The 72089-nt window shown below is 34.9% G+C and overlaps 1 non-coding gene and 1 pseudogene across 1 annotated transcript; both read left to right on the forward strand.

Annotated features, from left to right (window-relative positions):
- The first annotated feature begins 9622 nt into the window (after positions 1-9622).
- On the forward strand, positions 9623-11121 carry LOC120225722 (annotated as a pseudogene).
- A 34482-nt stretch (positions 11122-45603) lies between these two features.
- Positions 45604-45710, forward strand: LOC120225723. The gene has a single exon (XR_005526875.1). It is a non-coding gene; the product is annotated as a U6 spliceosomal RNA (small nuclear RNA).
- The last annotated feature ends 26379 nt before the right edge of the window (positions 45711-72089 follow it).

Consider the following 72089-nt stretch of genomic DNA (forward strand, 5'->3'; position numbering starts at 1 on the left):
ACATATAGCCAGAGTGTGGGTAAATGAGACAATAATGTTATTAATACATTTCTTCTCAGTTAGTATATTGATTGACTCTACAAAATGAGAAAAGTTTTAGAAGTCTTATAAATGCCCTTTATGGTTTCTGATGAAGGAATATCCAGTTGTAGAAGGGTATATTTCACACAAAAACACAGGCACACATATGTAAGCCAAAGTAGTAAATATCTTACAGTAGTAAGCAAAACTATAGCCCATGTCTCCAAAACAACATGAGCAGGGGCATAGAAGAAGGGATGGCAAGAGAGTGAACAGGCAAACTAAATAGGAACTAAATCTTTAAAGGTCTTATATGCCATTTAAGATACTGAACTTTGTGATAAGAGCAATATGAGTAACATATGATGCAGGTAAGGACGATCAATGAATGTTCCATCTAGAAAGTCAAATTTTAATGAATAATAGAATACTAACATTATCTCAAATATCTCCTCTAAAATTACTTAGTAAATGCAAAACATAAAAATAAAAACATATTAACTACAGTAACTGCTCAGCACTTTAACCAGATGATCAAAATAGTTAACTTGACAAATAAGATTAACTGAATCATGTGCTTCTATATGTGTTACCCTGAAAGACCACAGTATCACTTCCATGGTTTTTCAGCTAAAAATTAAAAGCTTTAACTTAGTCAATGGAAGACACCAGAAAATCAAAAAATTAAGAAAAATGTAATTAAATAAGTGGTTTGTATTTTTTTAAATGTCAACTGTGTGAGAGACAAAGAAAAGTTGTAGGAAAACTCCAGGTTAAAAGAGACTAAAGTGAATAACAAGTAAACACAATGAAAGATTACAGACATGAACACGTACTGAGAAAAATACTTTGAAGGATATTACTGGGGCAAGTGATATTTTTAAAATGTGACTATAGGAGCACCTGAGTGGCTCAGTCAGTTACACATCCTACTTTGGTTCATGTCATGATCTTCTAGTTTGTGAGTTCAAACCTGCATTGGGCTCTGTGCTGAGAGCCTGCTTCAGATTCTGTGTCTCCCTCTCCCTCTACCCCTCTTCTGCTCACACTCTATCTCTGTCTCTGTCTCTCTAAATTTTTTAAAATGTGACTATAGATAATGAAATGTTAATATTAAATCAAACACATTTGCCTTGAATTTTAAAATTATAGTTACATAGGAAATATCTTTCTTCTTAATACATATGCAGTGAAATACTTAGGGTAATTGTTCATGATATATGCAATATACTCTAAAAGTTCTCATAACAAATAATATGAATAATGTAGATGGAGAGGGAGAAAAGAAGAGGCAAGAGAAAGAAGGGAGGGAGAATGATTAAATGAACCTAACAAAATATTAACTATTTGGAGAAAAAGGTATATGTGTGCTGTGAGGAGAATGAATTGGAAGAGCTCCTGTTGGTTATGGGCTGATCAGTTGGGAAGATATAGTAGTTATCCAGGTGGATGATGAGGACATCCTTGTGTAAAGTATTGGGAGTAGTAATTGGAAGAAGCTGAATCAAGAACTTGGTGATTTAATGGGGTTCCTGGGTGGATCTGTCTATTAAACATCTGACTTCTGCTCAATTGATGATCTCATGGTTCATGAGTTTGAGCCCCTCATCACGCTTTGTGCTGACAGCTCAGAAACAGGAACCTGCTTTGAATTCTGTATGTGTCTCTCTCTGCCCCTCCCTGGGTCATCCCTTCCCCCCCCCAAAAAAAATTAAAAATTAAAAAAAGAACTTGGTGATTTACTGGCAATAGCAAAGGGGGAAGGGAGTAAAACAAGGTACCAGGCATGTGATATAGTTAGCTCTTTCGAAGGTGGTAAGGAACCAAGGATAAGGAACCCAGAGAGAGAAGACATCCAGCTGGTTGGGAATGTAAAATGTCTGTGTAACTATTACACGAGAACATCCATTAGGCGCTATCTACATGGACTTATGATTCAGGGGATAGATGTGGTGAAAACAGAGTTTGGAGCTCATATTTTGAATCAGCAATGAGTGAGGTCCTTTGCTAAACTCGAATGTTTTACCATTTGTCAAAAGAAGAAGTGGAAGGAAAACTGTCATAGAATGAAATGAAAGGAGAAAACAATGAAGTGTGAGATTTTTATATAAATATGGCAAAAGTCAGGTATTCTCAGTGTACTAGTTTTCTAGAACTACTGTAAAAAAAAAAAGTACCACAAACTTGAGTGATGTAGACAACAGAAATTTATCTCACAGTTCTGGGGACCCCAAGTCCAAGACCAAGATGTCCTGTCCTGTTTGGGGGTTTGTTCCTGTCCTGTTTGGGGGGTTGGTTCCTTCTGAAGGCCATGAAGAAGGATTTATTCCAGGCCTTTCACCTTGGCTTATAGATGGCCACCTTCTCCTTTGTCTCTTCAAATTTTCTTCCTGTTACATGTGTCTGTGGCCACATTTCCCCCTTTTATATGGACATCTATCATATTGGATTAGGGGCCCAGGCTACTCTACCATGGCCTCACATTACCTACTTTGATCTGAAGTTACCCTATTTACAACAATTGTCACATTCCAAGCTACTAAGGGGTAGGTCTTTACCATATAATTTGGTGGTGCTGGGGGAACACAATTCAACATATAGTTGAATAACATATAGTTATCAGGACAATATGTGTTCTTAAGATCAAACATGGAAGGGTAAAGAATAGTCCAGGTTAAGAGGTTAATGGCAAGCTACCAGAAGCAGTGGGGAAATGCCAGATTATCCCAGTGGAGAGAGGAAAGTGAAGTGAGGGACTCAGGGCTGCAATATTGAAAGGACATTGTGAGGTTTAACACCAATGGAGAAGACAAGGATTTTAAAGATTTTAAAAACTGAATTAGAGTTGCTACCCAACGTACATTAGTTTCAAATGTACAGCATCGTAATTTGACAGCTAGCTCTATAGTTTATGCTCGCTCATCATGAGGACAGGAAGCTCAGTTTTTAAAATGGGATTAAAGGGAATAAACAAGGAAAAAAAGGTTTATTACTAAAAAGAAGGAATTAGCTAGAGCAAAGGTACAAATGCAGAATGGTGAGGATATCAAAAGAGAAAGAAACTTATGAGAAAAGGAGAACCCATGTGCCCAAAGAATTTAGGCAAGTAGAGGATCACCAAAACCTCAGTAACAGGGAGGTAGATTACAAATGATTTATATCTTCACGTAGCATAGATAAGTCAATAAAAACATGTGAAAATATTTTGGAAAGAAAAATAGGCTGTATTAATTATATATAAATATAATCAATATTTATATTGCATATTATTATTATGAACAACTGTATCTTATTAAGTATCCTTTATTAATTTTTTAAACTTTTTAATGTTTACTTATTTTTAAAAGATAGAGAAAGAGACAGCACATAAGCAGGGGAGAGGTAGAGAGAGAGAGACACAGAATCCGAAGGAGGCTCCAGGCTCCAATCTGTCAGCACAGAGCCGATGCAGGAATTAAATTCACCAACTGTGAGATCATGACCTGAACTGAAGTCGGACGCTTAACTTACTGAGCCACCCAGGTGACCCTAAAATTAGTTCCTTTGTAATTCTTAATAGGAAATTAAGCATGTACAGAATGAGATTATTTTTTGAGTCAACATAGTAAGGTAAGATTTGATACATTGTATTGGATCATGCCTACACTTGGATATCAATACCTTTTTTATTATAATTTTTGCTCTTCCACTGGACCATTCAGCTGACTTATTTCTGAAATTCAGAAGTCAATCCCAGCTTTTTGTGGCACATGTAATTTTATGACAGCCAAATGAGATTAAAAAAACTCACCATACCCCTCTGTTTAAATGTTCACTGTCACTAAATGTTACTTTTAAACTTCATTTTTATTGCTCAATAATCCAGATAAAGTGAATACTCAGAACAAATTTGTCACAGACTTTTCATGGTAAAGTAGTAGCTGTATCTGTTCTGGTTCTATCATAATACCAAACATTCACTGAAATATAGAAACTATGTTCTTTTTGGTCATTATCAGCGTGACTTTTTCCTAGGCAAAGATTCCCAGATACAGGTCTCATAGACTGAAACATTGGCCAAATGTTAGTGTTCTAGCTCAATTATATGATGAAATTCATGTGGGAAAGTGTATTTTTTAAGTCAATTCACTTAACTAATAAATGCCAACACAAGAATAAATTAGCATTTTATTTCTTATATAGACTGCAGTTTTTGTTGATAAGCTTGGGACCAAAATTGTTCATATTATTTACTTTACTTTTTAAATTCTGGCATTCATATTCATCTTGAAAGTAAACAAACCAATTAAACAAACAAAACAAATTATATACTTGTGTCAACAAGATAAATATGGTATATTATTATTATAGTTTTGAGTTCCTCACCTCCTTGTTGTGAATCACTGAAACCAATAGTAAAAGTATGGGCAACCTATTACCCATAATGTAAATACTTTTCATTGAAGAATATATGATATTGCTAATTGTTACCTCCAATAAATTTACAAAAAAATAGTGAGTATTAAAATCTCCATGGATGTTATTATTCTCACTCTTTCCTGTATTCTCTGGGGCCTCATTATCTCTAATTCCTCACTCATGCAATTTTCTCAACTGTTTGATAGTTTCCTCTACTATTCTTTTACTTTGGGGTTAGCACGCTCAGGATCGATCTGTCTGAAAACAAGGCACCTCCCATGCCCTGACTCACACGTTCTCAGGAAGTTACAGGTCAAACCCTCATTTTTCCTTTTAGCTCTTGCAAACATCTACATTTGTGGCGGTAAGGATTATTTGTGACTCCTAATCAACACATCCTATGTTTGGAATACTGATTTCCTCAAAAGCTCTGTGTCAATAAACTAATTATATATCCTCTTTGTTTTTATCCTCAGGACAGTGTTTCAGAAAACCTGTATTCTCCTTCTGACTCTCTATTACCTAATAGTAAGTCCCGGGACATCTCATCCCGGGACTTCTTACAATTATACCGTGATATACACATTAAAGCCCATGTTTTAGAATCTCAAAGTTATACTCTTAGATGAGTATTATCTTAACTGGAAATGAGTTTCTGGCCTTTATATTTAACCATGTGCCTGATTACCCAGCATGCCCATGGTAGCAGGCACACTAAAGCTCATCTACATTCAGTTCTTCTCTTCTCCTGGGGATAAGGAAGTTTTACATACATACTTCCTGTGTACGCAGGGGTCAGGTAGTTAGCTGTAAACACATAAATGTGAGTGCAAACCACATGTGTATGACTTCCAGTTTGAAGAATTAAATTGTTGACATGAGGTTCTCTAGCATGTGTGGATGTGCATGTGTGTTCATGCATGCAGGCTGTCAGTGAAAGTCTGCATCTGATTATGTACCTATGGCATGATACAACCATTCTAAATTTGATTTCTAAGTTTCCCTGTACAAGATAGTTGCCTAGAGATTTTCCATACCTTCAGTGGATTTTGTATGAGTGAAAAAAGGGGGAAAAAAAGATTTTGTTGTATTACGGCATCATGATTGAAATTTACAGAAACAGAAGATAAAATCTAAGGTACTCCTTTAACTCAGTCAACAGGATTATCAGACATCAGTTTTCAGAGAATTCAGATGCCAAACTCCCATTCAGGTGAAATTTGAAAATCTCTTAAAGCTTGAGAACAATTATATTTAAAATAAAATAGAAGGACACCTGGGTGGCACAGTTGGTTAAGTGTCTGACTCTTGGTTTTGACTCACATCATGATCTCAGTGTGTGAGTTCAGGCTCCATGTTGGGCTCCATACTGACAGTGGAGGGCCTACTTGGGATTCTCTTTTTCTCTCCTTCTCTCTCGCCCTGACTCTTGCCCACTCTCTAAATAAATAAATAAACAAACATCTAAAAATAAATAAAATAAATACACAGAATATTTCTAGTTCTTGAGAGAATGTATTTTTTACTATTATTCTGTACAAAGTCACCTGCAGTTGAAAATAGAAACCTCTCTATTCCCAAGCAAGCTTACTACTATGATCTCAGAAGATATACAACTTCCCCAGGAGATCTTTCCATCCATATTGTCTTTCTTTGTCTTTCAGGACACAACATAACATTTCCCAGTAGACAAAACTGATTTTTATTTACTTTGCTCTAATTTGAATACATGCCCAAGGCGTCAGTAAAATTCGCTTGAACTTTTATTTTAAAATGACTGTAAGCAATGAAGTTAATGCAACCAATCAGAATTTTATGGTTCAAAATATCACAAAATAAAATGACAAACATTTCTATTTCTTGATATCTTTGGGATAGATATTTATAAAGTATGTTAAGAAGCCCCAATGCTTCTAAATATTTTCCATGGAGCTAATGATAGTTTAAATCTATCATTGCTGGTATAGAAATAAGCTTATTTTGTTAAAAAAACATTTTTTTAATTTTATGTAAATTCCAGATTTTATATTTTATTAACATAATTAAGTCTGAAAGGTGACAACATCCCTCACAAAATTCAGTACGTAATTTATGGTCCTTTCTCTTCAGGAAGTAAATTAAAGCACTGCATTATTTTCTCAAGCCAGAAAATTATAATGGGTAAATAAATTAATTTCAGAGAACAATTTGGTGTAGGATGTTTTTATACTCAAGAGAGTTGAATCTTTATGATTCTACATGAGGAGGGGGACAACTTTCCCATTCTTCTGGATGAACCTGCATGGTAGACCGATATATGTAATGATGCTTCCGGCAAAGGCAATTGTCTTCACAAAGCATAAAGTCTAATTTCAGTTATAACCATGATAATATAGAATTTATCCCCATACATTATTTGTAGAATCCAAACTAGAAGAAATAATGTCATGAGGGAGTCAGAAGGGAGGAAATATACACATAGGATAAAATCATTTCCCTTTCAAAATATGGGAATACTCCTACAACAGAATTAAATCAGTGGACCTGGTTAATTGTGTTGAGGAGCCCTATATGATGGTCATGGCAAAATCTTCTGAAGAATTACTAATCAAAAGCTTTTAAGCAGTACCCTTGAAAATATGCCATCATCACCTGATAATAATACTTTTGTGCAGATTCCCACAGTCAAAACTTTATATTCAGCTCTTGCCTATATTTTGTTATAATAATATTTTTTCATTCTACAAAAACTAAATGAAACTTCAAGTTTAAATCTATCCTTTTCCCTGAAATTGTGACTTTTATTGATTTATAGATACATTTTTGTCTAATATGTACTCAAACATTATCTGTTTTGATAGTAAGTATATTTTTATGGTGGCAAATGATTATAAAATGACATTATATAAAATGACATAAAAAACCCATGGACTCATAGACAGTGTTCCCTGATCCATAATCAAATATTCATTATGATACCGAAGATGGCAAAATTCTCAAAACGAAACTAACACTGCCAAGAAATATGTTGGCTCAACATTGAAAATCTATCATTAATTAAGATACAACTAGCATTATATTGAGGAATATTGTTGGGATGTACATTTTTCACTCATTAAACAGTAACAGGGGTGCTTGGTAGCTCAGTGGATTAAGCATCCAACTTCGGCAGGTCATGACCTCACAGTTTCCGAGTTCTAGCCCTATGTTGGGCTCTGTGCTGACAGCTCAGAGCCCGGAGCCTGCTTCCGATTCTGTGTCTCTCTCCCTCACTGCTCCTTCCCTGCTCATGCTCTGTCTCTCTCTCTCAAAAATAAACATTAAAAAATAAATTAATAGATAGATGAACAAACAGAAACATGTTGGAGAATAAGGGAACTAATGCATCTTTCCCCAATGTAATTCTTATTAAGAAAGTCTTAGGGATATGACTCATCAGAAAAATCTTTATCCTCCATGATGGAAGTGCTTCTTCTTGAAGTTGTTCTGTCAGTGCAACATAGAGAGTAGCTCACACAATGCTTTGGAATACAATTTGGAGAGTTGTAGATGTTTAAATAGGTCATTGTTTCCAATATTCAGATGTAAGTTAACTTGCTGCTAAAACTAGTGAGAATCTTAAATGATTAATATAGCAAGTTAATGAAAACAATAGCAGAGAATGACTACTGAACAGCAATTAAGTAGCAGAGCAAAGAGAGGCATATACATATATAATACATTTTCAATAATTAGACATTTGTTTAATATTTTAATGGTTTGTTTTTATTTTTGAGAGAGAGAGAGAGAGAGAGAGAGAGAGAGAGAGACAGCAGGGGAGGGACAGAGAAAGAGTTTGAGGCAGTCTCCCAGCCATCATCACAGAGCACTGCATGGGACTTGAACTCACAAGCCATGAGATCATGACCTGAGCTGAAGTGGGACACTTAACCAATTGAACCACAAACATGCCATTTGAGGCATCCTGCAAATTTATTCATTTTAAATGGATAATGTGAAAAATTATACCAGAACAAAGAAATTCTAGAAGAGTAAGAAAACTTACTCTCTAAAAAATCTACTAAAAGAACAGAAGTATTATTTTTCAATTGAGGTAAAATTGTATATAGCATTACATACACTTGAAGTATACAACATTATAATTTAATATACAATATCTGGATACATTGAAGAGTGATCACCACCAAAAGTCTAGTGGCCATTCATCACCATAAAATTAGCCCTTCATCTATTTTGTCCACTCCCTAACCCCCTTCCCCTGTGGTAATCATCAATATGTTCTCTGCATCAGTGAGTTTGTTTTTGTATTGAATTTTATTTTGTTCCTTTGTTTTGTATTTTTAGATTCCATATATGAGTGAAATTATACAGTAGTTGTCTTTGTCCATCTGACTTATTTCATGTAGCATAATACACTTAAAGAGCCAAAGAACCAAAAATATTTTTAATGTTTGTTTGTTTGTTTGTTTGTTTGTTTATTTATTTATTTATTTTGAGAGAGAGAGAGCATGAGTGAGGAAGAGCAGAGAGAGAGACACACACACACAAAATCTAAAGCATGCCTCAGGCTTTGAGTCCCCAATGGAAAGCTTGAACTCATGAATTGTGAGATCATGACCTAAGCCAAAGTTGGATGCTCAACCAACTGAGCCACCCAGGCACCTTACAAAAACGTTTCTTTAAGAAAACTTTTGTTTGAGTGCAATAATGTCTATCTTCCCAGAAAAAAAAAAAAAAAAAAAAAAACAGAAAACAATAACAATAGCCTAAATTAAAACAAAACTGTTATAGAAAATATTAAAAGAAATAAAAATAATCTTTCATGAATCAGAGAAAACAAATTGAGAATATTACTTAAACTTCCTGTTGAACTACTAGAATATAAAAATCTGTGATCAGAGACAAATCCATGAACATTTGTCATCAAACATTAAGGAGAATACGTTTCGGTATCTAGATTCCTGGATAATCTCTGAACAATATTCCAATAAAAATACACTTCAAAGTACAGATAAGTTGATACAGACATACTTTTTAATGTATAACTCACTTGACAACAAAGTAAGGGCAATCCTAGAAATGTGCCTTGAAAACCACTTGCATATATCACAAAGTAACATCACTAACAAATATTTCAACATTTTACATAATTATGATGGAAAACAAGTATGTGTTTACATAAGAGAATGGATAAATAAATTAAGGCTGGAGAAGCATAAAACAATGTAAATGAAAATGTAAATTTCAAAATGATGTATACAATGCCATATAAACTGGTAGTTTAAAATGTAGGTATGACAATCAAAGCCGTTGAGAGCTGAGCTGCAAGTTTTGAAGATGTCGCCTAAGGGAAAAATCAGTTCAGGGAAAGAGAGGTAAGGGGGAGCAATCAGCAGCAGTGATAGTTCTGACAAGTAGACTCAGGGTCACAAACGTGGTGGCAATGCAGTAAAGGTCAGACACATTCTGTGTGGAAAATATGGGAAAATCATGAAAGCCATGGAAAAGTTAAAGTCTGGAATGAGATTCAGTGAAGTGGTTGCATGATATAGTGAAGATAAAGCCAGGCAAGGGGGTGACTTGGATTGGAGGAACCATTGTGGGACCATTTCAAGAAGCAGTATTTGCATTGTTTGTAATGCGCTAGATAAGCCTGTGTTTACAGACCCTCCAATTAAGACAAAATTTGGATATCATGTTATTATGGTTGAAGGAAGAAAACAAAATTGTACTGAAGAGTGAGAAAAATAAAATAATAAAATAAAATAAAACAAAACAAAAGTACACAGTGGTGGGACATCTGGGTGGATCAGTCGGTTGGGCATAAGACTGTTGATTTCAGCTCAAGTCATGATCTCACAGTTGTTGGATCAAGCCCCATGTTGGGCTCTGTGTTGACATCATGGAGCCTGCTTGAGATTTTCTGTCTCCCTCTCTCTCTGCCCCTCCCCTACTTGTGTGTGCTCTCTCTCTCAAAATAAATTAACTTAAAAAAATAATAAAATAAAATGCACACATTGGTGTTATGTACCATTTAACAATAATGTGTAATTATAAAATAACAAAGATATGCATAAGGATAATATAACCTCATAATTTAACATGATTATGATTGCTTTTTGAGGCTAATAGAGAGAATATAATTTAACAGAGTTTAATGAAAGCCTTCAATGTCACATGGAATTTTATTACTCATCCTTTTTATCTTGAATATGCTAAAACAAAAAAAAAAAAAACAGAGAATAATAAAAGAAATACAATTAACATTCAATTCAAATACAATTTCCCAATGTATAAAAAAGCAAATATGTAAGAATTAAAATAAGAAACAAAAAGAAACTGGGAGAAATGTGTAATAACAGAGAAAATTAACATAATTAATGAACTTGACCTCTCTGAAAAATCTAAGAGGTTATAAACCTTAACATTATTTAAAAACAGCATATGTATAGAATCTTTTTTAGCCAAGACATATGGAAGCCAAAGTGAAACTACTTTTATAGTTCAAAAGAAATGGATTTGAATGATGACCAAAAGATCCTCTTTTTTTTTTTTCTTTAAATGTATAAAAGTACTGAGGCCTACTGACAGAAAGTTTTCTTCTTTAAAGTTTGACAAGTATTTGGGCTGGGTTTCATTTTTTGGTTTGTTTGTCTGTCTTCTCCACTATCCACAAGCCTTACATACTCTTGTGCTTCACTTCCAGCGATGCAGTTATCATAAGCAACAGCATGGATGCTCTCTTTATGTGTGGCTCTAAGAAGATAAAATAGGGGCACCTGGCTGGCTCAGTCAGTTAAGCATCCAACTTCGGATCAGGTCATGATCTCACGGTTTGTGGGTTCAACCCCCGCGTCGGGCTGTGTTTTGACTGCCAGCTCAGAGCCTGGAGCCTGGAGCCTGCTGGGGATTCTGTGTCTCCCTCTCTCTCTGACCCTCCCCTGCTCCCGCTGTTTCTCTCTCTCTCAGAAATAAAATAAAATATTAAAAAAAATAAGAATATAAAGTAGGTCTGTTGCATTTAAAGGGAACTTCTGCATACATTACATAAACCTAGGGGCTTAACAGACTTCGCTTTCTTTTGGCACATACCCTGGCTTGAATAGTAAAAGCTATCCTTGGACCCTAGAAAAATGTCATTTCTTTAAAGAAACATTTGTAATAAAATGGGAGAGTTTACAATTTATCCCTACCATCATTCTTTTTTTTTTCCTTTTCAAAATTTTATGTAAATTCTGGTTAGTTAACATGCAGTACAATATTAGTTTCAGGAATAACATCACTTACATCCAGCACCTGATGTCCATCATAACAAGTACCTTCCTTAATACCCATCACCCAACTAACTTATCTCCCATCCACCTCCCTCCATCAACCCTGTTGTTCTCTAATCCCTAAGAGTCTCCTACGGTTGTTTCCATCTCCTCCTGCCATATGTTCATCTGTTTTGTTTCTTAAATTCTACGTATGAGTGAAATAATAGGGCATATGTCTTTTTCGGACTGACTTATTTTGCTTAGCATAATGCACTCTAGCACCATCCACATTGCTGCAAATGACAAGATTTTATTGTTTTTGATGGCTGAGTAATATTCTATTGTATATATAATACATTTTTCTCCATCCATTAGTCAGTGGACATTTGGTCTCTCTCCATAGTTTGACCATTGTTGATTATGCTCGATAATGCTGCTGTAAACATCAAGAAGTACTTGTACCCCTTCACATCTGTATTTTTATATCATTTGGGTAAATACCTAATAATTCAATTGGTGTGTCATAGGGTAGTTCTATTTTTAACTTTTTGAGGCACCTCAATACTATTCCCCAGAATTGCTGCACCCATTTGCATTCCTAACAGTGCAGAGGGTTCCCCTTTCACTGTTAATGAAAACTGAGTGACAGATTTGCTTCATGAAAAGGAAATAGGTTATGATGTGTTATATATAACCCCAGGATTAAACTGTAGTTTACATAGCATTAAAATCTCTGATGATTTTAATAGCTACTTGTATCATTATTATTAACATCATGGGCCCACCCATTTCTATTGGTATCATCAGCCATTCTCCTTTGTCACTGTCCCTAAATACTAACTGAACACATATGATATGAAAAAAGCATTTGTGGCTTTATGAGAAGAGACAGAAAAGGTAAAGAAACTTGTAAATGAGTAGCTGATACAAGCTGATGTTTTGTTTTGCTTTGTTTTGTTTTGTTTTGTTTTCATCCCAAGGCCCTGGAGTCAATTTTAATTGCAGGCAGTTCAAGTAATATGACTAATTTTAATCACAATCAAGTTGAATTGTGACTTTTACTAAAGATTTTATTTAATATGAAATGATGTAATATTGAAATGCTATCAAAATAATTAATAGGCATCAGGACACCTGGGTGGCTCAGTCAGTTGAGTACCCAACTCTGGATTTTGGCTCTGGCTGTGATCTCCTGGTTTATGGGGGTGATTCTGCATTGGGCTCCACTGACAGCCTGGAGCCTGCTTGGGATTCTCTCTCTCCCTTTCTCTCTGTCCTTCGCCACCTTTCGAAATAAATAAATAAATAGGCTTAAAAATAATAATTAATAGGCATGAAAACTGAAAGTCAGCTGAGGGTCCTTTAAACTCAGTCATCATGCCACTGTTTACTTTATAGGTCAGGCATATTTTCAGCAGTCCCACTAACAGAAAGAAAAACTGTTAAGAATAATTATATTAAAAAATTAATAAGGAGGGTGGGTGAAATAGTTAAGAAAGAGTAGAGATACAGAGGTCCAGTTATGGAATAAATAAGTTGTGGAGATAAAAGGCACAGCATAGGGAATATATTCAGTGATATTATAATAAAGTTGTATGATGATAGATGGTAGCTACACTTATGGTGAAAACATTACATATAGACTTGTCCAATTACTGTGTTGTATACCTGAAACTAATGTTACATTGTGTGTCAACTATACTTCATTTTTTAAAAAAGTTAATAAGAGGGAGGGAGGAGATTCATGTTTCTCTGAGGACCATTTTTAGGATATTGGTCATTCAAATGAGCTCAGAATGAAGCTTATAAAATACTAGTAGTATTCTCATAAGTCATACACTCTAATGGCTAATGATAGCTACTTGTCAGAAAAGAATATAAAAAGCTAATCAAAGATATATTTAGGGGTGCCTGGTGGCTCAGTCAGCTTAGCGTCCAACTTCAGCTCAGGTCATTATCTCAGGGTTCATGGGTTCGAGCCCCACATCAGGCTCTGTGCTGACAGCTAGCTCAGAGTCTGGAGCCTGCTTCTGATTCTGTGTCTCCCTCTCTCTCTGACCCTCCCCTGCTCATGCTGTCTCTCTCTCTCTCTTTCAGAAACAAATAAAACAGTAAAAAAAGTTATATTTAGTTTTCCTGAAATATGTTTATTTCAGAACAGTAAGTATGTAAATCTGAATGATCCTAGAATTTCAAGGTTCAAGGCCTTTTTTAGAAACAAAAACAAAACATCCTTTATTTCAAGCTAAATACAGAGTGCCTCCTACAATTTAAGATTAGATATAACAACTGTATTGTCCTGAAGTATGTTCTGCACTTTGTCTGTTAATAAGACACTATCCGAGTTTTGTGGGAGTAGACTAAATAACTCACTGCAAGGTAGTCATCTCTAGGGAGTCAATTACTTCAATCACATTGCTTGCTTATGATGAGAGCTCTTAAAACAGGGATACTGAGATCAACTCATTCCATTTCATCCATAAAATGATGGCAAGTCATATTTTAAGAGTAGATTTTTGATGTGTTTCGGTAATGGAACAGAGAAATCTCTAAGCCAAATCGCACATTTGCTGCAGAAGTTAAACTCCATGTAAGATAGATGAACACAAGCACATGTTAAGTACATTAATGTGTTCCATACTTTTAATTGCCTCTGTAAATATAAGTTGTAGAATTTAGAATGCAATGCAGTGACACTGGAGAAGGTTGAAGTAAAGTGTTTGAAAATACCTTTAAAAACTCTCTGCACATGATAATAGGTTAAGCAACATACAGATCGAGTTCAAGCGAGATGATGTATAGTTTTGAGAAAGCATGACATAAATCATGCTATGCTATAAAAGCTATGCTATAAGAGATTAATCTTCTTAAAACAAAAAAAAAATGATACGTGTGGCTTTTCTGTTTAATACCATTCAAAGTTACCTACAAAAAGATCTATACTTCTTACTAGAGCATAAAGGGCCCTTATAAGCCCAGCCGGTCAATCTCCTTACCATCAGTTCCTGCCTTTACACCACGCTTCAGCAACATAGATCTTTCATGTCATTGTTAGTTTTGCTTCCAGGGTTTTGAACATACTGTTTAACTTGTAAAGAACACTTTTTCATTTCCTTCCCTTGATATTTTCTCTCTGGATTCTCCAAAGAATCTTTAGGTCTCTATTTATTACCATTTTCCTAAAGAAGCTACCATTGATCCTGCATATTCCTATGTGAGTTTCTTTAGTATTTATGTATAGATCTTATTTGAATTTTTTTCATTGTCCCTCTCTTTGGAAGTGTTATTTCCAGACAAGAAATACATGAAGGCAAGCACTAACCCTGTATTTCTCTGAGTAAATAATTGTATTTTTTATTAAAAAAAGGGTAGTATTGCACATATAATTAGGCTTCAAGATTACAGTGAATATTAACCAAGAGGAATATTCCTGAAGGAGAGAGAAACTTAGAGGTCTTTGAAGGAGCACAGGGAAACAAATTTCGTGGGAGCAACAGTGAAACTAGTTTCTTTAATACTTTGCAATACTATTTCGCTGTTCCTCAATTCTGCCACCAGGTTTTGTGGTTTGTGAGAAAACCTACCACCATCACTTTGGGAGATCAGTTTTTAGGTAATACGAATAAGAAACCTCTTTAGGAAAGAAAGCATAGGGCCAGTGATCCGGATTTCAGACAATAATCATTTATCTGCAGGAACAACATAAGAAGCAAAGAGCTTATTTTTAGGTTTCCAAAGTGTTTTATTTTTTTAAAGAGGGTTAGAGAATATATATGTAAAATTCAATCTTGATCCCCTAAGCCTTAATACATTATTTGGGATAGTGTAGGGACTCAGTAAATATCAGTTGATATGATGAACACACATTAACTTGAAATGTATACACAACAGTAACAATACTGTGGAGATAGTCTTCTGAGATAGTACAGTGATTCCTTCCTCCTGGTATTCATTCCTTTGCATAATTACTACTCCCTTTTAATGTGGGCTGAATCTAGGTACTTGCTTCTAACTAATAGAATACGACAAAAATGACAGGGTGTCACTTCCATGTTTAGAAAAAAAGAAGATTGTGTTAACAGACTGTTTTTACTGATTTCATTGAAGCATGTCGCCTGTTGAAACAAGATGCTCATATGAGCAGGAACTGAAGGTGGCCGCTGTCTGGCAGCCAAGAAGCAACTCATGCCTTCAGTCTAATACTTCTTAAAGAAATAAATCTTGCCAATAGACACATGGGTGAATTCAGGAGTTGTTTACTCCCCATTTGGGCTTTCAGATCCAATCCCCACCTCCATCCACACCTTGATTGCCCCCTGGTGAGAGACCTGAAACTGAAGAGTCAGTTAAGCCATGTCTGGATTAATGACTCACGAAAACTGAGATGATAAAAGTGTGTAGTTTTAAGCATCCAAATTTTGAGGTACTATTATACTGTTACGGATAACTGAGATAGATTTTGACCATCAGAGAATCTGCATGGGAGCAAGTCTCACTATAATGCAGAGAAAAGCACAATAGTGAAGGTCCATAGAAAGATGGGGAATGGGAAAGAATCATGACTTTGTGTGAAAAATTGGTGTAATCTCTGCTTCTGATTCTTTTATGTTATTTGACTATGTGTCTTGGCTTTGGATGCCAGTAACATTTTCCTGTTCTTTTGATACATAAATTCTTGCTTTCTTAAGCTAATTTTAATAAGTTACTATCTATTGAAAACTAACATTGATTAAGACAATGTGCATGCTTATATAATGGAAAATATAGGCTATGTTTAAGTAATTAAGGAAAAGAGGAGAGAACCTATGAATATTTGGGATGAGTGATTCTTAAGGGTTAAGATATAACTTCAGAGCAAATTCAGAAGCAGAAGTTGAATTTAAGGGGAAAAAAGATGATATTAAACAAGCAAAATTCAGAGTGATGAGGGAGTGGCACTCCTTGAGGAGACAAGGAAGTGATTCTAATTATTTAACTTACAGGATAAATAAAATCAATGCTGTGGTAATTTAGTTGATTAAGCATCACTTTCCATTTTAATGCTCTGTGTAGCTCAAATTAGCTTGTATTAGTTAGACTCATTTGCATGTGTAGAAAGAAACCTGAAATTTACTTAGCTTAAAAAATAAAGGATTAAGAATTTCTTTAGGAATTTTCCTTAGTAATAAACATTTTTATTGAAAAAAATCTGAGGGACAGAGATGGACTCAGGGACCACTGCAGCCCAAGGCTTTAATAATCAAAACTGTATCTCAGGCACTTGTCTCTCATTCTCTTCTCATATTAGTGTGATTCTCACCAGCTATAACATTTCTCCATGGGGCAGGATATATGGTTACCAACAAGATAATAATTTTATATTGTATACCTCTGGCACTATCACTGAGAATGTCTGACATACTCAAGCTCAAATCGAGTCCCATGGAAGGCACTCATTGACCCAGATTGAGTAACATGTACATAATTATCACATTGTATGAACACGACTCTAAGGGTGGCCATGGGAATGGAGGACATGAGAGTTCATATTTATTTACTTATATTTAGCTTTAGATATAACATTAAGTACACAGCAACAAAGGGAAATATTAGATGAATTGGAATTCATCAAAATTTTTAAACTTTTATATATTAAAGGATATTATCAAGAATATAAAAAACACAATCTAAAGAATGGGAGAAAATACTTGTAAATCCTATATCTGATAAGGGTCTAATATCTAAAATATATAAAGAATTCTGACAAATCAACAACAAAAAGGCAAGTGATACAATTTTTAAAAATGGCTAGTATAGATTTTTCCAAAGATTTACCAATAGCCAACAACCACAAGAAAAGATGTTCAATATCATTAGTCATTTTCATTAGGAAAGTATGAATAAAAAACAGAAAATAACTAGTGTATGGGCGCCTAGTGGCTCATTCAGTTAAGCCTCCAAAGCTTGGTTTCAGCTCAAGTTGTGATCTTGCTCTTTGTGATCTTGCTCCCACATCAGGTTCCATGCTGATAGCCTAGAGCTTGCTTGGGATTCTCTCTGACTCTCTCTGTCTCTGTCTCTCTGCCTCTCCTTTTCTCTGCACCTTCCCTGCTCTCTCTACCTCTCTCTCAAAATAAATAAAATATTTTAAAAAACACAATAACTAGTGTTGGCATAGTTGTGAAAAACTAGAACATTCTACTTTGCTGGTTGGGACGTAAAATTGGGCACTCACTGTGGAAAGCCACTTGGCAGTCCCTTTAAGAGTTAAACATAGAATTACTATCCAGCCCTATAATTCCACTCCTACATGTACACCTAAAATAATAGACAACAGATGCTCAAACAAGTAGTTTTATATAAATTTTCATAGCAGCAGTAATCACAATAGCAAGAGGTGATATCACATCAAATGTCCATCAACGGATGAGTGGATAAACAATGGTGGTAAACCCATTCAATTAAATATTATTCAGCTGTCAAAGAAACGAAGTGCTGCTAGGCTACAATGAAGAGGAGCCTTGAAAACATGCCTAAAGAAAGACGCCACGGGGTGTCACACATTGTAGGACCCCATTTATGCGAAACTTTCAGAACTAAATCCCCAGAAACGTAGGGTAGACAAATGGTTTCCAGGAGCTTAGGGGAGGAGAACTGAGTAATGACTCCTTTGTTTCTTTTAGGGATGATGAAAGTGTTTCACAACTAGGTAGAGGTGATGGTTATATAATATGGTGAATGTACTAAATGCCATGACGTGCGATACTTTAAAATGGTTAATGAAGCACCTGAGTGGCTCAGTTGGTTAAACGTCTGACTCTTGGTGTTGGCTCAGGTAATGATCTCATGGTTCCAGTTTGCAAGTTCAAGCCCTGTGTCAGGCTCTGTGCTGACAGTACAGAGCCTGCTTAGAATTCTCTCACTCCCCCCTCTCTCTGCTCCTACCTGCCTTGTACTCTCTCTTTCTCAAAATAAACTTAAAAAATAAAATAAAATAAAATAAAATAAAATAAAATAAAATAAAATAAAATAAAATAAAATAGTTAATGGATAATTTTATGTTATGAGAATTTTGCCTCAATAAAAATTATAAAAGAAATGTTGTGAGGACTATCTCACATGCATATGTAATAAGAAACATATTCTGGTTTATTATTTTTAACTCTTCAGCTATTTAAATATAATCTAAATTATCCATAAAAGATAAATACACACATTTATGTTTGGAATCAGGTAATACATATGTATTTGTGCATGTGTGCACTTTATGTATTATAGGGTATAGGCCTTTCATCTCTATTAAAAAATAACATGAAAAAGTACTATCAGTCTATTTAATTACACAGTCCTGTGGTCATAAACTATACCCCTAATTCTAATTATCTAACATTTATTTTTCTTTAAATTTTTTAACATTTATTTATTTTTGAGACAGAAAGAGGCAGAGCACAAGCTGGGGAGGGGCAGAGAGAGAGGGAGACTCAGAATCCAAAGCAGGCCCCAGGCTCTGAGCTGTCAGCACAGAGCCCGAAGCAGGGCTCGAACCCATGGGCCATGGATCATGACCTGAGCCGAAGTTGGATGCTTAACTTACTGAGCCACCCGGACATCCCAATAATTATCTAACTTATATTTGGCTCTTCTTAATCACAGGTTACTAGCAAAAAGAAGACAGGTAGATGACTTAAATCCATAGAGCTAGTTTGATACAAAATCTAACTGGATTCTCAAGTTGATTGAAAACTGCATTTTTGAAGCATCAGTACCTCTCCTACTTTGCAATGTATTAGGATATACTGTGTAATGCATTTACTGTAGTGCAGTTTGGATGAATATAAATATGCTTTTAAAAACTAGGCCAATATTTATATTTTAAAGGAATTTTGAATTTTTAAGTAGTCCTTCATGCTGGAGAAAAAGCACTATTTAAAACATTCACTCATTTTTTTAAATATTTTTGAAGAAAGGATCTGAGGTAAGATAAAATTTGAAAACCGGTCATAAATGATCCAGTAACCCAGATTATAATTGCCTTATAATACTTTTTCTTTTTTTAAAAAATTTTAAATGTTTATTTTTGAGAGACAAAGACAGAGCATGAGAGGGGGAGGGGCAAAGAGAGAGGGAGAAACAGAATCCGAAGCAGGCTCCAGGCTCTGAACTGTCAGCACAGAGCCCGATGCGGGGCTTGAACCCACAAACCTTGAGATCATGACCTGAGCCAAAGTTGGACACTTACGCACAGGGGCCCCAATACTTTTTTTTCTGAATATCAAAAAATCAGTTAAGTTGGCTATCACTGAGAAAGGGATTTTCCCCAAAATGAGACACAAATGCTGAAGGCAATTACTAAAATGTGTCTTCCAAACTATTTTGAGTTGTATCATTCATTGCTAATGAAAATGAACAGCCACATATATCTACACATATAAAAGTTATCATTCACATAAGTTTGTGGATGTGATATGTATATTTTTCAGTAGTCTTACCTAGTATTCAACAAAAGTAGCATTTAATAACTTAGTCTAAAACTAATATGGTCTTTTGTTTCTCTCTTTTATATATAAAAATTGTTTGTATATAGTCACACAATAAGGTGTGTGTATGTGTACACACAGTTATTGAATTTGATAGCTAAAATATTGTATTTTTAAAAATATTCTCATTTTGAAATTTGGTTCCAGAGGACGCTTGGGTGGCTCAGTCAGTTAAGCGCCTGACTCTTGGTTTCGGCTCAAGTCATGATCTCAGGATTCTTGGGTCTGAGCCCTGCATCAGTCAGACTCTGTGCTGACATCCTGGATTCTCTCTCTCCTCCGATCTCTCTCTGCCCCTCCTTTGCTCTCTCTGTCTCTCAAAATAAATAAAAATTTAAAGAAATAAAAAGAAAATTCTTTTCAGAAAAAAAATCTCATGTGTGATTTTTCAGGTCTGACCCCAGCCACTTACAAAGGCTTTCCCAATGCGTCGATTTTAGCTCAAGCGGTTACTTCGACAAAGGCTTTCCCAGGAAGTTCCCCCAGGGCAGAGCTATTCCCCCACACCAGACTCGATGTACAGCTAATACACTGTTCCTGGAGAAAGTTTCAGTCAAGTGCTCAGCCCCCTCGGTCAGCCTTGCTGTCTGCATATTTCTGTTGGGAGCCCAAGCATCTGCATTCCTGCCTCCATTTGGTGAAGCCTCTTGTTTTTGGGGTTTTTTTTTTATAGTTAGTTATTAAAGTTTTAATTTAAATTCCAGTCAGTTAGCATACAGTGTACTACTAGTTTCAGGTGTACGGTATAGTAAATTGACACTTCCATACAACATCTGGTGCTCTTCACAAGTGTACTTCTTATTTCCCATCACCTATTTTACACACCTGCCTACCCTGCTCCTCTCTGATAACTATACTTATGAGGCTCTTTCTTAGTTTGCCTCTCTCTCTCTTTTTTACCCTTTGTTCATTTGTTTTGTTTCTTAAATTCCACATATAAATGTAAATATATGGTATTTGTCTTTCTCTGACTGATTGCGTTTAACATGATACTCTCTAGCTCCAACCATATAATTGCAATATCTTCTTTATCCATTCATCAGTTGATGGGTATCTGGGCTCTTTCCATAATTGGCCTATTATAGATAATGCTGCTATAAACATTGGAATGCAGGGATTCCTTCGAATTAGTATTTTTATATTCTTTGGGTAAATACCTAGCAATGCATTTTCTGGATCATAGGGTAGTTCTATTTTTAACTTATTGAAGAATCTCTACACTGTTTTCCAGAGAGGCTGCATCAGTTAGCATTCCCACCAACAGTGCAAAAATGTTCCTTTTTTTTCCACTGTTGTTTCTTGTGTTTTTGATTTTAGCTGTTCTGACAGGTATGAGGTGGTATTTCATTGTAGCTTTAATTTGTATTTCCCTGATGATCAGTGATGTTGAACATCTTTTCATGTGTCTGAATATCCATATCATTCATAGGTCTTCTTTGGAAAAATGTCTATTCATGTCTTCTGCACATTTTTAAACTTGACTATTCATTGTTTGCATGTTGAGTTTTATAAGTCTTTTATTTTTTATACTAACCCTTTATCAGATATGTCATTTGCAAATATCTTCTCCCATTCCATAGGTTGCCTTTTAGTTTTGTTGATTGTTTCCTTCACTGTGCAGAAGCTTTTCATTTTGATGAAGTGTCAATAGTTTAGTTTTGCTTTTATTTCCCTTGCCTCAGGAGACATACCTAGAAAAAAGTTGCTACAACCAATGTCAAAGAGGTTACTGCCTGTAACCTACTCTGGGATATTTATGGTTGGAAGTCTCACACTTGGGTCTTGAATTCATTTTGAATTTATTTTACTAAATGGTGTAAGAAAGTGATTCAACTTCATTCTTTTGCATGTTGCTGTCCAATTTTGCTAACACCATTTGTTAAAGAGACTGTCTTCTTCTCATTCGATATTTGTTCCTACTTTGTTGAAGATTGGTTGACCATGTAGTTGTGGGTTCATTTCTGAGTTTTCTATTCAGTTTCGTTGATCTATGTGTCTATTCCTGTGCCAGTATCATATTGCCTTGATCACTAACAGGTTTACAATGTAACTTAAAGTCTGGAATTATGATGCTTCCAGCTTTGCTTTTCATTTTCAAGATTACTTTGGAGCTTATCACTTGTGGATATAAAGTTTAAAGAAACATTTTATAATATTGTGCAAAGTATGTACATTTTAGTAAATGTTTTGGTAGCAATTAGTCATTGTACCTAAAATTTATGTAATCCACTATAATACAGAATTCACCAAAAATAATCCTCAGATGATCTAAATCATACAGAAATAAAAATGGAAAACAATATAAGGAAATAATTTTGACAAAATGAAGGTCAGGGATAAAGTTCCAAATGATCTAGGAACTAAAAAGTTAAAACCACTTTCCATTAATCAATATGGCAAACGTATCCTTATTTTTTATTTAAGCACCCTTTTTCATTTTCAGTTTTGCTCTATGATTAATGATAAATTATAATATTATGTCCTAGACTCTGGGTCTGGAGATATCTCTTGTCCAGCAAGAGAGCGGATGCAGGATTAACATACGAGAGATGGCTAATGTCCCGGAGGAGACAAGAGCCCCCGAGTAGGGTAAGGGTTCTTGCTCTGTTTTTATTAGGATCAGAAGGCTTACAAGGGTGATGGACATGCAAAAAGAGACAATGAAATCATGAATATTAACTCATGGGTGTGAGGCAAAGGGAGTTTTGAGGAAATGCAGTGTTAGGGGTTTGTCAATACAAAACAAAGTCCTGGTACAGGGCAGATAGTTATTTACAGCAGATGTGAGACCCTCACTTCTGTTTACCTAAACTTGACTAGTGGACAAAAAGGCAGAGCATGCTACTTCAGGGTCAACAAGGCACCTATCTTTTGCTAATTAGCTCTTCTCTAGGCAACTTCACCCTGCTGATGTCTATAGCCCTGTTTACCTGTTTTCCTATTTTGGGCCTTCCTTCCTTTGAAAGCAACTTTCTGCTATTGTACTAGTTAGGAGTGAGGGTAGGGGTGGACAGGGTTGCTTCTGCCCTGAATACCTAATTTTGTTTACCTCTTCTTGGATGCATACTTCCAGAGATTTCCTATTCTTATACCTTTGTCCTATACTGGGGGCCTTTGCTGTTTACCTAATCTTGTTCGCATTCATCCTGTGGCTTTCTATTTCTTTATGCCTTGCTGGCTCATCAGTGCAAGCTCAGGGAACTCTTAAGCTCAGGGAATTCTTAAGATTATTCCTCACAACATTACCTACCTTAAAGTATAGTCCTGAAATTACTCAGTTATTAACAACTAATATCAAAGATTACAGATGTACCTGGAAAAAATACATTGCTTTTAAACTCATCTATGAATCTTATCATATTAAGTGTTTTAATTTTAGTTTGTATTTTTTTTTTTATTTCTAGGAGAGAGAGAGAGACAGCGTGAGCAGGGGAGGGTCAGAGAGAGAGGGAGTCACAGACTGAAACAGGCTCCAGGCTCTGAGCTGGCAGTCAGCACAGAGCCCGACGTGGGGCTCAAACCCACAAACCGCGAGATCATGACCTAAGCAAAAGTCGGACGCTTAACCGACTAAGCCACCCAGGCGCCCCTTAGTTTGTATTTTTATTGTCTATATGTTTCAATGAACACTAAGTAAAAACGTACATGAATTTCCTAATTATATAATCTTGAATTTATGGTTTCTCTCATCACATTATTCTGTTTTTACCCTAAAGACAAAACATGAAACATCATGTTTAGAATAGTCCTCATAAATAACACATTTTGCTTTTTTTCTCCCTTACACATAATATAAGAAAGAAAAATTATTACTAGCATTGTCCTAAGAATATCCTCCACTTGGAAAATGAAATGGTAAAATATTTTTAAGATGAAAAGAAAAAAATTCTACAGAATATTTAATTTGGTCCATAAAAGAATGAATAACGTTCATATATTGCAACTAATTAGTAACACTTATTTGGAATATATGAAATAATCAGTGACATTATTATAGAGATTTTCATGACTATCCAAAAAATTGACAAAATGTTTTATCTTCTGGACAGTAAATAACCAAATGTATTTTAAGAATCAGAGAAAAGGAATGGAGTGTGTATAAAATGACTTATGATTTGATTATGTACATTTAATGCTAGCCAGCTGTTTTGCACTGCTTATTCCAAAGGGATTGAATAGTTTTCTTTTATATCAGAAGTAATAGAAGTTGGGATAGGCAGGGGGAAAAAAACTGAAAAATAAAAGTTACAATCTGATTCTTTTCATTGTTTTCCTGGGCAGAAATTGGTGCAAGCCTCCAAAATATAAATTTCTGGAAAGAATTGGATATAAAAGTTTTTGAAGTGAAAACATATAAATGGACAAAATCTGCAGTTATTTGAGGAGGAAAATGAACTACTATAAACAAGATAGTATTTAGATATACCCACATCATGTATCATAATTTTATATTTTTTATTTTAGGCTGATACTCTATATATAGTTTATATAAAGTACAGAAATAACTATCATCATATTACTATTTTTTTATTGTATTTCACTGAGATACAAATGTAAGGTTTATTTTTGTGTTTTTAAGGTTTTAAATACATACATATATATGTATATGGATATACATATATATATTTCTCTATGTTTCTCTTGTGTTTAGCTGTGGAACTAGGCATATTTTCCTTTGCAGTTAATATGACAGAACAATTTTAGGACATTGTAGACTTTTTATTTTCCATCACCAATTACCTACAAGGTGAAAGCTCTACTATGTTCCTGAATGATAATTGATTTGGGGACTAGGAAGACGGCGTGAAGAGAAGAATTTTCTAATTAGTAAATATAATTGAATACGATAAATTTATATTAATTTTAATTCAGAATAAACTATTGTTTAATTAACTGCTTATACATACAAATTAAATTTTATGACATTGTGACCAACAAAGATATACATATAAATAACTTCACATGCATAAATTGCAATTGGAACAAAGTTATTTTTCTTAAAAAGTATTTTGTGAGTAATAAAAAGATAAAATAAGCTGATAATTTACAGAGAAATTCTTGTTAAAATTTCTATTAATCAGCGTGTCACTAATATATTGGATTGCTGGTATGCTGGTAAAGTTTAACAACTGGATCTCTGAGGAATAAAATAATATATTTACTGATTTGATGGTCTAACTATTTTCACCCAAGACAAATTTAGGCTATCAACATGACTTAACTGAACACTGAGTTGGGAAGTAATGCTCACAATGGACTTGCATGAGCTGGTGCAAACCGGCTGTCACTAAAGATTATTATAATCAAATGATAACCGTTAATGAAATTGAAAGCGAACTTGGGTTCTGCTTCCATTTTGACCTCAGACTTTTCAGTTGGATTCTCTTTTCTAGCTTGTCCCTTCGTTCAGGAGAACACTCTGAAGGCAAAGCATTCCAGAATGAGAAGGGAAACTACACCCTTAAGCAATAGGGACTATCCTGAGCCTGCAAGGCCTCAGTGATTGAGCCCAAGAGAATGATCAACCTGACCTTTACTGTCCATCTGTATGTACCCACTGACCTTTGTCCCAAATTTTCCTTACATAAATCTAGAAGTATATTTAGTTTTAGAGAAGGTTTTGAGACACTAATCTGCTATCTTCTCAGTGTTTGCCTCATGGAGATAAGTTCCTTTCTTGTTTCACCACCATCTGCCTTTCTGCCTTTGGATGTGTCAGCAGCCAGTGGTCAACGGAGTCTGGGACCCTAGAGCCAGATGCACTTGCACACCTGTACCTCAGCTACATAATCCTAGGTTTTATGTGAATAAAATTCTAAATAAATAATAACAAAAACAGAATAAATCCCAATGATCTAATGCATGAGAAATCAGAAACACAGAACCATTGCTGATTCCAAACTTCACTCAGGTAAACAAAATGTCACCCATTGTCATTGACTTCTTATGTATATACATATCAGAGTCTTCTTTACAGTTGTATGTAAAGTTGGGTATAGCTATTAAACAGACCACTGTGTGTCAAAATAAAAGACATCAACAACACTGATTGAAGGATAGTTAGAAAAATAAATATATTGGTAGAGTTCGAAAATATTAAACAGGCTATCAAAATTCTCCCAAGCGATCAATACTTTAAAAACTCTTTAGAAGAGATTACTTAAACAGTTGAAAGAATTCTAAAACAGGAAAAATAAATGCTTGTCCTGAGTTTTTATTATCTATTCCCTTCCTCCATGTCCAGACTCCTCCCCCACCACCAAATTTTCTTCACTTCATTTTGTTCTGCTCTGTGCCCCTATGGCTTTCCCTGCAGCTTAATGAGTTTACTTCCATTGCAGGAACTTGAGGCTTCTTGCAATGATCTCCTGGTGGCCTCTTTCCCCTGAGACACTATACCCTTCTTACACCCAACCTATACTGTCCTTTGAAGCACTTTTTGCCTAAAATTGCATTATTAGCTCTTGCTCAGGTATTTGTTATCTGCCTCTCCCAATAAAATATGAATTCCATGAGGAGAGGTAAATTAGTTTTCTAGTGCTATATAAAAAAATATCATATAGAGTGGCTTAAAAGAACATAAATCTAATTTTAGTTTCCTAAGGTCAGGATTCTGGGCAGGGGTTACTTAAGTTTTATGCTCAGGGTCTCAGTTAGGGTAAAATCAAGGGTATTAAACCAAGGCTCTGATACCAGGAAGGCCCAGAAATCTCTTCTAAGTCCATTCGCTGTTAGCTTAATTCACTTTCTTGGAGTTACAGGACTAAGGTCCCTGCTTTCTTACTGGCTGTCAGCTCCTAGAACTCACACACCATTTCAAGGCCAGCTGGAGAATCTCTTATTTCAGTCTCCTATGAGATTCTCATATAAGAAACATAATTATTAAAGGGGGACTCTCTGTAGCATAATATACATAATATATATTGGTTTTCCCTGGTTTCTGATACAGAGCTCCTAAAATCCTCAGGATTTCCTGAGTGATAGAAGTTTCTTTTTTATGTTAATGAGATGATTCAATTGTGTGTGTGTGTGTGTGTGTGTGTGTATGTGCACGCGCACGCGTGTGTGTGGTGGGGAAGGGGGTTAGATAGCTTCAGAATGGGGTTTGATTCCCAAAAATATTCACTACATGATTAGAGAGTTAGAGCTTTCAGTTACACTCCCCAATCCCTGGGGAAGATTGAGTCAGTGATCAATGCAATTATTGCTACGTAAAGAAATTTTATTTTAAAAAAAAGTCAGAATGACAAGATTTGGGGAAGCTTTTGGGATGGTACTTGCAGGATGATTATGTACGTTGACTCCACTGATATGGAAGCCAGAAGCTCCTGTGCACAAGACCCTGTGGACCTGACTCGATGTCCCTATTTATCTTTGTTAATTTTACCCTTTATAATAAAACTGTATCCATAAATATGGTGCTTTTCTGAGTTCTGTGAGTTACTCTAACAAATTATGAAACATAATGTGGGTTTATGGGAATCCCTGACTGTAGTCAGCTGGACAGAAGTATAGGTCACCTGGGGACCCCACTCAAAGCTGGCTATGCAGTTGGGCAATCTTGTGTGATGGATCCCTTATTGAGCTAATTCTAAGTATTCAATGCCAGAATTGATTTGAATTCTAACACACCCAGTTGATGTTAGAGAATTGGAAAATCAGTTGTTGTAGGGAAACACTAAGCACCATCTTATCATCTTTGCCATATAACATATCCTAATCAAAGAAGTGAATATTCTGTCATATTGACAGGTCTTGTCCACAACTCGAGGGAAGTGAATTTTGCAAAGGCTCCTATAATAGAGGAGGGCAGCAGGATCATCTTAGAATTCTTCCAAACACAGCACAGTAGCTATAAGCCTAATCATAGAACATAGTCTTAAGCAGTGCTTGACACATGTAAATAGGCTGGCATAGATTTGCTTCTTGACAGTAGTTTTCTTCACTTGGCTTACTGTTTATATAAGCAAAACTATTTTATTTGGAAATATTTAGGGGCATCTGGGTAGCTTAGTCGGTTAAGCACTGACTTCGGCTCAGGTCATGATCTCACGGTTTATGAGTTCAAGCCCCAAACCAGGCTCTGTGCTGACAGCTCAGAGCCTGAAATCTGCTTTGGATTCTATCTGCCTCTCCCTTTGCCCCTCTCCCTCTTGCATTCTCTCTCTCTCTCTCTCTTTCTCTCTCAAAAATAAATAAACATTAAAAAATTAAGAAGAAAATATATAAAAATTTTTGAAGTCATTTTAATGATCTATGATATAGGGAGACATTATCCATTTGAAGGTTGATGCAGTCCTCGTTCTATATTAGATACTGGTGCTACAAGGGTAACCAAAGAATCATCTAATTATTTTTTAATTATTTTGAAATCTTATGGTAAGTATCCTGAAACTTGTGTTTCTATAAGCAGTAAGCTTTTTTTTTAATGTTTTATTTATTTTTGAGAGAGAGAGAGAGAGAGAGAGAGAGAGAGACCATGAGCAGGGGAGGGTCAGAGAGAGAGGGAGACACAGAATTCAAAACAGACTCCAGGCTCTGAGCCCAATGCGGGGCTCGAACCCACAAACCGGGAGATCATGACCTGAGCCAAAGTCGAACGCTTAACCAACTGAGCCACCGAGGCGCCCCTATATGCAGTAACCTTGTAACCATAGTGGGAGATATCATGCACAAATTGCTGAGACTTTTTTTCTAACTATATAAATTTTCCTTTTCTAGTTTTTGCTGTGCTTCAGCAACCTCCTAACTTCTGTGATTAGGAGGGAGATATTTTTTTTCCTTCTTACAGTCTGCCAAACAGCTCCTGATACCATTTACCTAGAAATGAAACAGCTTTTACATGCCGTCAAGTCTCGAGTTCAAAGTTAACAAGTAAGTATGCATAAATGTAAAATCCCACTGATATAGTTATCATTTAATCATTCACCAAAAACTTTAACAGCTGTCATATGAAAAAATGTTCATATATAGGTATACGTTTTTTACATAAGTATATATTTCTATATATATATTCAAAAACACATTGTATATATAATTCTTTTAAAAACTTTCTAAGTGATCTAACCTTATGTCCTCTTAAAAATAGGATGCAATTTAAGGATTGATAGTTTGGGGTAGAAGATGATGCTGAGTGTTTCTCAGGATGTGAATCACCTTTAAACCTGGGGTGTTGCTCTGAATATGTGACCACTGCCCCTGAGGCTGAACCATAACTCAAACGCTCCTGAACCTCAACCACTACTTTTAGTGACAAATGAAACAGATTCTACAAACCGCCTCACACAAATAATGCTTTCGGATTGCTTGTTGTGCTCACTTGCAGGGTTGAGAGAATCATTTTTCTTCTAATCCTTAAGGACAAAAATGTATTAGTCTTTCCACTTCTAATCCAATCAGTGCCATTTTTCCTCTTGTGAGTGAATGGTTTTGTGGAGTCTCTGTTGTTCATTATAACCACTGGCTTATGAAAGCTTCAATGCAATTTAGAACTTCTATATTCTGTAACCTTCAATACAGCATTTTGGCTCTCTGTAAATAATTTAGTTCAGAAGAAAGCATCTTAATCTTTTTATTACTGTATACAATTATTAAAAAGTAGATGTGATACATGAATAATATAATGCTACAGAGAAAAATAAGAATATAAAGGACTTTAAAAAACATATATGATTTATTATATGTAACATATTATAATTTTATTAAAAAGCAACATACTACATTGTTTAAGAGGAGGGGCTGCAAGCAGTCTGACCCTTGGATCCACCATCTTAATAAAATTTTGTATTCATTTAAAGCCCTCATTTTTTTTTAATTTAATGTTTTATTTATTATTGAGAAATCGATAGAGACAGCTTGAGAAGGGAAGGGTCAGAGAGAGAGGGAGTCACAGAATCTGAATTAGGCTCCAGGCTCTGAGCTAGCTGTCAGCACAGAGCCCGATGAGGGTCTGGAATCCGCGAACCGTGAGATTATGACCTGAGCGAAAGTCAGACGCTTAACTGACTGAGCCACCCAGGCGCCCCTAAAGCCCTCATTAAATATCTTATGTATCCAACATTATACTAAGTACTTTTGAAAATTACACCATTTAGCACCTTATGAAATAGTTATTACTATTAATGCAGTTTTGCAGAAGGGAACATTTTCAGTTCAGTAAGTCAGTCAGTCAGCAGCCTACACTGAGAGGTTAAAAAGTTTCTTCCAGAAGGAAAGTCTAATGTCTTCTTGCAATATCACACTCACTGATTATCAATGGCTACTCCTATTTGATCTAGAATTGAGTCAGTCAAGTGAGTATGTCCCACTGGACACTAGCAAGCAGTGCTAGAAAACCTTTAATGAACTTGTTAATGAGATTTCTCAATCTCAATTTCTTAATTCTGCATTAATACAGAAGTAAATAATTGACTTATTTTCATTCATCTTACCTTGTACAACCCTTAGTGATACCTCACAGAATTCTGGCTTGATACACTTTATTCTAGAGCTAAATAACTTACCTGAATATTTACCAGAACATTATATATTTCTTCTAATTTTTATTTTGTTTATAGGTGATGCATTGAACAATTTCTCAAAAGTATTAATCAGACAATGTTAACACATTTCATAATTTGAGTTCAAGTAAATCATATAATTACTTTAATATCCCATCTATTTAAATAGAATTTTTTATCTTAAGTGGATCAGTGGGAACATGATACTATGATTTTGTGGTTTGAGAAAAAATAGAAAATTCTAATAACCTTTACTTTAAAGAGACACTCATGGATGGACTCTGACAATATTTGAAATTTGATTAAAAATATTAAGTGGTTTGAGGCGCCTGGGTGGCTTAGTCGGTTGAGCGTCCGACTTTTGCTTAGGTCATGATCTCGGGGTTCGTGGGTTCGAGCCCCGCGTCGCGCTCTGTGCTGACTGCCAGCTTAGAGCCTGGAGCCTGTCTCAGTCTATGACTCCCTCTCTCTCTGACCCTCCCCTGCTCACGCTGTCTCTCTCTGTCTCCTAGAAATAAATAAAACATTAAAAAAAAATATTAAGTGGTTAGTGATAGTTGAAATAATATAAATCAAGTAAAAGTTAATTGTCAGAAGCTTTCAGGTTCACATATGCTTTATTTATTTTATATATATTTTATAATTTTTCCTAATACAAACAAAAATGTGAAACAAAAATGATAGTAAAAGCTCAACCATCCAGGATAGAAACTATAGAAACATTATCATGTCTAGTGTTCTAAGACTCAGAAATGTTGGTATCAGGTAATGAAATTGTACACATCTACTTTGTCATTTTATTAGTAATAAACACCTTGTTACATAATAACTTTTGTTTGTTTGTGTGTTTAAAGTAATCTATAAACCCAGTGTAGGACTTAAGCTCACGACCCCGAAATTAAGAGTCACATACTCTTCTGACTGAAGCAGCCAGGCACCCCACCCTTGTTAGAGAATATGAAGAAAAGAATGTGAGCAAGTGTACGTTTCCAATTTAGCAATTTGATATTTGAAATGTAGTTTTTCTATTAGACTAGAAATTCAAAATTAAAATATTCATTTTACTCCATTTTTAACTCCTTTTGGACAAAAAGTTATATGAAGGTAACAGTTATGGGCTGCATTGTATCTTCCCCAGATTTCTGTGTTGAAATTCTAACCTAATGTACCTCAGAAGTGTGACTGTATTTGAAGATAGGGTCTTTAAAATGATAACTAAGCTAAAGTAGGGTGTCAGGGTGAACACTAATCCAGTATACCTGAGGTCCTTATTAGAAGAGGGGATTAGGACAGAAACAGACACCAAGCCTGTACATGTGCAGAGAGACCACCATGTGAGGACAGGGAGAAGGTTACCGTTTGCAAGCCAAGCAGAGAGGCCTCCGGAGATACCAAACCTGCCAACAGATTGATCTTAGACTTTCAGCCTCCAGAATGGTGAGAAAATGAATTTCCCTTGTTTAAGACATATGGTGGGGTGTTATGTTATAGCAGCCCTAGCAGACTAATATAGTAACATCCCCTAAGTTTCTCTTCTCTTTCATATAATCACTTTTTTTCTTTTCATATGTGCATCAGTATGCTAGGACTGCCTTGAAAAAAATCCACAGACTGGATGACTTAACCAACAGAAATCTATTACCTCACAGTTGTGGAGACCGGAAGTCTAAGATCAAGGTGTCAGAGGTTTTGTTTGTCCTAAACCTTACCTCCTTGGCTTCTGTGTGGCTGTCTTCTCTCTGTGTCCTTACACCTGGCCTGTTCTCCATGCACATCCATCTCTTGTGTCCCTTCCTCTTCTTACAAGCACACAGTATATTGGATTGGGGTCCCACCCATAAGATATCTTTTAATAGCTGTTACCTCTTTAAAAGCCTTACCTCCAAATGCAATCCAGGTTTAAGGCCTCAACATACAATTTTGAAGTGACTCAATTTAGTACTTAACAATATGTATATATACTTAGCAGTTCACATGTTTATTTGATTTCAAACATACATTTTTGTTATTAGGAAAGGGGAGATTATCAAAAAGAAATTTCCATAAAAATGTCTGATTATGATCTGTTTTTATTATATTATGAATAACTGTGGCATTTGGTAAGATAGTGACTTTCTATTATTTTTTATTCCAGGACGTAGTGCCAGCATTTTTAACATGATATCTGCCTCTTATAAAATTCAAAATAACTAATTTTATGTCTCTACTTATATGATAGATGATTTTATAGCACTTCTGTCTTTATTTTTTTAATGTTTATTTATTTGTAAGAGAGACAGAGACAGAGCACGAGCAGGGGAGGAACAGAGAGAGAGGAAGACACAGAATCCAAAGCAGGATTCAGTCTCTGAGCTGTCAGCAGATCCTGATGTGGGGCTCAGACTCACAAACCATGAGATCATGATGGATGCTTAACCGACTGAGCCACCCAGGGCCCTGAAAAATCTTCTCTTTTTTAGCACCCCTGCCCACTATGCACCTATATTTTTTTAACTATGAGAAAATCCTAGCACCATTTCTATTGAAAACTATCTCTCATTTGAGTCTCATGAACTGTGAAATATAGTTTGGATACAAGGAACCAGATAAATCGTTTTCACTTGTAGCCTGCAGATAATGGTTTGTTCTTCTCTGGAAGCTAGTGAGTCCAAAAAATACTCTGACATAAATTCTTTGTTCTTTTAGTGACAATCAGCATTTAAGTGGATGAGTGAATTCCTCCAGACTCCATGTGATATATAAGAACAAATCTTATCAAAAATATCCTTCAGGCAATATTTAATGTCAGTCTTTCATTTAGAATTCAAAAGTACAGCCTTTTTAAAATGAAAATAATAAGGGTGCCTGGGTGGCTCAGTTAGTTAAGCTTCTGACTGCAGCTCAGGTCATGATCTCACTGTTTATGGGTAGGAGCCTTTCTCTGGCTCTGTGCTGACAGCCAGAGCCTGGAAACTGCTTCTAATTCTGTGTCCCTCTCTCTCTGCCCTTCCCCTTACTCACAGTCTATCTATCTCTCTCTCAAAAATAAAGAAACAATAAAAATTTTTAAATAAAATGAAAACTATTTAAAATTATGAATAATTTTGGAATCTTAAATATTTCTTCAAATATTATTCTCAAAAATAATTGGTAATAGTTAATAATTACCATATATATCTCTTCACCCTCTAATTTTAGATTGAGAAAATGTATTAAATTACTTCTGTGGAAAAGTAAGGCCTAAAAAGTTTTAGTGTTAAACTATTCATACTTCCATCCTACATTTGGCTAACTTAGTACAAATTTATTTGGAAATAAAGATGTCACCACTAATTGTGTGTATTAAAGAAAAAAGACTAGTGTCTTTGCATAATTCATGTTAATTAACTCCATTGATCTGGATTGACCTCATCAGAGTGTTGGTTTTATTCACATATTTTTACCTTTTTAATTTTACTAAAATTGCAGTTGATTTTCAACAAAGTTGCCAAAACAATTCAATGGTAAAAAATAGTCTTTTGAATAAATTATACTGAAGGAACTGGATATCAAGTGAAAAAAGAATACAGCTGGTACCCTATCTCAAAACATGTATAAACTCTAACTCATAAAGAATCATAGAATTAAATCTAAGAGTGACAATATTGAATTTTTTGAAAGAAATATAGCAATAAGTCTACATGACCTTAGACTAGGCAATTTTAACTTAGATAAGGTACCAAAAGCACAAGTGGCAATAGAAAAACCATATAAATATGACATTTAGTTGAAAAATAAGCTCTGTGTGTGAGTATATATATATATACATATATATATACAGATATATAGATATACGTCTTAATTTCATATATATATATAAATTCCATTTCTCTTAAATATATAAACTGACTATTTTACTTCCATATTCAACCATTTTGAAGAGTCTATACCAAAAGCAATTACTGGGTCAAGGCATTCAAAGTTTCATATATAAAGAAATGTGCTACACACTTCCATTATCAAGAACGATGAATCTCTAGGGGCGCCTGGGTGGCTTAGTCGGTTAAGCGTCCGACTTTCGCTTAGGTCATGATCTCGCGCTTCGTGGGTTCGAGCCCCGCGTCGGGCTCTGTGCTGACTGCCTGCTCAGAGCCTGGAGCCTGTTTCAGTCTGTGACTCCCTCTCTCTCTGACCCTCCCCTGCTCACGCTGTCTCTCTCTCTCCTAGAAATAAAAATAAAAACATTTATTAAAAAAAAAAAAGAATGATGAATCTCTGGCAAATAATTAGTTGTTTATTTATAAAGAACTACTACTTTAATCAGTATAATAGATATTAAAGTAAATAGAAAAATTCATCAAAATAAAATTTTTAATTTTTATCACTATTTTTATCCTAATGGGTCCAAGGTTATAGGATGTATTATTTTAGGAAACATGCTTCCTGACTTCAAAATATATTAAAAAGCAATAGTAATCGAAACCGTATGGTGCTAGCATAACAATAAACATGGCATAACAGTGTAGTGGAATAGGTTCGCATAGCAAAAGGCATAACAATAGACCAATGGAACAGGAGAGAGAGCCCGGAAATAAACCCACACTTACATGATTATCTGATCTTCGACAAGGGTGCCAACACTTGGTTAAAGGATAGTCTCTTCAGTATGATATTGGGAAATAGTGGTATTGAGAAAACTCGAAATACACATTTAAAAATATAAAATGAATTAAGGGGAAGGAGAGAGATGGGTTTCCAGTTATGGAATGAATAAGTCATGAAGATAAAAGGAACAGCATAAGGAATATGGTCAATGATATTGTAATAGCACTGTATGGGGACAATGGTAGCTACCCTTGAGGTGAGCATAGCATAAAGTATAAGGATGTTGAATCACTATGTTGTACACCTGAAACTAATCTAACATTGTGTGTCAACTCTATGCAAATAAGAAATTAAAATAATGAATTTCGACACTCACTCTATACAAAAACATTAAAATGGATTAAGGATTTAAGTGTAAAATATGAAACCAAAAATTCCTAGAAGAAAACATAAGGGAAAAAATTGTTGACCCTGATTTCATTAATGTTTTCTCAGATATGACATCAAAAGTCTAGGCAACAAAAGCAAAAATAGACAATCTGGGACTACATCAGATTAAAACTAAAATTCTTCTGCATGCGAAAGGACACAATAATCATAAAAAAGCAGCCTATAGATGAGGAGATAATATGTGCAAATGCTAAGGGTTATTTTCCAAAATATATAAGGAACTTCTGCAGCCTAATAGCAAAAATCAAATAATCCCATTAAAAATAGGCTAAGGAACTGAGTAGACATTTCAAAACTGTAATGAGACACTACTTCATGCTCATTAGGTTGTTATTATCAAAACATTGACAAGGTTGTGCATTAGGACCCTTGTGTACCATCGGAAGGAACGTGAAATGGTACCACAACCATGGAAAATGGTATGGCAGGTCCTAAAAATCTAAAAAGATATAACTACCATATTATTCATGAATTCCACTTCTGAGTATATACCCAATAGAATTTAAATCAGGATCTTGAGGAGATATCTATATTCTCATGTTTAGTGTGACATTACTTACAATAACCAAGATATGGAAACAATTCAAATGTCTGTCAACCAAGAATAGATGAAGAAAATGTGGTATATACATACCAGGTAATATAATTCAGACATAAAAAAGGGAAATCCTACAATTTGTGATGGCATGAATGGACTTGGGACACATTATGCTAGGTGAAATAAGAAAATAAGATAGTTACAGAAGGACAAACACGGAATGATTTCTTCTATGTGAGGCATCTAACATCCTCATATGTACACAAAGAGATAATAGAATGGTGGTGACCAAGGGATGAAAGTATGAGGAGAGAGGAGGAGTTATGTAGTGGGTATAAAATTATAGTTATGCAAATGAATAAGAGATCTGGTGTACAATATGGTGCCTATAGTGAACAATAAGATAATAAAATTTCATTGAAAGGGTGGATCTTATGTGAAGTGTTCTTGCCAACAACAACAACAAAAACAAAGCAAACAAAATAGTAACAGGACACAGGAAACTTGTGGAAATGATGGATGTTTATTACCTTGATTGTGGTGGCGGTGACGTTATATATACATATGTCTAAACTCACCAAATTGTATACATTAATTATGTGCAGTTTTCTGGTGTACTAATTATACTTCAGGAAAACTGGAAAAAAATAAGTATCTTAGGATGACTCCTTTAACCATTTTTACTCTTCAGTGTCCTTCTTAATCATTGTGATAACTGGATTTTAAATAATTGTACTAGCTTTTTTCCTCACTCCCGAGTAATTCCACCAGGCAATGTCCTCAGGGGTTTATGGGAAAAAAGGAGCAGGCTGTGATCATGAAATATTCTGGGCCTTCTACCTACTCTCTCATTAGAGTATCTGGCCTTTCTCTATTTGACACATTGGACATACGCTAAAAACAATTGTATAAAGAAAGGGTTTGGCAGCTTCAAAAATGTTTAGGAACATGCAGTAGAGAATATAAAGTACTTTATTATAATATGAAGAATTTAGGTTGAGTAAAACATAAGGAGGAATTCTTTTCAAAGTTCATGTAAAATTAATTCACTTCGTGATTTATGATTAAGAATAATTTTGTTTATTTTTGTTTGTATTTTGTTTTGTATTTTTCAGACTAGCCATTTAGTTACACAGATTCTTCATCTGCAAATATTTCTCTAGACCTGTAAGAAATTAAGACACTAGTGTTTGTTTTTCCCATTTCAGATCTAAACCCCTTCCTGGTGTCTCTGGTAATAGAACGAATATAGAATTGTCTCTTCAAGAATCCAGTTTTCTGGATTGATAGGAATACAGGCCAGAGAGTTTATACTTGGTCACACTGAAAGAATCACATTTCCTCTTTGAATTAGCACCTGGAATTATTATAGAATACTCTAAACCTATCCATTCCATCATAACAATTACAGTCATCATCCCTATCCAAATGGAATATTGGGTACACACAGTCTCAGAACTAATACCTGGAGAAGTTTTATTGACCAAACAGATCATCAATTGTTTCATTTCCTAACTGTTATGGCATTAGAAGGTGAAGGAGGACAGTAAACTAACCTCCAGACTGAGAAGGCACTTTAAGACCAAAAACAAACAAACAAACACAAAAACAAAAACAAACAAAGCAAGTTACTCCTTACCCTTTATCCAGATTTTTATTCAGGGTAACTTACTGACGGGGGAATCTAACAGACAAACAACTTGGTGCTATGCAGCCATTTTCTGTCCCGCCCCATTTCTACCTTAATCCACAGCTTTTATAGAGTAAGCTTTGTGGTGAAGTCAGAGGTTAGTTACCTAACGTGGTACTATCTGTGTGCCAGAGTATTTCTATTAGGTACATCAAGTGGCCTATTCTGTGCACACAGTCACCTCTACCTGTTATCTCAAGTGGAGCCCTCTGTGCAGCACTCTAAGGAGGATCAGAGCAAGCCCTCCCACATCTGGCCAGGACATATATTAATCCCCAAGGGGCCTAGAACAGGTAGCCTGGAGAAAGGTCACTGCATGGGCATGAACAAGATGGAGGAGCCAACAACTCCTACAAATGGGGGGAGGTGGGGATTTATATAACATCATTTATATAGAAAATTCTTAGAAATCAATTACTTCTATTGGTTCCAGATAAGAAAATTGGGTTAATCTAAAGCAAAATGTGCCTTTTAATGAAGATGATTTAAAGAAAAATTAAGATGACTAATTCAAGGCAAAGAAATCCAAGAATAAATCTAATGTTTCATTAAACTACTGGCGGGATGTAATGAGAAACGTCTTTAGTAATCATTAACTAATGGAAGCCACAAGAACCATATCAGGTTATAGAAATATCAATGATGATATGGAAAGACACAAGGGTACTTAACTTTTCTTTATTCATCCCAGTATTTACTCTTATTACATACATGCTTTTACACTTAAAAAAAAAAAAAAAAAAAAAAAAACAAGAGCCAACACTAGCAGTGAAAACACAGAATCTTTATCTTTCATTCACATGGATTTAAGCTTTAAATCACTGTAGACTTGATGTGCTAACAAACTGGAGTAATTCTAAAATAAAGTACCAGAAAACTGAAATGACATTAACATTTTCTAGACTGGAGGTTAATGCTAAGTCTAACAATTTCTCCTATTTCAATTCTGAGTTTATATTATGGCTACAATTTCCACTTTTTCTAGAGTAGGGATATACTGTGATACATGTAGACTCAGTGACTTCAGAATAGGACACTCATTTGATTCATCATTTAGATAATGTATATTGCCACTGTTCTCTGATTATATCATGTTTAAACTGAAACAATAGGATAAAATATACCACGAATAGTTTAAATTCCAACCACTTTTTAAGATATTGAATGTTTTTCTTATTCTGGTTAGAGGCACAGTTTTTAAGCTCCTATTTTCAAAATTGAAAGTATTCAATAAAATTAACTATAGTTATATTCCAACTGAAATAAACAATAACCAAAAAATCCTCCAAACTATACCTAACATTTATTTTATATATATTCTTTTTTTTTTTTTTTTTTGAGAGTCAGAGAGAGACAGTGCAAGCAGGGGAGAGTCAGAGAGAGAGGGAGATACAGAATCTGAAACAGGCTCCAGGCTCTGAGCTGGCTGTCAGCACAGAGCCCGACGTGGGGCTCGAACCCACAAACCACGAGATCATGACCTGAGCAATGTCGGATGCTTAACCGACTGTGCCACCCAGGTGCTCCTTAATTTATATATCTTCTTAAAAATATAAAAATATTCATAAGAGTGATGCCTGGGTGGTCAGTCCATTAAATGTCTGACTTTTTGGCTCAGGTCATGATCTCACAGTTCATGAATTCAAGCCCTTCAGTGAGCTCTGTGCTGACAGCTCAGAGACTGGGGCCTACTTCGGATTCTGTGTCCCTTTCTCTCTCTGTCCCTCCCTCGTGCCCCCCCTCCCCACCTCTCTCTCTCTCTCTCAAAAATAAATAAGCATTAATTTTTTTTAAATACGCATAAGAAAATAGTATAAATAAATAAGGAATAAAAGAAGCTTAATATATTCAACATGACTGCATCTGAAATGCTGATACCGTACATGTGGATTTATTAATACAGAAAAGAAATAATCAAACTAAGGGGCACATTGAAGATTTTCTGTTTAATAATATTTGACTTTTTTATTTTTATTTTTTCTTGTAATTGTTTTTTAATAGTTCATTGTCAAGTTTCCATATAACACCCAGTGCTCATCCCAACAAGTGCCCTCCTCTATGCCCATCACCCTCCTTTGCCTCTCTCCAACCCCATCAGCCCTCAGTTTGTTCTCAGCATTCAAGAGTCTCTCATGGCCTCCCTCCCTCTCTCCAACTATTTTTCCCCTTCTTCTCCCCCATGGTCCTCCATTAAGCTCCTCCTAATCCACCTATATGTGCAAACATATGGTATCTGTCCTTCTCTGCCTGACTTATTTCGCTCAGCATAACACCCTCAAGTGTTTCTCTCCTAGAAATAAAAAAGGGATATTCAAGCCGAAAACTTCAACAGGCAAAATCAAGCAAGCTAAGTATCTCTGAAGCTAACAAACACCTGTGAAGCTGAAAGTTTTTACTTTTTAAGGCAGACCTGAGAAGAAAATGCGGTTTAGGATAAATACCTGGTGAGGTCTAAAAGCTAAAACTTCCACATAAACTCTGATCCCACCCCCATTTTCAAACTAATAAAATAAAGCGCTAGAAATTAAAATTGACTGCCTTAATTGTAAAAGTTTATTGATTTTTGAGAGAGAGCAAGTGGAGAGGGGCAGAAAGAGAGGAAGAGAGAGAAAATCCCAAGCAGGCTATGCACTATCAGCGCAGAGCCCTACATAGGGCTTAAATTTGAACTCACAAACGATGAGATTATGACTCTAGCCAAAATCAGATGCTTAATGGACTGGGCCACCCAGTGCCCCTCAAAATAAAATTAACCTCTTAAAAGAAGTTAGTAAGAGAATAATTGTGTTTGACATTTTCTGTGGGCAAAATGTTGGAAAATAAAGTCTCACCCAAAGAACTTAGAACTGTAGTGAGCTCCTCAGAGACTGGGCCACTGTTTACATTATTATGCACTTCCCAAATAAAGAATGCATATTTTATCCTTTATCATAAAATAACTTAATCTGTAGCTTAAAACTTTCCCACAAATGTATATGTAGTTTCTCCTGCTTTCATTTTTAATTCTAACAAATATTTAAAACTGATGTAAATGTTACACAATATCCATTAGAGAAATAGAAAAAGAAAATACTTTCCCCCTCTCATTTGGCAACACCTTAATATTCAACCCTAACAAGAGCTATTAAAGAAAGTAAAGTTGTACTCCAAATTTTCTAATGAACCTAAAGGCAAAATTTCTAAGCAGAGATATTAGAAAATAAAATCTCACATCAAATAAAACCAGCAAACAAACCAAAAAAATAGTATATTATGATGGTTTATTCACAATGTCAGTGGTAGACTACATTTAACCAATGTAATCAGCAACATTATCAGGACAAAGAGAGAGGAAAAAATATCAAATGATGATCTTGATAGATGTAGAAAAGTACTAGATAAAAATGCAATATTCACACATAAATACAAATTTTATGGAACAAGAGAAATGACCATCCTTATTGATAAGGGCTAGTTAAAAAAAGAAAACAAAAACACTAAACATACTTTATGGGAAAATATTGAATGTTTACTCTTTGAGATCAGTGATGGAGAAAAGATGACTGTTATCCCACTTCTAGTCATTATTTTACATATTCCAAATTATTGCAGTATGCCAAAAAAAGACAAGATACTTGTAAATTCAAGGATGTAAGAAGGTAAATATTTTGAGGGAAAAATAAATTTATTTTTTATTTAATTAATTATTTTAGAATTTAATTAATAAATTGTTTTAGAAGGTAACATTTAAAAAAGAGAGTAACACATTTTGCTTATTTAAATCTGAAATTAAAAATTCAATTATATATTTGTATTTCTAACTAAAATTAGAACATATAATTAAAAACACACTTTAAACTTTATCAGCAAAAATAAAGGCCTTTTAGAAATGAATAGAGCAATGATATGGAATTCATTCATGGAAACTTATTTTAATTGGAGTATAGTCAACATACAGCGTTAGATTAGTTTCAGGTGTACAATATAGAGATTGAACATTCATAGAAACTTTTAATTCTCAATAAAAGTTATTAGAAAATATTTAATAATAAAGGGACAAATAAATGTCCATGTATGAAAATCTCATTACTGTTAAGATATCGATTTGCTGTATATATATATATATATTTTTTTAATCATCACTGGACTATATTTTTTCTTTTTTTTACAAATAGTTTATTGTGAAATTGGTTTCCATATAACACTGAGTGCTCATCCTCACAAGAGCCCTCCTCCATGCCCATCCCTCCTCCCCCCCAATCCATCAGTCCTCAGTTTGTTTCTCAGCATTCAAGAGTCTCTCATGGTTTGCCTCTCTCCCTTTCCTCCACCACTTTCCCCAGTCTTCTCCCCCATGGTCCTCAGTTAAGTTCCTCCTAATCCTCCTATACCTGCAAACATATGATATATGTCCTTCTCTGCCTGACTTATATTGCTCAGCATAACACCCTCAAGGTCCATCCATGTTGCTACACATGGCCAGATTTCATTGTTTTTCATTGTCACCTAGTATTCCATGGTATAGATAAACCACATCTTCTTGATCCATTCGTCCGTTGATGGTCACTTAGGCTCTTTCCATGTTTTAGCTATTGTGGAGAGTGCTGCTATGAACATTGGGGTACATGTGCTCCTATGCATCAGCATTTCTGTATACCTAGGGTAAATTCCTAGCAGTGCTATTGCTGGGTCATAGGGGAATTCTAATGTTAGTTTCCTGAGGAACCTCCACACTGTTTTCCAGAGGGGCTATACCCATTTACATTCCCACCAACAGTGTAGGAGGGTGCCCGTTTCTCCACATCCTCGCCAGCATCTAGAGTTCTCTGATTTGCTCATTTTAGCCACTCTGACTGGCGTGAGGTGGTATCTCAGTGTGGTTTTGATTTGTATTTCCCTGATGAGGAGGGATGCTGAGCATCGTTTCATGTGTCTGTTGGCCATCTGGATGTCCTCTTTGGAGAAGTGTCTGTTCATATCTTCTGCCCATTTCTTCACTGGGTTGTTTGTTTTTCGGGTGTGGAGTTTGGTGAGTTCCTTATAGATTCTGGATATTAACCCTTTATCTGATATGTCGTTTGCAACTATCTTTTCCCATTCCGTTGGTTGCCTATTAGTTTTGTGGGTTGTTTCCTTTGCTGTGCAGAAGCTTTTAATCTTGATGAGGTCCCAATCGTTTATTTTTGCTCTTGATTCCCTTGATTTTGGGGATGTGTCAAGTAAGAAGTTGCTGCGGTGGAGGTCAAGGAGGTTGCTTCCTGCTTTCTCCTCTAGGGTGTTGATAGTTTCCTGTCTCACGTTCAGGTCCTTTATCCATTTTGAGTTTATTTTTGTGCATGGTGTGAGAAAATGATCTAGTTTCATTCTTCTGCATGTTGCTGTCCAGTAGAAGAACAGAATTATAATTAATGGATTATAATATTGTGATTAATGTATACTATTAATGAGTTATAGTATTTGTCTATGCAGAATTTAAGTGAGTATTTTCTTTCCAGGTTCTAGATTCTACCTTCCTTGGCCTATGCCTAGTTCCTCTGTTCTTTTCCTAGATAACTGTTAACTCCTACTTTTTTTTTTTTTAATGTTTTATTTATTTCTAGGAGAGAGAGAGAGACAGCGTGAGCAGGGAACACTTAACCAACTAAGCCACCCAGGCGCCCCTTAACTGATCTTTTGATATTCAGAAAAAAAAGTATTGGGGCGCCTGTGTGGGTAAGTGTCCAACTTTGGCTCAGGTCATGATCTCAGGGTTTGTGGGTTCAAGCCCTGCATCAGGCTCTGTGCTGACAGTTCAGAGCCTGGAGCCTGCTTCGGATTCTGTGTCTCCCTCTCTCTTTGCCCCTCCCCCTCTCATTCTTTAATTTTTTAAAGCTTATTAACATCACATTATCAACAAAATTATTAACATCACATTAGCAAATGGAATTCAGGGATGTATGGGGAATTATACACTATGACCGATGGTATTAATTCAGAGATGCAAGCCAGTTCAAATATGAAAGTCAATCAATGCTATCCACCAAAAGAGAATAAAGAAGAAAAAAAAATCACATTGTCGTTTTCATTGAAAACAAAGACATTTGACAAAATTCAGTACCTATTCATGATTGAAAACAAACCAAGACAAAACAAAACAAAGAGATCCTCTCAACAAGCTAAGAATAAAGTGGATCTTTCTCAAGTAGGTAAACACATCTATAAAATAGCCACAGCTAACATCACACTTAATGGTGAAAAACTGAGTGTTTTCCCCTGGTGACAACATTGTTACTGGTCAACATATTATGGAAAATTCTAGCAAGAACAATAAGGAAAGAAAAGTCATGCAGATAAGACAACAAGAAATAATAATTTCTCTGTTTGGTGATGATATAATAGTTCACATAGAAAGTCTTCCCCCCAACACACACACATACAAACAAATCAAAACAAAACAAAACAAACAAAACAAAGCATATAACACACTTGAAAAAGAATAAAATAGGCAGAATCACTCTACCAATATGAAGGATTTCTAAATAGCTGCATAATCTTGACAGTATGGTACTGACAAGGGAATAGAACAAGGTAAATGGAACAGCCTAGAGAACCCAGAAATAGCCCTCAAACATATAGGGTCAACTGACTTTTTACAAAGTTACAAAAGCAATTCTCTGGTGTAAGCACAGTGGTTTGAACAGATGGTGCTGAAACAATTGGATATCCACAAACAAAATGAAAAGACAAAACAAATACAAAACTGCTTCTGCCTATACCTCATTCATTAAATAAATATTAGCCTAAAATCCATCATAGACTTAAATGTTAAATACAGAATATAACCACACAACATTTAGAAGATAAGAAAAAACAATTTTCAGGATCTACAGCTTTCCTTAGACGTGACACCAGAAGCAGAATCCATTTAAAAATGATAAGTTTACTTCCTCATAATTATTATTATTATTATTTTCTGTGAAAAACTGTAAAGAACATTAAAAAGCAAGTTACAGAGAGGGAGAAACCACATGTCTGACAAAGGACTCATACATACAATACATAAAGATATGTAAAGGATTCTCAAAATTACAGCAGCAGAAATCCACTTGTAAAATGACAAAAAATAAAGACAGATTTCACTGATTTTTCTATTTGTATGGCAAATAAGATAAAAAAATGTCCACTATTACTAGCCATGAGTGAAATGCAAATTAAGACTATAAAGAACGATTACTATGCATGTGTTAAAACAGCTAAATTAAAAAAAAAATCACTGAGACGATACCAAATGTTGGTGTGGATTCAGAGAAATTGAATCTCTCATACACTGCTGGTGGAATGTAAAATGGGACAGTCACTGTTATAGTTGTTTGGAAGATTTTAAGGAACTGCGCATACACTTAATCATATGATCCAGCTTTTGCACTCTTGAACGTTTAATCCAGAGAACAAACATTGTAATCCTATGCAAAAATCTCTACCCAAATGTTTATAGCAGCTTTATTTATAATAGCCTAAAACCGGAAACAACCAACATATTCTTCAATGGGTAAGTAATCAAACCAGCTTATAAAGAAAACAAATTAGCAATAAACGGAAATGATCTACTGATGCAAATAACAATTTTAATTCAGCCAAAAATCATTGTTTAGTGAAAAAAGAAATTTACAAAACTCATAGACCGTATGAAGCCATTTATGTCATAATATCAAAGTGATAGAATTATCATAATGAAGTGCTCGCTTCGGCAGCACATATACTAACATTGGAACGATACGGAGAAGATTAGCATGGCCCCTGCGCAAGGATGACACACAAATTCTAGAATTATCATAATGAATACAGATTAGTAATTGTCAAGAGTTAGGGATTGCGGAAAAGTGGGGTTTCAACTGTGAGAGGTTAGCATGAGGCAGATCGCTGTGATGATGGATAGTTACTCTTAGCTTGACGGTGGTGGTGTTTACACAAATCACAGGATGCAGAACCACATACACATATTGTACCAGCGCTGATTTCCTGGTTTTAATGTATGATGATTGTTGAAGGAGCTATAATTATTGGTGTAACTTTTGGAGAAAACTGAGTGAAAAGTACAGGGAACTATGTATTTCATTTGCAACTTTCTTTGTGTTTATAATTATTTGTAAATAAAAATAAGTTTTAAATGATTTTAACAATTGTATTAATTTTAAAAAGATAGGTAAAACTAAATCGTATTTGGTATACGACTGCGACAATGGCATTACCATCTAAGGAAAAGCAAAATAACTTTGAACACATAATTCAAGGCACCTAAATCACAAGACAATATCTGAAAATGAAAACAGGAGGAGCAGCATGGCCTAAAGCTTGGTCATGTGCTATTTTTAAACTGATTATCCATTGTTGTTTAATTACTTTTTGCACTTCATATGCCATATATACATATTTTACGCCCTGCAAAACGTAGCATGACTAACCATTGTTGAGACAATGTATATAAATGCAATTTAGGTTATTCATTTTATGATTCAATAAGTAGGATTACTTTTGGATCAAAGGTACAGTAAAAAAATAACATGAAGTACACAATTGTGATGTATCAAGAATTTTCTTACTTGGCAGTAGGTGGGCTGGTGTTAGTGTAGCTGAGGGTTAACATGGGTTTCTGGCAGTCAATGCAATGGCAAGGCAGCCTGTTAACATCAAGTTGAGCACTTTTGGCTGGAGGAACTGATACGATTCAAGTGTGGATATGTTTCTACAAGACCTAAGAGTAGCAACACAGACCCAGGTAAAGTCTCTGTATCCTTTTCTGCTTTACATCTTTCTCTGCACTGCTGTTTTGACTAGTGAAACTGTCTACGAAAATGATAGTAACCTGAATCATTCCACTGTCATCCTTTTCTGCCAGTTTTGAAATTTGAACTTAACGTGTGATCTGGCGTGGTTGTATTCACAGGAAAATTTAGCTAAAGGCACATCTGACTAAGAAATGCTGAGCTGTAATTTTATTTTACATTTTTTATTGAGATGAAACTGACCTAATATAAAACTAACTGCTTTAAAATTAATAACTCCGTACCATTTGGTATGTTAGCAATGCCGTATAGCCACCATTTCTATCTAGTACCAAAACATCTTCATCACCCCAAAAGGAATCCTTATATAAAGTAAACAGTTTATTCCCAATACCTACCTCTCACCCCCTGCTCATTGCCTGGCAGCCACCAGTTGGTATGGGCTTAACTAATTCTGGGTATTTCATATACATTGAATGATAGAGTATGTGACCTTCGGTTTCTGGCTTCTTTTACTCAGCATAATGATTTTGATGTATTCCTCCACATCATGGCATGTATCAATACTTCATTTTTTATGGCTGAATAATATTCAATTGTATGTATACATCACAGTTTATGTATTTATGTACGTACCGATGGAATTTTGGGCTGGTTCCACCTTTTGATTATTGCAGATAGTGCTGTTGTGAATGTATATGTGCACGTATTTGAGTATCCGCTTTTAGAATATTTTTGGTCATTGGATAATTCTGTTTAACTTTTTAAGAACTATCAAAATGTTTTACGTAGTGTTTGTGCATTTCATATTCCCACCAGCAATGCATAGTGCCTATATGAACATCCTTCTCAACTCTTGCTATTTTCTGCTTTTGTTCTGTTTTATTGTGAGATTTTATACACAGATATCCTAGTTGGTGGAAAATGGTACATCATCCTTGTTCTGATTTGCACTTTATAATAATTAATAATGTTTATCATTTTTCATGAGTTTTTTGGCCATTTATGTACCTTCTGGAGAAATTCTTACTCAATTCCTTTGCCCATTTTTAAGTATTGAGCTGTTTGTATTTGTTGTTGAGTTGTAAACATTCTTTATATATGCTGGATATGGGCCCTTATCAGATATAAATTTTGTAGGGGCACCTTAGTGGCTCAGTTGGTTAAGTGTCTGACTCTATTTTGGCTCAGGTCATGACCTTGTTGTTCAAGAGTTTGAGCCCTATGTCAGGCTTTACACTAAGAACATGGAGCCTGCTTGGGATTCTCTCTCTCCCTCTTTCTCTGCATCTTCTCTAGCCACATTCTCCTCTTTCTTTCTCTCTCTCAAAATAAATAAACTTAAAAAAAGATTTTAAAATAATATAAAATTTGTAAATATAATCTATCATTCAGTAAGTTGCTTTTTTATTGTCTGATAATGTCCTTAGATGCACAAAGTGCTTTAAATTTCATATAGCCTAATCGATCTTTTTTTCTTCCTTAGTTGCTCATGCTTTTGGTGTCTGAGCTGTAATTCTGAAAGGGTTCTTTTAAGAAATTTTCTTCTTTCTTTACTGACATACTTAAGATTTAAATATATTGTGATGTACAATTTCATACTAGTTTCTATAAAATTACAGTTAAAATCAAGCTACTTTTATATATAATAAATATGGGATTCATTTTTAAATATAATGCATAGGAAATTTTATAGATGTACTATTAAACAAATTTCATACTCATTAAATAGCTATTGTCCAGTACAAACAACTGTACTGTCTGATGAACAAAATAATTGCTTTACACCATCATCCTGTGGTTTTCAAAATCACTTTAACATGTATTCAAAAAACATTGGCTCTTTAAAGAAATGATTTGAGGATTACATCTAATTATCAGATTGGAAGCTGTACAAGGTGACAGAACAATTCAGGAGCAAAAGATCATAATTCTTCATTTGAAACTTTTTCAGCTACTTGCCATTTGACCTCAGACTATTTACTTGTTCATAACGAGTATCATTTTTTTAAAACGGCAATTGGCATTGGGTATTACAACATCTGACCTAATTATCTTAGCGGTTCGTTTTTAGAATAAAAAAGGAAAAAGTTACAAAAGCTTTAGAATCTGCATGCATTAAGTAAACTGAAATTTTTATTGTCATTTGGGTGAGCATGGATATTGAAATAGCGCAAAGTAAAACCTGGGTGTTAAAACACACATAACAATTTAACCCTCATAACTTAGCTATCTGTTCACATTTGGGTAATTCAGAGAGAAGTGCCAGAGTGTCTCGATGATGCTGTAAACCACACAGAGAAGCTGAGCTTGCTCCCTTCTCAGCCGCTATTTATGGTACAGTATGAAATTGTGTCGTATTATTTTGAAGGTGGCGAAAAAACATTGATGACACACTACTGTGGCTCCATTATACTGCATAACTACTGCTGAAAGCCTTCAAGAAAATTTGATGATGTTAAATTGGTACCTTTTTGCTTGAGCTATTAACTCCAATTGATATTTGATCTCTATCAAAAAACAGGAAGCAAAACTTTTAAATCTTACTTTGTTTTGAAATCTAACCCACTTATTGCAAGAAAAGCCAACAGAAGTAAATGGACTGACCAGATGAGTTGCGTACCGCTTAGCTATTAAACAACCACCAATGAACATCTTAAGGTAGGGGTGACCAGAATAAGCTCTATAGGTCAGTACAATTGTCCCCATACAATTAAACATTTTTTTTAAGAGAGCATTAACTAGAATACCCATGAAGTATTGTCTCTCCTGTTTCTTTGTTTCACAATGTAGGACTCCATTCATTATTATTATCGTTGCTGTTGTTTATTTATGCATCTCCTTTAGTCATATCCCTGATGCCGTCCAAAATTAGAAGTTTTCTCTTTTGTCCATAGAAAGTCTACTCGTTCATTTAAATTTAACATTTTTTTCTTTTCTACAGAACAACAGAAAGCAAATTTTGCTGACATAGGTATTTTTCATTATGTTTGATTTAGATTCAGAAATAAAGGATATGTTATAATCCAGGTGATTTCACAGGGAAAATATACATTATGAAAAGTATTAGTAAAAGCTCACTAGGAACAAATGCTCGGATAATCTAAAGATGCCATGATAGATGGTCCCAGAGCAGCACACTGATAATTTCCAACCATCTTTGTGAGTAATCTGTCCTGAGTCACACATAAAAGAACTAAAGCCTTTTGTTTCCTGTTCCTATCATTCTTCAGCTATACTGAGAGGAAATGCAAATTAGAGTTGCCTAGTTTAAAAAAAAAGATAAAGCTTGTCTTCAAATTAATTTTGCAAATATCTTCATACAGTGACCTATAAAACTGTAGGGAAATAACGAGGGTAAAATGAGTGAGGGAGTAAACAAGATAAAACAGATTATAACAATCATAATAGTGGACCAATAGTGCCATCTATCACTTTTTTTAATTTTTGTTTTTTAATGTTTTATTTATTTCTGAGAGAGAGAGCATGAGCAGGGGAGGGTCAGAGAGAGAGGGAGACACAGAATCTGAAGCAGTCTCCAGGCTCTGAGCTGGCAGTCAGCATAGACCCCAAGGCGGGGCTCGAACCCATGAACTATGAGATCGTGACCTGAGCTGATGTCGGACACCTAACCGACTGAGCCACCCAAGCACCTCATCTATTGCTTTAAATACAAGTGTGTAATACAATTTCAATTTTTATGTCATAAAATAATGTTACTATGCTTTTATTTTAGGTCATTTTATATGCATGCAAATAACATAATATTAATAGCTGGAGTTCCACTTCAAGCTCTGTGTTATGGGTAGCATATATTTATTACATATTAAATTTACTATATTCATTATCTTTTAGTTTTAGTGTATCAAAATGTATGCTCTTTCTAAAGAGTTCTGTACAAAGAGTGACTGAAGGGTCATTAAAGTATAAAAAAATACAAATAATGAGGACAAACTATGGGTGCTGCTTGTAATTGGAATTCAGCTTAGAAATCAAATTATCCCAGGGTGCCTGGGTGGCTCAGTCAGTTGAGTGTCTGAGTTTGGCTCAGGTTATGATCTCATAGTTCATGAATTGAGTCCCATGTCCTGCTCTGTGCTGACAGCTCAGAGTCTGGAGCGTGCTTCAATTCTGTGTCTCCTATCTCCCCCCCCTCATACTTTGTCTCTCTTTGTCTTTCAAAATTAACTAAATGTTATTTTTTTTTAAAAAATCAAATTATCTGAGTGTGTGTGTGTGTGTGTGTGTGTGTGTATACATACTGAAAATTCCTCGGTTGTATACAAAAGATGCTTGAAGAAAAGAGGAAAAAAGAAAATACTCCAAAATCTTTCTGTCAAGATATTCTGGCAACAATTCTACAACTTGCAGTATTGCCTTGGGATTCACTTGGCTTCCTGTATTATTCTAAGGGAATTAAGTAACTGTTTTTAAAGCCAAGTCCGTTTCCAGAGATGTAATTAAATGTTTAGACTTACACTTTTTTTCTTTTAAGTTTCTTTATTCACTTTGAGAGAGAGAGAGAGAGAGAAATCTGGCGAGGGGCAGAGAAAGAGGGAGAGAGAGAATCCCAAGCAGACTTCAAGCTGTGAGCACAGTGTTCAACACGGGGCTCAATCCCATGACTGCTAGCTAGACCATGGCCTGAGCCGAAATCAAGAGTCTGATGCTTAACCAACCAAGCCACCCAGGCGCCCCTCTTAGACCCATTCCTAATAAAACCACGGATGTCAGAAATAACAGAATGATGTCCTGAATGTGTTGAAGACAAAACAAATAAACAAAAAAGATGATTAACAACAACAAAAAAAAACAATATATAAACCTATGTGAACAATAATCTTTTTCAAAAAAGGAAGTGAATTAGGCTTAGACGTTGTGATGTTGGCAAACAGGCTCCACAAGATGTAGTAAATAAAGAAAATGACCGCAGACCGACATATGTTATTGTATGAAGGAAGAAAGTGATCAGAGAGGGAGAATTTAACAGATAATCACTATTGAAGATAAAATTATAACCACATCTTGTGGGATTTTTTCCATTGTCATTATTAAGGTAATATTTACATGCAATAAAATTCACCATTTTTAGTGTATAATTCTGTGTGAAGACAAATAACAGTACATAGAGTCACCACAGTAATTGACACAACAGTTCCATCAACTGAGATATTTCCCTTAAATGTCCTTGTAACTGTACCTTCTTCATTCATCTGGCACTAATCTGTTTCAGACCCCAATAATTTTGCCTAGTCCAGAAAGTCATGCAAGTAAAATTACATGGTAAGTAGTATTATGAGTTTGGCCTCTTTCACATAGCGTAGCACATTTGAAATTCTTTTATGCTTTGAGTGTATCCATAGTGTGTCATTTTTGTTGTTCACTAGTAGACTATTACGCGCATGTGGATCCAGAATTGGTTTACCCATTCCTCGGATGAGGTACATTTGTGATGTTCCCAGATCAGATATATTATGAAAAAAGTTACTACAAACATTCTTATATGGGTTTTTAGGTAAACATAGCATTTTATTTCGCTTGGGGAGATACTTAAGAGTGGGATTACTAAGTCATACATTTTAGGTGTTTATTTAATAGAGTGAAAAGACCACCAACCATTTTTCTGTGATATCTGTAACATTTTATATCCACTAGAAATGCACGGAGGTTCCTTTACTTGGTGCTTTCTCATCAGCACTTGGTATTGTCAGTTTGTTCGCTTGTCTGTTTAGATATTCAAATAGATGTGTTGTGAAACCACAGTGTGGCTTTCATTTATTTTATTTTTAATTATTTTTTATTTCAGTTAATATACAATACAATATTGGTTTCAGAAGTAAAACTCAGTGATTCATCACTTACATATGACACTCAGTGCTCATCATAAAAGGGCCACCCTTAATACAAATCACCTGTCTAGACCACCCCCACCCCCACCCCTCCAGCAACCCTCAATTTGTTCTCTATCGTTATGAGTTCTTGTGTTTTGTTTCTCTCTCAACTCTTCCCTTCCCCACACTGGCACCATTTCCCATATGTTCATCTGTTCTGTTTTGTAAAACAAATGAGATTTGTTTCTCATCTCATTTAATCTCATGTAAAACATATGAGATTAAAATCATATGATATTTGTTTTTCTCTCATAAATATGTTGCTTAACAATACATTCTAGCTCATTCTGTGTAGCTATAAATGGCAAAATTTCACTTTTTGATGAATGAGGAATATTCCATTGTATATATACACTACATCTTCTTTATCCTTTCAGCAGTCAGTAGACATTTGGGCTCTCTCCATAGTTTGGCCATGTTGATAATACTGCTATAAACATTAAGGTGCATGTACCCCTTAAAATCTGTATTTTTGTGTCCTTCCAGTCCATGTGGCTTTTAATCCACAATACCCAACTGAAAAATGATGTTGAACATCTTCTCATGTGCTTGTGTGCCATTTGTATGTCCTATCTGGTGAAGTGTCTGTTCAGATCTTTTTTTCTAATTGATTATTTGTTTTCTTATTGGTGTGTTGGAGTTTTCTTTATGTTTCCCAGTTACAGATCCTTATTCAAATATATGATTTGAAGGCATTTCCTTCCAGACTATGCCTTTTTCTACCTTCTTCTTAACTATATTTCAAAGACTAGCTTTTAGTTCTGATGGAGTCCAATTTATCATTTTTTATTAAGAACTGTGATTTTATTATCATGTCTAAGAAATCACTAAATATGTTAAAGACACAAAGATTTTTTATGCTTCATTCTTTAACTTTGTATGTGTAAAAATTTTAGGTTTTACACTTAGTAAAATTACTGTAGCTTACATTAATCCTTGAAATCAGGAATGTGAGTCATCTACCTTTGTTCTTTTTTTATTATTTACATTTAGGCTATTCTAATTAATTTGTGTTTCTGCATAGATTGTAGAAGAGTTGGTTCAATACTAACAAAATCCTGCTGAGTTTACTGAAATTACAACTGATTTTCTAGATCACATTGAGGAGAATTGACATCTTAACAAAATAGTGTCTTCCAATCAATCGACATGATATCACCATCATTTATTTACATCTTATTTCATATATTTCATAAATATTTCATATTTATTTTCATAAATATTTCATAAATATTTTAATTTATAGAGTATATATATCACACATATTTTGAAGAATTTATACCTATTTCATTTAGTTTTATAGTGTAATTATATACTTTAATTTTGCCAAGAACAATTTAATATTAGTACATTCAAATAGAATTATCTTTTAATCTGTAACCTAGCTGGTTGGTATGTGTTTATGAGTTTGTATATATAGTGATTCTTTATGATTTTCTTTTTTTGTTTATTTTTGAGAGAGAGAGACAGAGACAGACAGAGCCTGAGCAGGGGAGGAGCAGAGAGAGAGGGAGAAACAGAATCTGAAGCAGGCTCCAGACTCTGAGCTGTCAGCACAGAGCCCAATGTGGGGCTTGAATCCATGAACTGAGATCATGACCTGAGCCAGATTTGGGCGCTTAACTGACTGAACCACCCAGATACCCCTGATTTTATATGCATATCTCAGTAGATATTCATATGCTCTGTAAGACTGATAATTTTATTCAATCTATTCAATCATTTCTTCCCTTCCCTTCCCTTCCCTTTCTTTCCTTTCTTTTTTGCATTGGCTAGAACCTGCATATGATGTGAAATAAAAATCATGAGAGCAATTACTTTGTACTTGTTCCTAATTATAGGGAGAAATCATCTCCAGAATATCTGGCTTACAAACCTTGGTAACTACTTACTATATAATATGTGTGAAAGATACAATAAATATTTCATTTTTTAAAATAGTACAAAGTTAAATTTCAATTTATTTTTAGATATATATATATATAAATGTTCTATATGTAAATATACATGTGTAGTTGCGTATATATACTTATAGATATACACAGTAATGAAGGATGTATTTCATTCTTCTTACAACCCAATGGAATATAATATAAAAATTTTCCCTGTGATGCATACAGTCCACTCACTCTGCAGGCTACTGCTTTATAAAAGTAAACCCAGTCTATATTGATTCTCATCTTGCACCAACTACCACAGAGAGAACACTGCATTTTCAGAAATTAAAAACTACATAAATATAAATATATATATGTATATATATATTGAGCAGGGGTAAATAAATATATATATGCATATATACGTTTATTTGTTTGTTTGTTTGTTTGTTTGTTTAGGCTGTAACAGGACAGGATAAATCCCTGAAATACTAATTTGTGTTTTGGTCTTTTTCTGGTTGACTACTTCATCTGCCTAAAAGCCAGTAGACAATATGTTAGTTTGCTTTCTTTTTCAAATTCTACATATGTGTGAAATCATATGGTATTTGTCTTTCTCTGACTGACTTATTTCATTTAGTAAAATACTCTCCAGCTCCATCCACATCATTGAAAATGACAAAATTTCATTCTTTTTGTGGCTGAGTATATTCCATTTTGTGTGTACACACACACACTACTTCTTTATGCATTTATAAGTTGAACATTTGGTCTCTTTCCATAATTTGGCTGTTGTTGATAATGCTGCTATAAACATTGGGGTGCATGTATCCCTTCAATTTCATTTTTTTGTGCACTTTGGGTAAATACCTAGTAGTAGTAGTGCAATTGGTGGATTGTATGGTTATTCTATTTTTAAATTTTTGAGGAAGCTCCATACTGTTTCACAGAGTGGCTGCACCAGTTTCCATTCCTACCAACAGTGCAAGAGGGTTTCCCTTTCTCCACATCCACACCAACAACTATTACTCCCTTGTTGTTTAAAAAAAAAAAAAAAAAAAAAAAAAGATGCACACCAAGAAACAGACTTTTCCATAGAGAACAAACTGATGATTACCAGGAGGGAGATGGGCGGGGCAGCACGTTTAGATTGGTGATGGGGTAAGGAGTGAACTCGTGATGAGCACTGGGTATTCTAGGTTAAGTGTTGAATCACTAAACTCTAAACCTAAAACTAATATTACATTGCATGTTAATGAACCAGAATTTAAATGCAAACTTGAAAGAGAAAAATAAAAGCCAATAGGCATGACATTTATGGTCCCTGTGTCAGCAAAGATTTAGGTTACAAGTTCCAAAATAGTATACATATGAAAAATAAATCCTTATTCATTTCTTTGAATGTTTGAATTTCTTAGGGAATTATATGAAGAGGGAGTCATTTAGGAGATGTGACAGGACAGTAAGATGTGCAGGGCAGTGAGATGGTCCTGCAAGGCTAGGAATTATGTGTGGTACGTGTCATATCCCGATTGTGACCACTTGTCACCAGCTCCACAGCTATGAGTCTGGAGTCAGCTTTTTCACATCTAATCTCTTTTACTGCAGGAACTTCCTAAACGGTCTTGCTGTTTCCTCCTGGCTCTGACAAAGCATAGCAGTCAAAGTTGGATCTTTTGAAATAACCTGTTCATAATAAAACGAAGGCCAGTGTTCCCTCTGACTTTATCTCCCACCACTACAAAGCTATTGAAATGGAACAGAAAACCAAATCCTAGCTTGAGCTTAGTGGTAGCCGAAGCTGCAAGAAAAGCAGACAACGTGGATTTCAGTACTTAAAACACAGAGTCCTATGAATCCCACGTCAGATCCTCGAACTTCAAGAAGAGAGATATCGCCCTCTTTCATGTAATTTGCTTTGGAACTGATCTACAAAAAACCAGTTCTCAATGAAATCCTATTTTTTCTATATAGTTGGGTTTTAATATTATTAAAAGTGGGATTTATATGGCAATCATAAAATTCTCTCTATGCACAATCATTTATAGATTAACAAATTCAAACTTTAATTTATACAGAAAACATAAAATGGGTGATTGAGGGATAACTATCAATATATTTATTTATATTTAGTTTTGATAGGTAGAGAGATGATAAATGATAGGCAGATAGATCAATTGATCGATTGATCAATAGATAGATAACTGGATTATAGAAATTATTAAAGTAACAGAAAACTATTACTTATCAAATGCACCGCTTACTATGTAAGATTTCATATTCACTGACTTAAAGGTTAGCATTTGCTGATATGATGCATGGAATAATTGGGTGTAAAGTAAGCTGCTATAAAAAAAACACCCCAAAACACAGTAGTAAAACCAGCGATGTTTATCTCTCACCTAACAATATGGCTGTTCTGGTGGCTTGATGGTGTCAGTCACCCAATGTCTACCCTTTCTGAATTTTGCCATTCTCACATGCTGCTGTTTATAGGGTTGAAGATATCCAGTCAGCTGAAATAAATAAACTGTTGCATCTATAACTGAGTTTTCCTAAGAAATCTTCCATTCGCTGTTTTCCTTTAGCAGGGCCTCTCTTAATATCCTGCAACAGCTGATTGCCTGATTAATGTCCCATAAAATGCATAACTTGCTATTATAAATGACCTGAATTTTGGCAGAAAAAAGTATAGACAATATTATACACAACATACTAGCTATAAATTATCTTTTGCTCATTCTGAATCCAAGTTTAAATATGCAAACATTCATAACAAAAAATTTTCCCTTTGAATATTTCAAGAAGATTTTCTCATAGCTTAAATATACATCAGAGTGTTGCTCTTAATCTCCTATGAAAGATTACATCTGCTTGATAAAACAATGGCAAAATCAAGACTGCTACACTTTTCACATACTGAAACAGAATAGTCTTATGTTTTCAATCAACAGAAGAAGTTCAAAATATGTGATAGGGAAACTAGGCTAGTTACTGTAAGAATAAGATTCTACTGAATGGCAACTTCTAAATGATTTAAGATATGTTTAATGGGGGAGGGTGGGTTAAGAAAATATCAAACTATATATTGAATATATAACAGTTATGTGTCTTTAATGTTTGACTGATTTGAATAAAATTATGATGTGACAAATCCAAATTTGAATTTCTCTTAAAGAAGAAGCTGGTGAGTTAATGCAGATGAGACACTTAAAAGTGGTTGATACATAGTAAACATTCTATAAGCGTTAGCCATTGTATATCTTACTTATAAATGTCTGCTGAACAGAATTAGATAACTTTGTCAGAGTACAAAATTAGTCCATGCTTCCTCACTAATTACCACGACTTTAAAAATAATTTTGATGTGCAGCTTGTGACTGTTGCAAAAATATATATTTTTATTAAGGCAAATTAAAAACTGAAAAATTACCTTCTACTACCTGTGACTTCTGGTGTGTTTCATATATTTGCTGCATCACCGTAGTAAATGTTTAATTTTTAGAAAAGATCTTTCCTATGAGAAGAAGCAATATAGCTTCTCTAAAACCTGACTACCTAGTTCAGAAGTGTGGCTAATCCTTTAGCTAGCGGTATGACCTTGAATAGGTGGATTAACCTCTCAAATACCTGGTTTCTTTATTGGTAAAATAAGCATAGTAATAGCAAAACTTCCTAGGGACAATGCATGTAAGGAGTTTAGAGTCTGGTACAGAATCAGAGCTCAATTAAATGATGCCAATGATTCTTGTAATCTGTTGTTATCACTTTTACTGTTGTTTTCTTAAAGATTGATCAAACAGAAGGTAAAAATGGAAACACTTCTTTGAGTCTAATATTTTTTTTTGCTCCCCGTAAACTATTGCCCCTATATGTGTTTCTTAATGGCCAAATCTAATAATAAATTTATAAAACCTTCTAACTTCTCTACATGAAGTAATATAAACTACATTTTTAAAATTTTTATCCCACTTATTTATAAATACATTATCGAGTAAAATAATGAGATTGAAAAAATTCAATCGAGTTATCTGTTTGAAACCAATGTTTTGGTCAACTTGAGATGATAATTGTTTGATGTGTCCAAATTATTTGTTTTCTTTTGTTCTTGTATTTAAAGAATATGTGAATGCAACAGAGAGAAAAAGCAAGAGGATTGATCATATAAAGCCCCTTAAAAAAAGGGGAATAAAATGGAAAAGTAACCCTTCCTCCAGAGAAAAGAAAAGGGCAGTAGGTATCATGAAAGGCAGATGAAAATTATGAGAATAAATATTTGTTATTCAATATATAACATGTCACTCTGAGTCCCCTTTGTCACTTCTGAAAACTGACGTTCAGGTCCCTGTAGCATCATGAATCAGAATAGTGAACACAGTTGCCCTATAAAGTTGACCAAATAGAATTGTAAACACAATAGTGAAGTAGTTACTGAAATTCTTAGTGAGGCAAACTATTTTTGTAGTTTTTCCCCATAAGAATTTGTACATTACAGAAAACTTTTTGGTGCATTACTATACTTCACCAGAAAATTATTTTTAAATATTATTTAATAGTAGTAGTTATGGTTTTTGGGGAGAAAACAAGAGATTATTCTCTCTACTTTATTTTGACTTTATAAATGTATTTAAAAACAAATAATAAATTAATAAAACTTACTAATTTCTCTATATGAAATTATGTAAAATATATTTTCCATTTGTTATCCTACTTATGGAATAAATCTATTATCCAGTAATGTATTGATAAAATAAAAATCATATCCTTTTAACACATACTATAACATGTCAACTATAATCAGTTAGGTGTGAACTTGATAACCAAAATTATATTAATATATTGTTATATACAGGATATTGAAAATAAATAAGAACATATAAGTGCATTGTTTTTCCTTCTTATAAAGAAAAGAGAGGGGCGCCTGGGTGGCTTAGTCGGTTAAGCGTCCGACTTTCGCTTAGGTCATGATCTCACGTTCGTGGGTTCGAGCCCCGCATCGGGCTCTGTGCTGACTGCCAGCTCGGAGCCTGGAGCCTGTTTCAGTCTGTGACTCCCTCTCTCTCTGACCCTCCCCTGCTCACGCTGTCTCTCTCTCTCCTAGAAATAATAAATTAAAAAAAAATTAAAAAAAAAAAAAGAAAAGAGAATGCCACTATCAATCAGAAGCTGTTAGGATTTTTTTTTCTTTTTTTTTTTTAATGTTTTATTTATTTCTAAGAGAGAGAGAGAGACAGCATGAGCAGGGGAGGGTCAGAGAGAGAGGGAGTCACAGACTCTGAAACAGGCTCCAGGCTCCGAGCTGGCAGTCAGCACAGAGCCCGACGCGGGGCTCGAACCCACGAAGCGCGAGATCATGACCTAAGCGAAAGTCGGACGCTTAACCGACTAAGCCACCCAGGCGCCCCTTTTTTTTCTTTCTTAACTTTAGTTTAGAGGTAAAGAGAGAGTGGTCAGCAGACAGGCAGAGAGAGGGAGAGAGAGAATCTCAAGCAGGGTCCATGCTGTCAGCACACACAACCCAGGGCTTGATCTCACCAACTGTGAGATCATGACCTGGACCAAAATCAAGAGTCATACACTGAATTGACTGAGTCACCCAGGTGTCCCAGGAGCTGTTAGTTTTCCTATAATTTTTACTTCTACAATTTTGCTAAGTCTCAACATTTCCCTGGGCTTAATGGAATCAATATCACCTATCCTTATATACATAAGGACAAAGACAGTAGGTTAAATAAGCATATATTGAATTCATTGAGGAAAAAATATTACTAAACTTTTTTGTAAATCCTTTATATTAGAGTTTAGGGAAATATATATTGATTTCAGCATTCAGGTATATAAAAATATAAATGAAAAAGACACTCAAAATATGTATTTATTTATTATATTTAAATAACTACAAAAATTGTCTTTTTTGCTGCAAATGTGGAAATATTAATTTTTACAATTCAATTATACCTTCTTACATTAGTAAATTCATTTCTAACATACAAAGTGAGTTTTAATTGTATATAGATTATTGATAATGCTCTCAGTAACTTGCTTTAATGAGGCAGTCTGTATGTAAAATCAAGTCTTCACATTAATAGAGATTATATTTTCCCAAGGTTATTTGTCTGCTTTCCTTCAATGTACCAAAGAGACATATTCCTTTGTTCTCTTGAATTTGCTTTTATTCATCATATATTTTTATAAGAAGAGCAATGTAGCCCAACATTTGAGCTTTGTTGTAAGATCTTCCAGAAATCACAGAACAAACTAGTGCTCAAGTTGAATAATTTATCCAGTTCAAAATCTCACTCTAGTAGTTTTGTTATTTTTGTTGTTCTACTCTTATTTTATGGTGGTCCATTTTATTCTTATTTTAACCTTCTGGGTCACCAAAAAACATTTTCTGGAAGAATATATATGTGTATTTGGAAGAATATATGTATATTCAGGCACATATACAAATGCATACATATCTATTTATGTATGTATACATGCATTTAAACAGATTATATAGTTATTTAGATATAGATAAGTATATAGATGATATAGATCAGAGATATATCAACTTTTTTTTGTAAAAGGCCAAACATAATACAAGTATTTTAGTCTTGTGGGCCATACAGGTCTCTATCACAACTACTAAACATGCCATTGTCATGCTGTAATGCCTATAGACAAAGTGTGAACAAAAAAAAAATGACTGTATTTCAATAAAACTTTATTTACGAAAACAGACAACAGGCTAGATTTGGATCTTTAGGGTACACCTCTGATTTAGATAACAGATATAGATTCAAAATTGGTAGGGATAGGTAACAAAGCTTTTGTGCTCATAAAATAGTTACCTTATTAACCTACATTAATCTTCACTTCTGATCTGATTTCTCACATATGTTGTTTGTCAGTTTAACTTGTGTTTGATTTGACAACTCAAAGATGAGATTAAGAACACCAAGCAAAGCAGAAAGGAAAAGTCAACAAGGCTGACAGAAGGGCATGAAAGAAAGCCACACTGATCTAGTGGACACACCTAGACTGCTTAATCCTATAAACAAACAAACAAATCCAAACACTGTGCTTTGAGAAGATCAATACAATTGATGAGTTTTTAGTCAGACTGATCTGAAACAAGAGGATTCAGGTCACCAAGGCAGAAATGATAAAAATTAGAGAATAGAGAAAATTCAAAAACAACCACCACCACCACTACCACCACCAAAACTCTTGTTGGTAATCATAATTGGGGATAGTTCTATTAGTATTGTTATTCTGAAACAGCTATATTTCAATGTGAAATAAAGCAAATGAATTACGTGATATTCTCACTCTGTCATTTCCTTGTGAACCAGAATTGTCAATGTGTTTGAACTGTGACACTGAGATAATATAGATGAAGTCATATAAAAATTTCGTAAGTTTGGATTGGAATAAAAATGGAAATATTAACATAACCTCACAGGGCATTTTATCTGTGTAGAGTCATTTATACCTATTGACCCCAAATCCTCTGAAAAGGCTAAGAAAAAATTATCTACTCAAATTGTAATGTTGTCCAATTAAAAGAAAAATGGGTTCCTTGGAGAAATAAATGATTTCTTGTCTAGGAAAGAAAATGTATAAGATGAGCATGGACCATGCTGACATACCAATAACAAGAAAACTATTGAGGATTATGCCCTGAGGTTTTAAGAGCCAACATTCAGAGGTTACCATTTGTCACATATGGGACACTTTGATATCCAGTACAGATGAGAGGTGTGATGGATTAAAACCCATCATAAATCCATGAGTTCATATTAACACAAAAAATAATAATTGCTCAACTCCTGAGTAAAACAGTAAACCAATTCATTTATTGAGAGCTGAGTAAATAATAGAAAAAATCCAGATGACTGTCCCACCTTTCCTGGATGAACTATGCCATTGGGTAACCAAACAGTGGATGAAAAGTAACAGTCCTTTACAAATTATTTTACCTGAAAAGTTAAAATAAAATGATAGGATTAAATCACTACCATTTTTTAACCTTCAATGGAAGATGGAATGAGAATTTGAGTATAAACGGCTGAAACGAAAAGCAAAACCCAGAAGCAGATATGCTGTGCCTGTATTGTCATGGATAAGAACTACCAAACCTGGGGGTGTCTGGATGGCTCAGTTGGTTAAGTGTCTGACTTCTGTGCAGGTCATGATCTTGTGGTTCATGAGTTCAAGCCCTACATCAGGCTCTGTGCTGACAGCTCAGAGCGTGGAGCCTGATATGGATTCAATGTCTCTCTCTCTCTCTGCCACTCCCTCACTCACACTGTCTCTCTCTTTCTCTCACTAAATAAATAAATGCATACATAAATACATAAATAAACATTTAAAAAAATTTTGAAGAGGGATGCCAGAGTGGCTCAGTCGGTTAAGTGTCCAACTTTGGCTCAGGTCATGATCTCGCAGTTCATGAGTTTGAGCCCTGTGTTGGGCTCTGTGCTCAGAGCTTAGAGCCTAGAACCTGCTTCAGATTCTATGTCTCCCACTTTCTCTCCCTTGCTCGCTTTCTCTCTCTCTCTCCTTCTCAAAATAGAAAAATTACAATTTTTTTTAAAGAAAAGAACTATCAAATCTGTCCAAAACATTTTAAAATGCTTTACAAGGATGCAATCAACCTAGCTGAGAAACCTTCCAGATCAAACATCACAAGGTTCTAAAACAATTAAATTGTAGATAAAAGAAAGAGAGATCTGACCTGTAGAGTTCAAGTCACAGCAAACTAAAAAATGGGAAAAAACAAATTCAAGGAACCAAATGCTATAAATATCAAGATAATAATTAACTATTAGATGAAGGAATGGAGATGTGATTTGTTTGGGAAACAAGGAAAGTCTTCTGGAATCACTCAAAAAGTTGTATTTTTTAACTTATTCAGTGCATGCAAGTATGTTCACCATTTAATTCACTAACCAAATATAGACAATTCATTTGACTAAATTATCACAAAGTTTAACACAACAGGGTTGAAAATTAAAGTGGTTTTATTGTATTCTTCCATTTGTTAAATAAACTTGTTTAATACTGACACTGATTTCTTAAGAGTAAATGTAAGATTATTGACTATTCAATTTTTATATGAAACTTCAGTCTACTTCATTTATGACGTTACTTCCATTTCAGGGAACTAAGGAAATAGGCAAATTATCATATTCTACATCTGAGAATGGAAATCTTAGAGAATACATGATTTGAACAGTTAAACACTTGAACAGACTTAGAAAAATAATACAAATCATCAACTTAAATTTAGCATTCTTTCCTCTAGTAAGGCTTTGAAATCATAGCAGAAGATCAAGATGGCTACAACATAAATTCTGTGATAATGATATGCCATTTTTGGCGGAGTAATTTGTATTGCTCATTAAGTCTCTAATATATGACTTTTATATGCAATTACTAACTGGTTAAGAAACAATCAATGAGAGTATTTCCTACCAATTAGTGTTCTTTCTCATTAAATATTTAATTGCTTAATAGAACTAAACATCACATGTTTTTCTCTGCATAAGTTCTGAAAGATGAAAGATAAAACAGCATATCTCAGTGAAATGTCATCTCCTACATCCAAATTGCTTTCCTTTTACTTTGCAATGATCTCTTTAATTGCTTTGATTAAATTTCTTTGACTAGCCTGTGGTGTTTTGTTTCAATCTTCTAAGATTCTTAAGGAAACTTTCCAGGGAAAGCTTTTACATAGTCGCAATTTTTCATATGAAATTTGTGACAATAAAACCATATACCCTTGACCCAGTATAAATCTTTGTTCCCACAAGCTACCAAAATCTAATTTTAATCACTTGCTGAAAACACTGAATGCTATAATAATAGCTACTCTTGCTCATTTGAAGAAAAAAAAGTAGAGAATGAAAACCATTTATATGAATTGTGGTTAGCAAACATTTTCTGTAAAGACCCAGACAGTTAATATTATTGTTTTTGATAACTTTACATTCTCTGTCACACACACTCTACTCTCTTGATGTTGTCCAGAATTTGCCCTAAACAATATATGAAAAATTTGTGTGTCTGTATTCCAATAAACCTTATTTACAAAACAGGTGCCTGGCTAGATTTAGTATAGTACTTGGTATAGAAGAAAGGCTCCGTCTTTTCTCGAATTTATCTATTAAATCATCCCACAAATATTTATTATGTACCCATTACATAGTATCTTGCTGGTAGACTAGAAATAAAATAAACCAGTGGAGGTATATTACGTGAGACAGCAATGGGCGTTATGAAGAAACTTAAAGCAAAAACTAAGACGATAATGTCAGGTCATGGTTTGGGAGAGCATTTTATGTGGTAATCAATAGATGATAAAGAGACACATTGAGGAAGAGTGTAAGAACAGTTATCTTAGTGAAGAGAGCATTGGGCAAAGGAAACTGCATGTAAAATGACCATTAGGCTAAACAAGCATATTATGGTTAAGAAATAGCAAAACAGATTAATGTAGCTCAGAGTAGAAAGATAAAGGGAAAGAGTGGTAAAGTAGAATGTGAAGCCAGTATAGTGTGTGTTCAGAGAAAGGTTATCTGGAGAGAACATCACATAGTACCTTTATGGTATTTTAAGATATTTTGATTTCTATCCTGATAAAATGGAAGCAATGGAGCTTATGAATAATGAGGTGACATGAGGCAACTTTTATGTTTTATACGAATCACCCTGGTTGCTTTTTTGACAAAAGACTGCAGAGAGGTGAGAATGGAGGCAGGCAGCAGTCTTAGGAGCTACTGCAACAATCTAAGTGAAATGTCATGGTGACTTGAGCCAGGGCAATAGCTGTGTAGATGGTGAGAAACTCTATGAGTAAAGATTTAAAATAATGTGGTCTTCTGGAATAAACTCAGAAAACAATCGCTATTGAAACTAAATGGCATAAGTATGTTATTATTAACATGTTTATGTAATATACTATACTTGTAAAGATATTTTGATTTATGTTGATACTGCGAATATCTTCAAATAACAGAAAATTACCAACATGCACAAAAACGTAAGCATCATAAAGTCTAATATATCATATTGGATTTGCACCTGGAAAAATTCTGGTCACAAAATTTTCCGAATATGATGAAAAGTACTAAGAAAAAAATGTTTTCTATCTTAGAGATTGATTCAACAGAACAGAGGTTAGAGAAATGTTTCTGCTCCCGATGAGTGCCCTCACTGCTTTGTTGGAAAAATTCAGGCCTGATTAAACTTTCTTTGGATATTTAACAGAATTGTTTTCATAATGATTAGACCAGCTTGTTTTTGTTTTTGTTTTTGTTTTGTATTGTGATCATCTTTTGAAAGATATGAAGAGATACTGAGGACTGAACAATAAGGTAAAAATCTGAACTTTCTAAGCTGAGGGCTGTTTCACAAGTGACTATCTGTAATAAATGTTAATGCAGCAAGTAAAGACTTTGCTAAAAATAAAATCTACAAAACTTGGAAATTCTTCAACGAATAATAATTTAACATTTCAACATTGGATCTACATGTATCCAATTTCACTATCTGAACAAAGCAATAAAGGAAATATGTAGGAGAATTTCACTTAAAATTGCAGGGTCTCCTAACTCCCCATATGAAATCATTGCTTTTACTATAGATTTCTTTAGAAAGGATAGTCAACATTTTTGAATGTTAATGAATAGATGTTTCTCAATACATTCATCTGAAAAATGTTGGTTTTACATGTAAATAGAATAATATTTAGCAAAAGATTTATACCAATGTTTGAATGGCAACTTTAGTAGAATCTGAAGCACCTTCTTTTTAAAAATACTGATAGGATTATGACTTTTTCAAAATATTTTATGCTCAGAATATGGAAATACATATAAAATAATAAACATTATGTAGAAATCAACAATTTCTACAAAAGTTATTTTTGCTATTGTTTTGCTTAAGTCCATAGAAAAATATTCACAAATTAGTAAATCCTATGTCATTTGTTTGTACAATGAGATATACTTAACTTTTTGAATAACACTATTGTTGATAAAAAGTTAATTCCTTTGGCCTCAGAGACCTCTGAGGGAGAGTCACACCTAAAATTATACGATATTAGAGGGTATGTAACTAAGTGGGTAAAAGTAACTTGTGTTTCTGAAAGAAAACTAAGAAAGAGAAGATTGATGTAGTTTAGAAGGTTTGTGGAAGGTTTCATCAAGGAGGTAAGACTTGAACTAACCTTCTAAAGATGTGGAACACTGAGGTGAGTCTTATACTTCCATAGAACTACTATAAAAAACATCGAATTACATAAATGCAAGTTGCAGAAATGAGGAGATCTACTCCACTGGATTCAGAATCACTTGTGATTCTCCCCAGGTTTGTTGCAGAGATGATGAAAGAGGGGCTAGTGGGGGAAGAGAAACACTGGAAAGTCAAGGGAATGCAAGAGACAGTCTGATAGGAGGTAACTCTCATTCTCAGACAGCGAGGAAGGACATAATATTTTGAGTCTTTGACTTCCTTTATTTGTGTTAATTTCAATACCTTAAGAATGCATTTATTTTGTTTACAATTCAGAGTTTACACGAATTATATAATCATGAAGATTTATAACAACACTGACTCTAATTATATGTATTGTTTCTGTATCTACAAGTTTGGGTAACCATCAATTTTTAACAAAGGGAATGAAGACAGAGAATTGAAGGATCATTAGCAACTAACCTCAGTGAGTAAACATTGCTAGCTTTCTGGAATTAGAAAAAAAGTCTTTGTCAATAATCAGTGACATCATTTTTTTTTCTTTTATTCCTGAAGAATAGCTGAATCGAGATGTAGCTATGCCCAAGTTCTCTCCTAGCTGAAAAACAGTATTTCATAGAAAGTCTAAAGTTTATTAGAAACACAAAATTTTAGAAACACAAAATTAGAAACACAAAATTTTAACCTGGGGAGAGAATAAGTAATATCATGTGGGATCTGCTGAGTAGAGCAACTAAAACCCATTTAGGCCACACATTAACTGAGTGACTGAAATTAAGCATAATAGATCAAGTGGTGGACAGAATAGCTTCCTCCCACCATGATGTTTATGACCTAATCTCTGCCAAAGATAATTTGTAGAAGTGATTAAGTTAAGGATCTTGAGATAGGGAGAGTATTCTGGACTATCCCTCTGGCCCAATGTAATCATTAAAGATCTTTTTTAAAAAATTTTTTTAAATGTTTATTTTTAAGATAGAGCAACAGACAGCATGTGAACAGGGGAGGGGCAGAGAGAGGGAGACACAGAATCTGAAGCAGGCTTCAGGCTCTGAACTGTCAGCACAGACCTGATATGGGGCTCGAACTCCAGAATCACAAGATCATGACCCGAGCCGAAGTCAGACACTTAACAGACTGAGCCACCCAGGTGCCCCTAGAGATCTTTATATGGGATATAGGAAAACAGGAAATTCAGAAAAGGAAATGTGAGGAGAGAAGCAGAGGTCAGAGTGATGTGATTGCTGGCTGAAAGGGGGCCTTGAGCCAAGAAATATGGGCAGCCTCTAGAAGCTGTAAAAGGCCAAGAAATGGATCTGACCTTGAGCTTCTGGTGGGAGCACAACCCTGCTAACACCTTGATTTTAGCACTGTGACACTGACGTTGAACTTCTGATCTCCAAAACTGTAGATAACGACTTCCTGTCGTTTTAAGCTACTAAATCTGATTTTGTTTTTGTTTTTGTTTTTTGTTTTCTTTTGTTTTTACAGCAGCAATAAGAAAACAACGCAGTACTAAGGGAGACCTTGAATAGCATTTTGATATCTCATAACAGCAATACACTTTGCAGGGAGGGAGGGAGGAGGTTACAAGTATTTTGCAGGATAGCACATATAATAGAGTGCAGAGAGGAACTGTAGAAGTGTTTATTTTCCCTCAAAGGCCTCTAATCAGAGAAAAGATTAGGTAGCAAAAGGAAGGTCATACTGGTAACAAGTTCCAGAATAGATAAAAATGATGCCCTTCAAACTCTCATCTGCTTTTAGCTACCAAACTCTTCTGCTTCTCTTTTCATCAAAACTTCTAAAGAGTGTCTCCACATTTTTTTTAAATCTATAACTGAACAGTTTTATTTGTTCTTCATTTAACAGTTCTGGAATTTTACCTTTATCTAGATTGCAAATGATCTTGCACTGATTACCAATAATTTCCAGAGTGCTTCTCAGATTTCTTAAAAGATATCCATTGTTACTTTTTCCCCAGAATTAAAGCAAAATGAGAAAACACTAAAAAAGTGTTTTTCCAATTTTATTGAGAAATAATTGATATACATCACTGCATCCCCCTTGATGGCTTAATTCACTTAAATTGTAAAATGGTTACCACAACAATTTCAGCTAACATCCATATAGATGGGATAAAAAAAGAGAGAGAGAGAATAATTTTCGCCTTGTGGAAAGAGTATTAGGGTTTACTCTTTTCATATCCTCCTTATATATCATACAGTGGTATTAACTCTAGTCATATTGTACATTACAACCCTAGGACTTATTTCTCTTATATTTTTTTAGTGTTTATTTATTTTTTTTTAAGAGGAAGGTAGACAGAGCATGAGTGGGGGAAGGGCAGAGAGAGAGAGAGGGAGACACAGAATCAGAAGCAGGCTCCAGCCTTTGAACTGTCAGCACAGAACCCAATGCAGGGCTCAAAGCCATGAACCATGAGATCATGACCTGAGCTGAAGGTGGATGCCCAACCAACTGAGCCACCCAAGAGCCCCAGACTTATTTGTCTTATAAATGGAAGTTTGTACCTTTTCACCACTTACTTCAGTTTCCCCTCTTGTTACCCTCTGTCTCTGAGGCCCACAAGACTGATCTCTAAGAGAAACACAAAAAGGGGAAAGTTTTAAAATTTAAATTCTAGTTAGTTAGCACATATGGTAAAAGTGTTTTTCCAGTGTAGAAGTTAGTGATTCATCATTTACATATAACACACACTGCTCTTCACAAGTGCATTAAAGCCCATCACCCATTTAGCCTATCTGTCCACTCACCTCCTTCCATCAATTCTCAGTTTGTTCTCTATAATTAAGAGTCTCTTATGGTTTGTTTCCCTCTTTTTATCCCTTTCCTATATGTTCATGTTTTGTTTCTTAAATTCCACGTATGTGTGAAATCATATAGTATTTGTCTTTCTCTGACTTACTTGACTTAACAAAAACACTACAGTTCTATCCATGTCGTTGCAAATGGGATATTTCATTCTTTTTGATGGATAAAAAATACTCCGTGGCATGTATGTGTGTGTGTGTGTGTGTGTGTGTTCATTTTACCACATCTTTAACCATTCATCAATTTATAGGCATTTGGACTCTTTCCATAATTTGGCTGTTGTTAATGCTGCCATAAACATCAGGGTGCATGTGCATACCCCTGTCAATCAGTATTTTTGTACCATGTGGGTTAATATTTAATAGTGCAATTGCTGGTTATAGGGTAATTCTATTTTTAACTTTTTAATTTTTTTAAATGTTTACTTATTTTTGAGAAACAGCACAAGCAGGGGAGGGGCAGAGGGAGAGGGAGGCACAGAATCAGAAGCGGGCTCCAGGTTCTGAGCTGTCAGCACAGAGCCCGACATGGGGTTCGAACCCACGGACAGTGAGATCATGACTCCAGCTGAACTTGGACACTCAACCGACTGAACCACTCAGGTGCCCTCTATTTTTAACTTTTTGAGGGACCTTCATACTGTTCTCCAAAGTGGCTGCACCAGTTTACATTTCCATCAACAGTGCAAGAGGCTTCCTCTTTAGCCACATCCTTGCCAACACCTGTTGTTTCTTCTGTTGTTAGGGTCAGCCTTTCTGACAGGTGTGAGGTGGTATTTCATCAGGATTTTGATTTGTATTACCCTGATGATGAGTGATGTTGAGGATCTTTTCATATGTCTGCCAGCTATTTGTATGTCTTTTTTGGAAAACTGTTCATGCCTTCTGCCCATTTTTTATTGGATTATTTATTTTTGGGGTGTTGAGTTTGATAAGTTCTTTATAGATTTTGGATACTAACCCTTTACCAGATGTGTCATTTGGAAATACCTTCTCCATTCCACAGGTTGCTTTTTGTTTTGTTGATTGTTTTCTTTGCTGTGCAGAAGACTTTTATCTTGATGAGGTCCCAGTAGTTTATTTTTGCTTTTGTTTCCCTTGTCTTCTGCAGTATGTCTTGTAAGAAGTTGCCATGGGGGCACCGGGGTGGCTCAGTCGGCTGAGTGTCTGGCTTCGGCTCAGGTCATGATCTCATGGTTCGTGGGTTCAAACCCTGCATCAGGCTCTGTGCTGATGGCTAGCTCAGAGCCTGGAGCCTGCTTCAGATTCTGTGTCTCCCTCTGTCTCTGACCCTCCCCTGCTCACACTGTCTCTCTCTCTCTCAGAAATAAATAAAAACATTTAAAAAAATAAAACAAAGAAGTTGCCATGGCTAATGTAAAATAAGTTGCTGCCTAGGATTTTGATGGCTTCCCGTTTCACATGTAGGTCTTTCATACATTTTAAATTTATTTTCATATATAGGGTAAGAAAGTGGTCCAGTTTCATTCTTCTGCATGCTGCTGTCCAGGTCTCCCAACACCATTTGTTGAAGAGACTGTCTTTTTTCCATTGGATATTCTTTCCTCCTTTGTAGAAAATTAGTTGACCATATAGTTGTGGGTCCATTTCTGGGTTTTCTATTCTGTTCCATTGACCTATATGTATGTTTTTTGTGCCAGTACCATACTGACTTGATGATACAACTTTGTAATATAGCTTTAGGTCCAGATTTGAGATGCCTCCAGCTAGGCTTTGCTTTTTCAAGATTGCTTTGACTATTTGTGGTCTTTTGTGGTTCCATACAAATTTTGGGATTCTTTGTTCTAGCTCTGTGAAAAATAGTGGTGGTATTTTGATAAGGAATGCATTAAATGTGTCAATTGCTTTGGTAGGTACAGACATTTAAAAATATTTTTGGGGGGCACCTGGGTGGCTCAGTCGGTTAAGTGACTGACTTCAGCTCAGGTCATGATCTCACATTTCATGGGTTTGAGCCCTGCGTCGGGCTCTGTACTGACAGCCAGCTCAGAGCCTGGAGCCTGTTTCAGAATCTGTATCTCCCTCTCTCTCTGACCCTCTTCCACTCACGCTGTCTCTCTTTCTCAGAAATAAATAAATAAATATAAAAAGTATTTTTTTCTTCCAATCCATGATCATAGAATGGACATTTCTTTGTGTCCTCTTTAATTTCTTTCATAAACATTCTATGGTTTTGAGAGTATAAATCTTTTACCTCTTTGGTTAGGTTGATTCCTAGGTATCTATGGGTTTTGGTACAATTATAAATGGGATTGATTCCTTGATTTCTTTTTCTACTGTTTCATTTTTAGTGTATAGGAATGCAACAGATTTCTGTATGCTGATTTTATATCCTGCAACTTTTCTGAATTTGTGTATCAGTTCTAGTAATTTTTTAGTGGTATCTTTTGGGTTTTCTACATAGAGTATCAGATCGTCTGAGAATAGTGACTTCTTCCTTGATGATTTGGATGTCTTTTGTTTCCTTGTGTTGTCTGATTGCTGAGGCTAGGACTTCCAGTACTATGTTAAATAACAATGGTGAGAGTGGACATCTCTGTCTTGTTCCTGACGGTACAGGTAAAGCTCT

Source organism: Hyaena hyaena, unplaced genomic scaffold, assembly GCF_003009895.1.
Source record: "Hyaena hyaena isolate Hyena2069 unplaced genomic scaffold, ASM300989v1 scaffold_1492, whole genome shotgun sequence".
Taxonomy (NCBI): Eukaryota; Metazoa; Chordata; class Mammalia; order Carnivora; family Hyaenidae; genus Hyaena; species Hyaena hyaena.